At 39.7% G+C, this 60948-nt stretch overlaps 4 protein-coding genes across 4 annotated transcripts; 3 read left to right on the top strand and 1 right to left on the bottom strand.

The window, feature by feature from the left end:
- Positions 1-1884: 1884 nt before the first annotated feature.
- On the bottom strand, positions 1885-2639 carry VCX (variable charge X-linked). Its single transcript, XM_056493317.1, has 2 exons — positions 2531-2639; positions 1885-2402 (listed from the first exon to the last, which is right to left on the bottom strand). The coding sequence occupies exons 1-2, from the start codon at positions 2637-2639 to the stop codon at positions 1885-1887; spliced, it is 627 nt and encodes a 208-aa protein (XP_056349292.1).
- On the top strand, positions 2351-29980 carry SNX6 (sorting nexin 6). The gene is made up of 14 exons (XM_056492275.1): positions 2351-2643; positions 2795-2842; positions 8302-8406; positions 10144-10254; positions 11809-11930; positions 13892-14015; positions 15282-15377; positions 16258-16363; positions 18716-18791; positions 19736-19775; positions 20870-20956; positions 21831-21990; positions 23022-23107; positions 29090-29980. The coding sequence occupies exons 1-14, from the start codon at positions 2638-2640 to the stop codon at positions 29141-29143; spliced, it is 1221 nt and encodes a 406-aa protein (XP_056348250.1). The 5' UTR covers positions 2351-2637; the 3' UTR covers positions 29144-29980.
- Positions 29981-31045: 1065 nt separating this feature from the next.
- EAPP (E2F associated phosphoprotein) lies at positions 31046-35434 on the top strand. Its single transcript, XM_056492276.1, has 6 exons — positions 31046-31211; positions 31677-31858; positions 32517-32615; positions 32932-33055; positions 33891-34010; positions 34809-35434. Exons 1-6 carry the CDS (start codon positions 31138-31140, stop codon positions 35077-35079), a joined length of 870 nt encoding a protein of 289 aa, XP_056348251.1. The 5' UTR covers positions 31046-31137; the 3' UTR covers positions 35080-35434.
- Positions 35435-40168: 4734 nt separating this feature from the next.
- On the top strand, positions 40169-45464 carry SPTSSA (serine palmitoyltransferase small subunit A). The gene is made up of 2 exons (XM_056492131.1): positions 40169-40393; positions 43197-45464. Exons 1-2 carry the CDS (start codon positions 40291-40293, stop codon positions 43298-43300), a joined length of 207 nt encoding a protein of 68 aa, XP_056348106.1. The 5' UTR covers positions 40169-40290; the 3' UTR covers positions 43301-45464.
- The last annotated feature ends 15484 nt before the right edge of the window (positions 45465-60948 follow it).

The raw sequence follows: 60948 nt of genomic DNA, 5'->3' as shown, positions 1-60948 counted from the left end.
GACAGGCTGACAGGAGTAAGAGCCTGCTTGAAGAGCAGAGTTGGTGTAGACAGCCAGGTGTGTGGAGGAGGGTAGGAATTCAGTCATAACAAAGGACTGTCAGATTGTCTCAGTTGCAACTTGTAACTTCATTCTTCCTGCATTCTATTTAGTTCATTGACTTATTATTGTTATGTAGACACAGAAAAGAGTGTGCAAACAGCCAAGATGGAAACTCTTTAGGTAGGGTGAGCTCAGCTGTCACAGGAAACTGCTCCTGGAGCTGCAGAGCAGGTTTGTTAAATCGAGTCTTGCCAGAAGAGCAGTGAGAAGAGGCAATGCCCTTCTCCCACCTCCTAGCCAGGGTGTCCCCGTGGCATCTATGATCTCTCTGCTGCTGAAGCACGAACAGCAGGCAGCATGCATTGCTCTGCCAGTGGGGAGAAAAGTAGGGCAAGATATGGACCTGGGATAAGCTGATCAGAGCAGGATGAAAGATTAATACTTTTGGTATCAACTTTTAATGCCATAGCACTGCGGTTGTTTTGGAATACCATAGAATCACAGAATCATGGAATGGGCTGGGTTGGAAGGGACCCTAGAGATCACCTAGTTTGAATGCCTCTGTTGTAGACAGGGATACTTTTCTCTAGACCTGGTCCCTTATGAGCCTTTGTGCCATCCAAAATATGACCAGACTTCTCCCAGAGCCACAGTGGGAAGCTATATAACCTTATTTTTTTGTAGATGCAACTACAAAAGAGATGAGATGTAAAGATGGTCATCCTGCTAGATTCGTACTAGTCAGATGATCTACTTAGCTCTACCCTGTAAGAAAAAATCTTGTCATTATTCCTTGTGAAGCACTTCCTCAACTTTTGACCTGGATTCTTTGGTTCTTATAAAATGCATCAGCAGTAAATAATAAATATTAAAAAAGCAATATCCATCTGTCTCCAAATTTATTTTTTTCCATAAAAATGGATGTTTGCTGAGTAGAATGGTATATGATACTGAACCCAGATCCTGCATAGAACAGGATACTAATGCAGGTGAACCCTCAGAAATCAGTTTCCTGTGTGACTTTACCCCTTCAGAATGACTAAGTTGGTGTTTAATCAGAGACCACATACTCTCTGTACTTCATAAAATATTTTTATTTTTCTTGATCTCAGTAGTAAGTCAGTATCTTGGATGATATTGCACGTCTCTATCAAGACAGAAAAAAAAAAACTTAAAAATTGTTTACAGCTTTTAAAATTACTTACAAAATACATACTTAAATACCTTTCTCCATACCAAGAACAATTTTCAAGAAACTATTTCCTTTTCTGAGTCCTAAAGCACCCTTCTAAGCAGTGCAGAGTTCAGAAAGATTATCTTATCTTGAGGCTATGTGAACACCATTTCTCAAGGGCTCATTTCCACCTAAACACACTGTGCTGCTGTGGCAAGCGGTAGTCCTGTCCCATTAGTGCTTGTAACTAACTATGGAGCTGGCTAGGGAGCCAGCGAGGATGGAAACTATGGATTTGTTGCAGTTTTGATTTGCAGGTGGGCTGGCTGCCTCCTCTGTGTGCGGGCAGGAGCATTCACAGGAGCACTGATGTCCTCAGCCGCCCGCATCCTTCGGCAACACCGAGATCGGAGCATGCTGAACATGGATCCCCACCCTGAGGCTGATTCTCGGCTGTTCTCTGATTCACACAAAAATGCAGTCTCAGGCATAGACTCCCTCCACGCTTACATCCGCGTTAGTGTGCGGATGCTGACCTTTTCCACTGCATCAGACAGACAGGCACCAAAGGCTCCACTTCTTAGTGTGAAAGAGGCAGTTGTCGATCATAAATCAGCAACTGCCCAAAAATCAAAGCCGTATTATAAGCCTATTAATTTCTCGCGCTGTCATTGCACAGTTTCACGCCCAGGCTTGTACGAGGGTGCGAAGGCCACCTCCCGCACGGAGGAGCGCGGGGGCCCTGGCCTGCGGCCGGAGCTGCGGAGCTGGGCGCTGAGGGGCTCGGAGCGGCGGAGCTCGGAGCTGCGGGGCTGGGCGCTGAGGGGCTCGGAGCGGCGGAGCTCGGAGCTGCGGAGCTGGGCGCTGAGGGGCTCGGAGCGGCGGAGCTCGGAGCTGCGGGGCTGGGCGCTGAGGGGCTCGGAGCGGCGGAGCTCGGAGCTGCGGAGCTGGGCGCTGAGGGGCTCGGAGCGGCGGGGCTGGGCGCTGAGGGGCTCGGAGCGGCGGGGCTCCGAGCAGCAGGGCTGGGCTGGGCTGGGCGCTGCCCGCAGCTCCGGAGCCCTAGCGCGCTGCTCCCGCCGCGTTCCGCCGAACAAAGCCGCTCCCAGCACCCGGGGCACGCCCAGCGCCCTCACCGCCCGCTTCCCGGTACGCGCCAGCGTTAGCAGCGCACGGGAGCGCCGCGCGGCTGCGACACAAGCAACCGCCGCCCTGCCTGGGCCCAGCCCCGCTCCGCGCTCCCCGCCCTCGCCCGCAGCCGCCGCCGAAGCGCCGCCCGGTGCCCTCCCCTCGTTGCCCGTCCCCTCCCGTCCCTGCCTCCCCTCAGCGCCGCTCCCTCGCGAGAGGCGCCGCTCGCCGCCCCGCCCCGCGCCGCAGCCCCGCCCGGCCGCGGCTCCGGCGGGCGCAGAGCGCCGCGAGCAGCCATGATGGTGGGTCCGGGGCGGCCGCGGAGCCGGGCCGGGGCGGGGCGGGGCGGCCGGGCACTCGCTAACCTGTGCGCTTTGTCTCCCCTCACCCTCCCTGCCGCCGGCCGCGCCCCTCCGCGCCCCCGGCCCGCGCCGCCGCCTCGCCCCCAAGCAGGAAGGCTCGGACGACGGCCCAGATTTCCTCTCGGAGGAGGACCGAGGTGTAAGTGCCGCGGGGAGGCGTCGGGACCCCGGCGTCTGGGGCTGGGCGTGGGGGAAACGGGGTCGGGCCCTCTCAGCGGGCCTCCGGGCGCTGCTGGCCCGAGCCCGCCGTGTGGGTGTTGGAGGGAGGCGGGATGCTGGGCGGCGAGCGTCCAGGCTGTCTGTCTGTCCGTCCGTCCGTCCGCCCGCCGAGATCTGCTCCTGGCACAGCCTGCCGCTGATATCGGCCTCTGTGTGCGTGTGCTGCTCGTTGTTGTGTCACCCAAGTTTTGGAAGGACAGTTCTTTGATGTTGGCACAGCTCGGAGATGGATGTTCTCGCTGCGGCCCCCTCCCGCTGCCCACGCCCGGCTGAGCAGCCCCGGGCAGCGCCAGCTTCCCTCGCCAGCCGCGATCCTGGACCTGCCTGATGCACTCCTGCCCTCCCTTCTCCCTTCAGGCCCAGGGGGCTCTCCCATTGATAACAATGGGACATTTACATTGCAGACACATGCTGCATAATGAACTCTTTATTCAAAAGAAGTTCTCTGTTGTTGGGACAGGATGCCACAGTTGCGTTTCTTACTGAGAAAACCTTCTCTGCCTTCCCCTTTCTGGCATTAGTTTCTCTTCTGACTGCTGTATCTATCTTTCTTTAACTTGCCTGCCTCACTTAAGCAGCAGATCAGCTAACCTAGTGTAGTTTAGTCGGACTGATAACCCGTGTCACTTAGTATCTTGAGAAAGACCAACTATGAGCAAGGTGGGAAAGCAGCTTCAGGGTCGCTTAGGTTCCCTTGGCTGTTGCTGGTTATTAAAGTGACTGTATTCAGTATATTACTAAAAATACAAAAATCTGAGAAGCATTGTGTTGGTATAATGTTTTATCATGCACACCATAGTCAGATGTTAAATTCAGTACATTTTATGTTCCAGCTGATGGCCAGAAATTTAAAAAAGCATTCTAATATTGTATCAGGCCAGTTCTGGCCATGTAAAGCTTTTGTCTTTATGTATACAGCTACTTGACTAAGAATATCGGATAAAAGAGAGAGGAGGTTGTCATCGTTGTCCTTTTTGTGTCTTCAGAGCAAGGACTGAAGAGTCCTTTGGTTTAATTAACTGTGGATTTATTTTTTACATGGGTATTTTACATAGGTTGTCCCTGGTACTTAGGAAGTGCCTTTATCTGAAGGTGCAGGTAGAACATAGCACTGTGGATCTGACCTCCTGTGAAACTTGTTTGTTTGGCTGGTTATATTAGTTTTCCCTCTAAGGCTACAGGTCGTTCAGAGTTCACAAGGTAACTTGAAAACCTTAAGAAATCTCTTAGCAGTATTGTTTGTATGTTTGTGCTGTTGTACAACTTAAAATCTTAGTTGGCCAAATGCAGGTTTTCTTTTTTTTCTCTCCCGCATCTTCATCCAGTACTGAGGAATTAAACTACAACAGTGGCCTTCTCATATCCCTAAGTTTTTTAGGGTTTCTTATTTTCAATCACTGATCGCTGTGGGGATTTAATTTTTTCTCTTCTGTGTAAATGCCTGGGGTTAAAACACAGGTTGTTATCTGCTTGATTTTGTTGGTGATACAGGAAATTAATCAAAAGCAATATGGCAATCTGTTCATGAATGAATTTGCTGTGATTTAATCTTCAAAACTGTAATAATTTTTTTCCTAAGTAGAAGTAGTAAACATCTTTTCATAAAGGGATTCCCTAGTTCTGATTTGTTGCCTTTCTCTGCAATTAAATAACGAGTAGGTCAAGCCTTTATTTGGAAGCATGGATGACAACTTCTGGTTGGAGTAATTGAGCTTTTAGTTTTGAAAATCAGTAATCTTACTTCTGTTGAATTCAGATATTGCTGTGACAAGTGTACTTCTAATGCTGCAGGAACATGTTTACTGACTGCAGTTGTGTTAACTTTAACCTTGGGGTGATGGGATGAAAGAGAGCTGGAATTTATGCTGATGCTACACAGAAGAGTAATTCTCAAACAATGGTGTTACACCATATGGAGCCTTTTCTGGAGAACTGTAAAACAGAGCACTGAGAATCATCTTTGAGGAAGTAGCAGTGGGTGGTCTGTAGAAGGAACTTATTATAAATGGTCTGCATAAAATGAACTTGTGGGAATTGCTTTTTTGAATTTCACTTAGGAAATAGGATAGGATTGAGTTTGCTAGGTGCAGTGGGATTTTGGTGCTCGTTCTAACATACACAGTATGTGCTTTGAAAAGTGGTGGGATATTGCTCCATTAGTACTGCCTTGTGTGTTTTGTATCTGTATGATCTTCAGCTGACTCGGCTAACACTCATTCAGTGGAAATGAGCTATCCTTTAGAGCAGGTCTGCTGGAAACTTAATGCTGTGAAAACACTTGGAAAGCTTTTGTTGTAAAGGTATTCTTTGTCCCCTTGCTCTGTGTATTTATTTATCTGCCTGTAAAGAACCAGCTGAAGAAAGGGTCCTTTTACTCTAACATTTTTGAATGAGCTTAGAGCAGGGAAGTTACTGTTAGTGGATGACATTACCTAGGAATGTAACACTTGGTTGTTTCCCTTGTCTGTACCAGATTCCTTCCATTATCATTTGAAGTATAATTGATCCTTAAGCAAGAGCTTAGATGTAAATCCTCTGCTTGCATTGTGTTCTCCTTTAGTACTGTAACATCACTTGGCCTGGGTTTTGGCTTCTGGTGTTTTCTAGACCCTTTGAATAGAACAAGGAATCTCTTTAGCATAGGAACCTGTGAAGTAATTGAGTCAGGTTTTGTTTTGCAAGTTGTTCAGCATGGATATAGATTACATATGTAAGCATACAATTATTATGTGATGTTGTCTGTATTAGACTTGGGCAGGGGTCAAGATAAAAAGGGACTATTCTATTTTTTCTACATTTTAAGGTACTTTCATTTCAGTTTTCATCTGTATCAGACTTCTTTTATTTTTTCGTCTTCTACTTCCTTTGTGACTGGAAAACCATCCCTTGGTAGCAATTTTATTTTGGAAGTAGTGATGCAGAGTTTGTTTAGGTTTGTGGTGTGATGATGTTGTTCGTGAATTCAGTTTCCAGTAATGCAATGTGAATCGTTGTGTCACATGAATACATTTAAAGTCCTTCAACTTTCTGATTGTCTTTGACACCTTTCATAAATGCTTCATTACCATTGCAGATGAAAAGATTCCCTGTTGGCAGTCAGACTACACGGCATAATTTAACATATGATTAAACTCTTCAAAACCGTTACAAATGTAACTCAGTATAAATCAAACAAATAGTCCTTTACAGTTGTATGTCATGGGTGAAGTTGTCATATTTAGTTCTTAATTTTCTCAGCACAGATAGGACTTTTGTATCTGAAGTTCTGAATAGTCCATGTGATCAGACTGCACTGCACTGGATATGCTCTAATGACAAACTTGATTAGCTGTTACACCAAATCCTAGAATTTTGTATAGTGCCACTTTGAAAAAAAAACAAAAAAGAGGTGCAAAAGTATTTTAGTAGAAACATTTGTGACCTGTGAAAGACTACAAAAATACCATTTAGATAATCCAGATTATTTGCTGAGATTACTCAGTCTGTTAATGTGTTCTAGGGGGACCGGAGAAAAGCAAACAGTACCCCAGACAGTGTAACCACAAAAACCTTTTTACACGCTGAAAAATGTGGTGTCATGACATAAGGGAGACATTGGTATGTCATTATATTTTTCTTTCCTAAATTAGATGGTGAACACATTGGAAGCTCAGTAGGAGCTAGGAGATTCTGCCTCTGAGAAGTGATCTTCAAGGAACCATTGCATGATAATATGCCTTTTTGTGAGGCAGTGACCCTCTAAACCTTGAGAGAACAAAACAAAAGGCAATGCCTGAATCACGTCTGTGAATATGTTACTGTGCAGTCATTTTAATGATTTCCAACTTCACTGTAAGGAAAAGCTATTACTCCTTGTGTAAGAGCTATTGAACAGTTGCATTTTGCTAGCCTTAGCAGAATATGCTAGACTGCATGATTCTGGTTTGCTTTAATATGCTAATTCTAAGATCCATGAGTCTAGTTGCTGCTACATAGGCAAGTGTTGTCTGTGCATCAAGGTTAACAGCAAGGCTGTTAAGAGTGGGATCTGACCACTGTGTTTTAAGATATAGGTAAGTTATGGAAAATGAGATGTGGCAGTTGATGCTTCTTTCCTGGAGCTTTTCCAGTACCACACAGCATTACCTTCAAGATCTGCTCATGTGTAAGCTCTGTACTATGTGTATTGAATACTTAAAGCAGTTTTGTACTTAAGTATTGACTTAATTATGCAATCCTGAAAAAAAAAATCATGGAGAGAAAGTCCAAATCTCTTTATGGTGAAGTATTTTTTATATGGTAGAATGGGATATTTGTAGAAAAAATGCAGCATCAGAGAAAACACCCTGTCTCAGTAAAAAGTATGCCTTGTGAGCATGATTTTGAAATATTTTGTGATTGGAAAAGATTTCAGGGTTAGCATTAGTGTTTGTAAAAACATTCCAGATGTCTCTTGGTCATGATGATGAAATTGTCATGGGACAAATTCCTCTAGAACAACAAGGGTGCAAGGGTGAGGGGACTTGAATTTCCAGTTGGGCTCTAGATGAGGTTGCACCAAGTACTGATGCCTTTGGTCCAGTTACTGCCAATATTGTGGTGCTCAGATAATATTTCAGTTTTGCTATATTTGATCATTGTCTTTTTTTTTTTTTTTTTTTTTTTTTTTTTCCCAGTTTGACTGGAATTATTTTGTGAAAGAGTTCAGGTTTCGTATCTTGTAGGAAAAAATATGTGTATTCCTTGCACTTTTGCCATTTTTCATGTTCATTTAGAAGACATCAAAGTCTTGGGTTTGTGTTTTTGCTTTGCGGTTTTTCAGAAAAATACTTCCAAGAAGACAGCTCTGTGAAGTTCAGGATATTCTTTTTAAGCTTTTTCATTGTATGATGAGGTATATTGAACAGAAGAATAGAGTAAGACAGTGTGAGTAAATCAAGTCTATAACTGCTCTTGCTTCTCTGAAATATTTAACTGCTTTTCTCCATAAAAATACCTTTCTAACTGTTAATATCTTTATAATTACAAGTGTATTTACTTAGGGAAGCTTGTCAGTTAAGAGGAATGGGGACAATAAAGAGAAAAACCTACCAAACTTCTTGGTATCTGTAAATGTACTTTGTCTTGAGCATCTCAATTACTAGCAAGTTAACAATCTACAGAAATGAAAATAGTGCACTAACAAGGAGTACTGTAAAGGAGATTATTGTTTGTATGGTCGTTCGTAAGGAGTACTACTGGAATTTCATTTTTTGCTCTAAATAGTCTTTTAATGTTGGGAGGTTTTGTGATCTGTCTTCAGCATTGCAGGATCAGGGTTCATTTCAAAGGAAGAATAATGGAAATACAGTTTACCCTTTTTTTTTAAATTTTAAGCTAAATATATTTTTTTTTCTTTAGCTTAGAGCAATAAATGTAGATCTCCAGACTGATGCTGCTCTGCAAGTGGATATCTCAGATGCACTCAGTGAGAGGGATAAAGTGAAATTCACAGTTCATACAAAGGTAAAAACCTGAACACAAAAAGAACACAATAGTTCTTAATTATGTACAAAAGAGAGTTTGCTTAAACTTTGTTGAAACAAAGTGTAACACAATCCAGAGGAAATGTGAAAGTAGAACTATCCCATGTTTATGAGACTGCATAGCTGCAGTGCATAAGTAAAAGATGACTAAGTGTTAAAACACTGTTTAGAAGAAAGTTATGTTCATTTTTTTTTGTATTGATGTGTTGTCATGCCATTCCTATGCCTATTAATTAGCCCATTTGCAGGTAGAATCTGTAATATACCTGAATATATTTCAGTATAATTTTTAAAATTCGATTCGATCTTACTATAGTTTCAGATTCTAAAAGCATATTTTGTAATTGTATTACATTCAGGGATCATTTTTAATTACTGTTGTTTATGGCTTTTTTTTTAGATTTGAGTGTTTATTGACTGCAGAGAGACAGAATAATTGAAGTTGAATATAATATGTGGGCATCATTAATCCTATATCCTCCCTCACTCTACCATTAAATTGGACTGCACAGGAGCACATTGCTCAGGATTTGTCCATTTGTGTTTTGATTGCAGAATCATAGAATCACTTAAGTTGGAAAAGACCTCTAAGATTGAGTCCAACCATTAATCCAGCACTGCTGAGTCTGCTGTTAAACCATGCCCCTAAGTGCCACATCTACATGTGTTTTAAATACCTTCAGGGATGGTTGCTCAACCGTTTCCCTGGGCAGCCCCTTCTAAAACTTGGCCATATTTTTGGTGAAGAAATCTTTTTAATATCCAATTGAAACCTCTCCTGATGCAACTTGAGGCCATTTCCTCTTGTCTTGTCACGTGTTACTTGAGAGATGAGACCAACCCCATGTGGCTATGGTCTCATATCAGATACTTGTGAGAGTGATAAGGTCAACCCCTGATTTTTCTCCAGACTGAACACCTCCAGCTCCCTCAGCCACTCCTCATCAGATTTGTGCTCCAGAGCCATCACCAGCACTGTTGCCCTTCTCTGGACACACTCCAGCACCTCAGTGTCTTTCCTGTCCTGAGGGGCCCAGAACTGGACACAGGACTTGAGGTGTGGCTTCCAGTGTCCAGTGCAGAGGGACAGTCACTGCCTTGGTCCTGCTGGCCGCGTTATTTCTGATACAAGTCAGGATGCCATTGGCCTTCTTGGCCACCTGGGCACACATGGTGGATCATTTCCAGCCACTGTTTACCAGATTCTTTTCCACTGGGCAGCTTTCTAGCTGCTCTGCCCCCAGCCTGTAGCACTGCCTGGGGTTGTGACCCAAGTGCAGACCCAGCTCCTCACCTTGTTGAACCTCCTACAATTGCCTTAGCCCATGGATCCAGCTGATCCAGATCCCTCTGCAGATCCTTCCTGCCCTCTAGCAGATCAGCATCTCCACCCAGCTTGGTGTTACCTACAAACTGACTAAGAGGCACTTGGCCCCCTCATCCAGATCATGGATAGAGATACTAATCAGAGCTCAAGAATTAAATTGTCTATGATAGCAGACACTCTACAACCTCTTATGGCAACCCATGTCAATTGGTTGCTACACTAATTGAGATGAGGATAATGACTGTGGTATGAATATTTGGGGACATTTTTGTTGTTCCCTCAAGGTTTTTTCTTATATAGTAATGAAAAAACCTTGTGGTCTTTTGTTGAGATTTTCTTCCTCCCTACTACCTTCCCCCCCAATAATTCTACCTCCTTTTACCCTTTTAGAGTTCCTTACCAAATTTCAAACAAAACGAATTTTCTGTTGTCCGGCAACATGAAGAGTTTATTTGGCTTCATGATTCTTTTGTTGAGAATGAGGACTATGCTGGCTATATTGTAAGTACTGGTATTCTTTTGGTTTTATGTGCCATTTTCTGTGGGCTGGATCAAAATGAACTGAGACTGCTTTTAAATGCAGTGGAAACAGCAGGTGTTCATTCCTTATAAAATCAGATCAACTTCTCTAATACTTAATTTTTTGCAATTAGACAAAATTAGTGATTGAAGAAAGCTTGGAAGAAAGCTACCAGTAGCTGTCATACTTTCTTGCCCTTTACTCCTAAGAAATGAGTATTTTAATTTGTCTCCCAACTGTATTTTTATGCCACTGTGTTGAAAGTGTGGGAGCAAGTTGAGCTGTATAACTTGGTGGTATTGTTTTTGCAAGCTAATGTTTAACTTAGTTACAAGTTTCATGTTGCCTTTGTTTTAGCTGGAATGGCTGAGTGAAGCAGTTGGACTTTTTGGGTTCTCATTATAAAGATCAGAATCATTTTTCCATAAATAAGAGGAAGGAAAAAACAATTTAAATACTATGTAGAACTACAGGGAACCTCAATATATAGTAACTTACAGTTTGAAGTTAATTTCAGGCCTTCCAGGAACAGAGATCTCAAAACAGGCACTGTATAGTACTCATATTAAAAATAGTGCTGCTTTTCATACATTAATTGCAAATAGGAATATTTGTCATCTTGATATGAAAGTTAGGTATTTGTTTTTTGTTTGGGGGGGTGTTTGCTGGTTCAGAGGGTAAGCAGATATTTCTCATTGATTAGTGGGTACATTATAATGAGTATAATCTGTGATGGTCACACCATTCTTGAGCTAGTCTTTTCGTAGTCAGAAAAGCTATTTGACGTGACTAGACCTTCAGTGTGGTAATAACTAGTTTCACATGATTGACTGTCAATATACTGGATTTTTCTTTTTTTTATAATGTGTTAATGTAATGGGCCATATCAATAAACTAAAATTTAAACATAGTTAGTTCTGTGTTCCTTTCCTGGCACCAGTTCAGGTTTAGTTTGATTCTGGTGTTTTCTCTTTCAGTTAATATACTGTATTATAAAATTAACATAGAGCCTTGTTGATAGGGAGCTTTGTTATTTCAACACATATGTCTTCAATGTCAGCAGTGCTGCATGGAAGAGCTAGTGCCTGCAAACAATAGGGAATGGTTTTCTTGGTTTCAAGTTTTGGGGAGTTAGAAATGGATGGTGTGAAATCAATTGTGGAATTCTTTCTTTTTTCTTTAAATGAGAAATAATCCTTACCAAATAAGCTAAACCAAAACTAATTAAAAAATAATTATTTCAAGTTTTAAGTCATTGTCATGGGAAGTGAAGTATTATTTGGTTTCTGTTGTAATTAAGCTGAAGCCATTAGTTAATACTTTAGTAATCTTCAAGGACACTTGACTGAAATTGGTATAGTAATGCAGCACGTATAACTCATGAATGAGAGACTTTATCCAGAAATGTTGTAATGAATGATGAAAGAGAGAAACATGTATTAAAAAGCTGCAGGCAGTCTACAGTTCCTGTACTGTGAATGGGCGTTGTTTTACTGAGAAAATGAGAACTTAAAAAAAATTGGATTCAATTCCAGATTCCACCAGCACCACCCAGGCCTGACTTTGATGCCTCCAGGGAGAAACTGCAGAAACTTGGAGAAGGGGAAGGATCAATGACTAAAGAAGAATTCACCAAGATGAAACAAGAACTGGAAGCGTATGTAGATTTGATTACAACTTTATTAATTTATTTATTTTCCAAAACTTTTAATGCTGTTTGCTGTCCCGTGTTTCTGATTTCACTGTAATGGTTCCCTGTGAAACACAGACTTGAGAATCCAGTTGCTATATAACCAAGGTTAATCACTGTGATCATGATCAGTGCCATTAGGAAACTTGTAGAAATAATTTCGTGGAAGATCTTGTGAAACAGGAAATAAATCAGCTTGCTCTTGAGCATTCTTTTAGAAGAAAGAAAGTATCCTATTTTTCACAGAATATCTGCAAAGGGAGGAGATAACCTCCATCTTTTTTAGTTCTGGTGTTCCACATTTTATAAGTATAAATAGACTTTAAGGTTATACACGCAGTGGCTGGGAGTAGGGAGTTGTGCATGTGGTTGGTACTGTAAACATAGATGCCAACCTTCTGTTCCCCAAGAAGTACAAAGATTACTAGAAAATTCCTTTTTTGACACTCTTTCTTTTTTTTTAAATTTTGCACAAGGAGAATATACTTCCTGAAAATACTATTTTCCCTTACTACGAATTTAGTTTATGTTGAAACAACTGCTCTGAAGCTTCTTGTTCCATATTGAGTTTACACAGTGAAGTTTCTCCTTGCTTCGTCCATTTTCTTTATCATGCACTCACTTCTTTGATCTTTTTCCTGTCATTGGTTTCAGTTTTCAAGTGTATATTTACGCTGCTTCTAGACTGCTTCTATCAAGAGCTCTGAATTGGCAAGAAAAGTACATAGAACTCTTAGAACTGCGGCTTTCTCTCCGAACTTCAGCTGCTGTGAGCAAATGTCTTAAAAAGCTCTGTATTAGTGATATGTACCACATAATTTATAGCAGAGTAGATATACACTTCATATGCAGAAAACTGGAAATTAGCAGAACACTATAGATTTTAAAGAATCTGGTTTTCCAGCGGCCCTGATCATGATTCTCTTGTGGTCTGGTTAGGGGTTGGATAACACAGAAAACTTTGGGTTTCTTCTACTGCCACCTCCATCCTCTGCATCCTCCTTTTTTGTCTTCACTGAATGACTACTACTCTCACTGAGATCAAACAGCTCCCAACACTGGCCCTGCTGGTTTGCTGGTATGTAAATCTTAACCTCCTTGCACACAGTGGAAGGAAAAGCATTGATTATAATTTCACGTTTGACCTCAGAATGGGAAAAAGAGCCCTTTCCTCATTTTTAGATGAATTGCACCTTACTCATTGAATTTGCAAAGTACAATGAATTCTAGCAAACTTGTATTGATAAGAGTGCCTTCCTCTTAATTAAATTGCAAGTAATTGCTTTGAAGTTGAGTTGGTTGAACTGGACAGCTATGTGATTGTTATGGTTAAATGTGGTATTTTGTTGTACCTACCAACTGCAGCTCTTCATTTCACTTTTAGAACCACTATGAAGCAAGACATCAATGTAAACTTTGGCTCAAAAAGGCTAGGTGCTTTAACATGAAATAAAAAGCTGTCTAAGCAGCTAACAAAACTACATGAACATATAAATAAGTAAGGAGGGTGCAAATGGGAAAGGGGATGGAGATGGGGAGGAAGGAATTTGCACATCAATACACAGTGCCAAGGGTCTATAGTCTGTACCTCAGTTTCTTGATTTTTGGGGTGCTGGGGAAAGGACAATGAAATGAGGTTACACTTTCAGCAAACCAGTGTCTGTTAGCTAACCATAAAAATTAGTGTGTATTTGTTGACTCTTCATTAAAGGTCTCTCTGTAATGTGTTTGGGCTTCAAATTTCTCCCTAGTATTAACATTGCATTATTTATTTATGTCTGTATCAAACATTGGAGTGATAAACTCCATTATATCAGCTTGTAATTTTATACCCTTACTGAGGATCTCTTAAAGATGCTCACTAGGTTTATCTCAAACTTAATTTCTTCATATGAAATTCTTATGTCTGTCTTATTTCTTGTTTTTAGTGAGTATTTGGCAATATTCAAGAAGACAGTTGCAATGCATGAAGTATTTTTGTGTCGTGTGGCAGCACATCCTATTTTGAGAAAGGACTTAAACTTCCATGTATTCTTGGAATATAATCAGGATGTGAGTATTGAAAACAGAATTGCTAGAGATAGAAATCAAGATGTACTTTTATGGTAGGAGGAAAATTGATTAAGAGGGAATTACCTCCTGGAGCATATTACCTCAATTCCTTCATGCCAGACATATTTGTATTGTAAAAGTTAGAAATTCATTTAATCTGTGGGAATTAATTTTCTGCTACCTAGGGAGCCAAAGGCACTATGTTCTCTAACCTCAGCATCAAAAATATTACTGGAAATCCAGTGTATTTTGGATTAAAAAGACAAGCTTTTGGTGGTGATTTCACTTGACAGTATAGTTTTCTACTCTTTGAATTTTTTTTTCTCTTTTTTTATTTTTTTTCTTTTTCCTGTGGGGAAGAATGATGCAACGAAATGGAAAACTAATTTTTAGGATTTGGAACTGTGGTATAAATTCTGTTGCTAACAAAACTAGAGAGAACTTCTGATGAAATGTTCTGATATGTAAAACCTTTTTGTTAATGATAGTGAAAATATGGTTAATTTTTTTCTGAGTATTGGACTAGTATGGTATCCACATGTAACATACTGAGTTGAGATAATGGAGAGTACTTTTGGATTCATAACTCTTTGGTGTTGGAGACAATGGTTGTTCCTATTCTGCTGACAGTTTCAGTTACTTTTTAAAATTTCAGGAATGAACATTGAGTGGAAGAAATTATTACAAAGACTGGCTCAACTGCATATATACTTAATTCAAAATATGTTGCAGAGGTTCCTCTGTTGCTTGATTAAGAAATGCCTGCAGGTTCAGGCACTCAGTTTACCTAAACTGACTGAAGTTAGATGGACAGGAAGAGTGTGAGGAGGCTTAAACCAGCATTATCCTCTGAAACTCAAAGATCTACCATTCACTGGTGAAACATGGTTTCATTAACTCAACTATTGTGACATTAACTCAGCTATGCTGTGCATGGTAAATACTGTGTTATTGATAACTGAAATGTACACTCTGTGCATTTGGTACTATCTGCAGGTGCTAGAATGTTGCTGTTTTTGTTTTTTTTTTTTTTTCTTTTCCCTAGAATGGTATTTTAGGTGATAAACAATCTCGTAAATGAGATTGTTGAATCATTCTGGATGCAAAGTGCCCTGTCCCCATTAGTGCAGAGTATAAGAATAAACACAGAACAGGAAAACTGTTTTAGTTGTGGCAACTAGGGGTATGTAGTTCTATTAAATTTTTTGTAAAGCTTGTATTGACTTCAGAAAATGAATTAACTTGATAAATTAATTTGTTTTTCAGTTGAGTGTTCGTGGCAAAAATAAGAAAGAGAAACTTGAAGACTTCTTCAAAAATATGGTTAAATCAGCAGATGGTGTCATTGTTTCAGGAGTAAAGGTGATTACTGCTTGACATAGCCAGATTTTTTATGTGATTTTTCCCAGCAGATGTAAGAATATAACTGAGGAAAAAAAAAAAGTAATGAAAATTCAATTTAATTTTTACTTTTCTGAAAGCTGCAAGATCACTTTTACAGCAAGCAGAAATTCTGCAGAGGATGATTTTTCTAGTGGTAACCTTCCATTTGGTAGCAATTTTTACCAAAGTTTTTAGGTTTAAAGTCTTGGTTTTTTGAAACTGCTGGAAAGTGGGTATAACCATGGATTAATTATGACTTGGAGAAAAAATATAAAGGCCAAATAACTTCCAGTTCCATAAGAACATTGTTCAAAGCCTATGTTGTAGGCTATTCTATGGTGTTGAGCATCTGTGTTATTTTAGAGGGTTTTAAAAAATAAATATAAACCAATAATCTCAAATTATAATCAAACAATATTAACATTTACCTGTGTTCACCACATGGAAAAAAGTCTGTCATTAAGATCAGTGTTCTGAACTAGGAGTTCAAATCATTTTGTCTGAGACCACAGCCTCTATGCTACTGGGTGACTTTCATCCCTTCTCCCCTTTTTCTAGGTAGATTGCAAGTATTTTATTTTTCTGTCAATCTTGGTGACCCTTTGCTGTTCCTTCATGTTTAGTTATATAGATCTTTATGGTGCTTGTTGCAAATTCTTAATTCTTACTAAATTCTTAATAAAACTTAAGATCATTATATAAATGGAGAAGAAATCAGTTCATATAAATGATGTTTTAGACAATAAAAACAGATGCATTTCTTGTCACAGCAGCAGTGAAATGTGCAAATTTACTCTGCAATTGTTCTGTAGAGAGTGGGTGAAATACTGTTTTTTTTAATTGTTCCCTTTTTTTGTAGGATGTGGATGACTTCTTTGAACATGAGAGAACATTCCTTGTGGAATATCACAACCGAGTCAAAGATGCTTCTGCCAAATCTGATAAAATGACAAGATCACATAAAAGTGAGTTTTTGTTCCAGAAAATAGTACTGGTTAAAGTGTACAGAAGTTATTAGTGAAAAGAAGTAATTTTTAGTTTTCTTTTTGAAATTTCTCCAAGTGTGGCCTTCAGAGTCTAAAGAAGTTTAATCTGACTTTCTAAGTTTGTGCTTTGCTGCAGTAAACTAGATGGAGTGAGAGCAGCCTGGTGCAACACTGAGGATATGTTGATTCTTCATGCTTTCTGCTTGAATAGAAGTGCACTTCAAGTATTAAAATTTTTTTGAAGTCTTAGTCATTCAGATGTAGAGGTGGATAATATGGCAGTACACGTGATTTTACTTCAAGTGCAAGTTGTTGGTTGGATGTGGTTGATTCCACTGACTGCAATCTCTTGGCAAATCTTGCTAAAAAAGTTACCTTTGCTTGTAGCAAACTCCTGTTTGGGCCATTAGTTCTAGAATAGATTTCCATTTTTCAGCCATTTAGAGTGGAACTGGAATGTGAACATTCAGTAGCCTGGTTTGCAGGACCCCTTTTCTTACTGAGACAAGATTTACAACTTGCCTGTTGATATGTCTTTGTAAGCTGAGTGCTAGCTAATGTGATTTCTGAAAGCTCTAGATGGTCTTCTGAAGTGCAGTTCATTTATTTGAAAAAACTGAAACGTCTTTGGGTTAGGACTTTTGTGTTTGATTCAGGATTACTGTGTTTTGAGAAGCTCAGAGGAAATTGACCTGTGTTGCCCCTGATTTTTAAGTTTTTCTACCTAGATAAATCAAAATTGATCTTCCAGATTCTGTCTACTTCTTTGAAGTTTGGGTCTGATTTACAAATACTGTCTTTGCCATCTACAGTAATATAGTTCATACAGAACCAGGTCACAAACCTTTTAAGCTCTAAAATGGATATTGGATGAGATGTTAAACCAAGAATTTTCTGGGTTCTTCAGATGCTTCTCTTGCTGTTGTATGAACACTGAGTCTTTTGTAGTTTTATGTATCTATGTTAGGAGATAGAAAAGCAGTTACAGCTTAATGAGCTAAGGGGCCCTGTGTCTGCATTCAGTTCCCACCTGAAGTGGTTTCTGGTGGTGTTGGTTGCTTTCTTAAAATGAGAACTGAACTTCATTCATGGTAATGAAGTCCTAAGATTTATTTACAGAGTGAGAAAGGCTTTTATATTGGTCGTGGAACCAGGAAAATCTTTTGAAATGAGCTTGTAGACGATCTGATGGAAAGGGATTGATCAGACTCAGTGACAAAGCTTCATTGGTTTCCAGGCTCAAATCACATACAATGTTTATTGACAACCTCTGCCAAACTGTGAACTGGGACAAATGGCACCTTTTCAAATTCTGGCTAGAGGAGTAGAGCAGTGACCTGGGAAACCTGTTTTGGAAATGGGCAATCTGTAGTTTATGGATAACATGATCAACAGAGAGCTGCAGGGCTTTCCAGTAGAAAATTCACTTTGATGCTGAAGTGGGAGGAATAGAAGGGAGATTAATTGCTTCCTAATACCATTCCTCACTTTAACCAACAGCATTGATGACATATGGAGTAATGAATTACATGGAAGTTGACCCACTCAATCTGTTAAGATTGTGTTATTAAAAAGAAGTTCTGCTTAAAGGTATATAAACTTCAGAAATAACAAACAAATGTATTTTCCTGTTCTTTGCTTGGATCTGTTAGTTTTCATCATCCATTGAGTTAATGCTTAAAGATTTTTGAAAAAGCTCTGTGTGCAAGGATGTATTTTTTATGTTGATTATATAGCCATACCTCACTAGTCAAATTATGCAGCCTTCTTACAAATATTGCTTCTAATTTTATTGTTTAAAGTGGTTTAACACTAATGCTACTGTAACCAGTGACTACTTGTTGAAGACGTAAGAGTTTCCTAAAAATGGAGATGTACTAGAAAATGTGTTGTGTATATAGTGCTGTATTTTTAGTAGTTTGGGGTTTATAGTCAATTAACTGCTTTCAAGCAGAGACTTTTTCTTACTGTTAAACTCTGATTTTATTTTTTCCAAATAGTTTTAAAATTTAAATTCAGATTTCAACCATTAAGTTTGTACATCTTCCACCACAATAAAACGTAAAAAAATTGCACAATAAATTCAGCTAGCAGGTTCTAATTGCATCAAATACTCCTAGGTAAATGGCAGACTGCTCAATTTGGTGAAAGCACTGTTTTCATTGTGTGAAGTTATCCTTTTTATTAAGTGATGTGATCGCAATTTTATTTCTACTTTTGTGTTAAAGCATGTCCTTTTAGAAAAATACCTATTTTTGAAGAAAGGAATTACAAAATTTTCAGAAAGAAGAGGAATGAGGTATTAAAACAAGTACTTGTTTGTTTTTCTAGATGTGGCTGATGACTATAATAGAATTGGTTCTTCATTATATGCGTTAGGAACGCAGGACTCCACAGATATCTGCAAGTAAGACACTGTTTATAACCTGTGGGGTGATTTTCTTTGTAGCAGTCTTAATGGTGACCTGCTGAGATTGGTAGCTCAGAAAAAAAAAAAAAGCAGAATTTCTTACACCTGTATCACATTAAGACATTTTCTTTTCTAATATTTAATTTCTTTAGCAGGCTGCATTTAACACTTTCGTTTTAATAGTCAGCTGTAAAAAAATACTAATTTCTACAGTTTGTAGAAAATTGCACAGTTGAGATGGAAAAGTCCTTGTCAAATAAGGAAAAAAACCCACAGTTCTTTCACCATTTAAAAAAAAGTTACAAATCACTGAATTGCAGTGATAATACTTCCAAATGTGATGATAACTTACATACCAGATGCTTTGATGACAGTATTGATACTTGTTGTAGTCTGTTAGAGTGTGTCAGAAATCACATCTGTCTTCTGTCAAAATAGTATAATTTGACTGTAAGACTGTAAGTCTGCTGTAAGACTGAACCCTTGTATGATCTCCTGGAGATGTTGCCACACTGTTGCTCAGCACCCCTGAATTCCAAGTAGGACATATGTTGTGTTTACTGTGTGAAGAAAAGTGCATTCAAATTTGTGTAGAGGACACTTGATAATTGTGTAAGACCATTGACCAGAGTGCTGGTGTTTGGGGTTTAATTCACAGAAAAATCCTTGAGATAAAGATAAAGAATCCTGGAGGAGCTGAGCAATTATTCTTTACTTTAAAATAACCATCTGTTATGCTTTGTTTGTCCTTTGCCTTTCTTATATTGCACAGTTCCCACACATTTGAAGTTTGAACCTAGTGTGTTCTCTGAGTTTTGTGAATTATTATTGTAAGCAATGCCTTTGCAGTCTATTGCCAGACACAGACTATAGTGTGAGTTCTAGAAAGCAATTAGTTTGTTCAAAACAATATTGTAATGTGAGCTGTTTCCTTTGCACAGGTTTTTTCTGAAGGTGTCAGAGTTATTTGACAAAACAAGGGTATGTACTATGAAACAGAGATTATGTGTCAACAAGGCATTAATGTGTGGATTGATGGGTCCTTCTAGATGGAGTGTTTAAGCAATGTGTAGTATGGAATGAGAAAGCATAAGATTTCAGTCATGTGTTTTGTAAAATGAACCTTAGGACTCTTCAGTTGACTAAACATTTCTAGGCAGTCTGTTGTAATATCCTTGTAAAGCTGCTGTTCCTCTAAAATGCATAAACACCTTCCACATGGAAGGAATCACAGAACTTTTTATGGATAAAAGAAATAAAGAAATTGAATCCTTAAAAAAAAAAATAAATAAGTGGTCATGCTGCTTTGTTTCTGGAGCCAGCCAAGATCTGTTTCTGCAATTACTTGACTCAAAAGTAATGTTGCTTATGCTTGTAATCAGTTTTTCAAATATCTTCTCTTTTGCCTTACTTGCTTGTTTAGGTAGAGAGAAGATGAGTGCTATGTAGGAAAACTTCCAGCTGAAAAATGTATGCATTTCCTAATCTGACAATTGTATCTGCATAAACACATACTTCAAAGAAAATTAACAGAATTACTTGCTTTGACTCAAAATGTTGCATTTCAGAAATTATTTTTTTAAATTAGAGTTTAAAAAATGCACTTGCAGACGTTATTTCTAATCTGTTTCTAATGCAAGCAAATTAGTTTATTGGTTTTTAGTTACACAATTAGTCTGCAAAGGTGCCTTAAAATTTGTTTTCCTTTGATTTCAACAATATAAAACTGTGCAACTCTTAATATAAGTTTGTTTATCTAATTTTTTTTCTAGCATACAATAAATATAATTGCTATTGGGAAAAAAAAGCAGTTTTTAATATATTACTGCTCTCAGAGTAGCTTATTCCTTATATTTTAATACAAAATCATGATACTGCTTCTCACTCTGTGTCTTTAAGTATCCTGTCATTAATGCCCGATCTTAGTTTTTGAAAAAGACCATCTGTTGTGTACTGTGTATTTTACATTGAATTTGTATCATACAAATGAATACCCAAAGTCTGGATGTTTTTAAGTTGATCCTTTTGCTTACTGTTTTTTTGTTTCATGATGTTGTTTTGTTTTGTTTTTCCAGAAAATAGAGGCTCGGGTATCTGCTGATGAAGATCTTAAACTTTCTGATCTTCTGAAATATTACCTTAGGGAATCTCAAGCTGCTAAGGTGAATTTATGGATTTTTTGTTCAGTGTTGTTTTTTAACATAAAAAAAAAAAAAAAAAAAAAAGAGAAAGTGATACGGGATCATCAACAATATAGATAGATTAAAATGCTGCCACCTCTAGCCTGCAATTTTTGCCTTAGCTGTAAAACCTATCTCTGTTGGGTATAAGGAGTAGCAAAGCAGTTGCTGATGTGGGAACTGGGTGAGCCACTTAAGGCCAAATCATGCAGTAATGAGAAACCGTGGAAGGGCTGTGTCTTTGCATTGTGTTTGTGCTTGTAATTGCAAGCAATTCTGCTTTTCTAAAAATATTAACATATTTTCCATATAATCTACTAGTGCTGATACAAAAACACATGGGCTAAATTTGATATTTTGTGCTTACAGAAAATTTCATTCTTACTGTTGGTTGATATGACATGATTAAATAACATCACAGAATGAGCAAGCATTTGACAGAAAATGTCTGTAGTTAGAAGATCACAAACTGTTGCACAAAAAATGTTACTACTGTTTCTTGGACTCTGTGTGTATTTCAAATACATAATCTAAATGTTGTTTGTTTCTAATCTAAGAAGCTGTGAAATTTCCCATGGTTTGCCTTCTCTGGCTTTTTGGAGTTTGATCTAAGCCATCTGTTACCAGCCTCTGTCAGACCAGACGGAGACCAAACACTGTTATGTTGTGGATCTGATCTAGTATGGACATTCCTGTGACTTACAGGATGAAGTAAAGTGAATGCAAATAATCTAGCAAGAACTGAAATACAAAAAGAAAGACTAAAATTAATCTGATTTTTTAATTTACTTGGAATACAATAAAATTCTTGGGTAGAGTCTTATAAACTCCATACAACCTTTGTTTTTTTTAATAGGATCTCCTGTATAGAAGATCTAGGTCACTAGTGGATTATGAAAATGCTAATAAGGCATTGGATAAAGCAAGAGCAAAAAATAAAGATGTGCTGCAAGCTGAAACTACTCAGCAAATATGCTGTCAGAAATTTGAGAAAATTTCTGAATCAGCAAAACAAGGTATTTGGGTGGTCTTTGATCATATGTTACTTCTTGAAAATTAACATTTTTTTAGTATGTTATTAATGAGAATTAATGTAATTAATGAGAATATATTTTTGTACTGTTTCCTAAGCAGGAATATTATTTATTTATTTATTTATTTATTTATTTATTTATTTATTTATTCTCATAGCTCTGATAGGTAGAGAAAAGTCCAGGTGCAAATTACTTGTTAAGCTTTTTTTTTCACATACATAAGCTAGGATACAAAATGATAACTGCTAGCAGTAATAGCAAACAAATATTTTTAGTTTTGTTAAAAATCTCCTTTTGGTTTTATGCTTTCTTCTGTGAAGGCACCAGTCTGTCAAATGATACTGCATTGGAGAAAGGCGAAATAATGAAATGAGATTTCATAGAATTACAGAGTTAATAGAGAAAAGGAACCTTATTTATGTGTTACTTTTCTTCTGGAAACTTACTGTCTTTTTTAGGTTAATACTTCAGTGAGTTAGTAGGTATCTGACTCATCGTTTGTGGCAGATCTGTTCAAGGTTTAAACACCATGCCCTCCTGTTTTTATCATTGAAGAGTTGTTTGAGCCTTTAAATCTGGTTAATGATTCCTATAAATGAGACAGTGGAGAATGAGTGATCCTTTTAGCCACAAAGGTATATGCAGAAGGCATACTGTTGTTCATCCTAGTTTTAGCTTAGTATATTCCCTGAAGACTTTCAAGTATCAGCCTTGAAAGAACAGTGCGGATTGAATAAGAGAAATAAATGTTAAAAGCATCTACTTGGCAGTCTTTTTTCAGAAGAGCTTTGTGTCCACAAAAGGTTACCTAGAGGTGAGGAACTGTAGTGATGGTTTGCTTTCTTCCAACTGAGTCGTGGTATTTTTGAGTCCAGACTGTGCTGAGATTAAATGTGAGGTTTTTCTTTTTTCCTTCTCTCACCCTTTACTTCTTCCATCCTGAAGGAATGTCTGTTAACAGCTGAGGTCACTAGCAGGGATATTGTTAATGAGTCCATTTTTATTTTCTGTAGAACTGATAGACTTTAAGACAAGAAGAGTTGCAGCATTCAGAAAAAATCTGGTGGAGCTAGCAGAACTGGAATTAAAGCATGCTAAGGTAACTGTGATCCTTTTTGGCCTATATTTCCAGTGATTTTGAGAATTATATGCTTGATGAACCAAAATGGCTACAGCTGTATGATACACACTTCACATTCAGGAAGGTGAATTTTAAGTTAAGCATTGTCCAGAAAGATGAACTTTCTTTATTAACAGAGAAAATGAAGTATAGGTGAAGTGTCTCTGAGAGATTGGTATGCTTGAGGTGCCTTTGGAAAACTCATATCCTGGAAGACAATTTTGCCTTCAGTTTTATGTTCATTTGGCCGTTTAATATTTACAGTTGCAGATTGGAAAACTTACCCATTTTTAAAACTTCATCTCACCATTTCACTATGAGGTAGGAAGCAGTTTCTCCTGTTAGCCAGATTTTGGGACTTGATGTATAGGGTATTAAATATGAGGTCACACTGGCCTGTCTGGTATGATGAGTATGCTTTTTGAACCTTTTTGCCTTTAAACTCTAAACCATTAACAAAAGAGGCATGTTGCAGAGAGCCTTTTCAGGAAAATAATTTTTTGTGGGAAAAGAACTTTAAGAGGCCTGTATTGTCCTTAAATTTCATAATGTATTTGATTTCATGGATGACTACAACAGTCTCTTATTTGAACAGTCATATCTGGAGGCAGCTTTTAAAAATCAGTTCTTCAGCATTTCTCTTCAAATCTGAAGCCGTGTTGGTTAGGAAGCTGTGAATTAATTCAGAATATATCTGTTGAAACTACTTGTTAAGATGTGTATTGCTGCTTTACACTCTTTTCAGTAGTGTTGATGGCATCATTCTTCATTCTGCTAAACCCATTGCTTGTAAAACCAATACACTGTAAAAAGGGTTGTTTGGGGGACTTTTTTAAAGAGATCTTTGTAGGTATACATTCAGCTTAATGAGATATGTATTGCTGGTAAAGCAATCAGTGATGTGTGGAACACGACTCCTTTTTGAGATGAACAGTACTTAGTTTAAATAGTCTGGTCTTGCAACAGTTTTTATTGATTTACCATATTGTGCTTTAGTAATGTTTCTGTCCTGCTTCAATCATTGGGTCCTCATCATCTCTTGCAACTGACTCTTGCTGAAGTCTCCACATGCCTTGAAGTGGAATGCTTAGACAATGTCTCTGTCTTCTAAAGTATCCTTAAAGAATCACTTCTTTTAAGTATGCAAGTCACAATGTTAGAGTAATATTCTCTTGAATTTTGACAGCTATTAGCTGCAGAATGCAGGGGGAAGATGCTTAATTTCTATGACTTTCAACTTGATTTGTGCTTCCTGTGTCCTCAGTATACCTGGAAGTACTTGAAGATTTTTATCTTTAGTTTGTTGCTATAGCTTCTGTTTAACATGCATTTCTTTGAATAGTCTGTCTGTGACTTACCTTGCCTTTCTAGGTTAGTTCTATAAAAGGAAGAAAGAAGATATTAAAAGACTTGTTTCTTGGGGGTTTTTTTATGTAATATTGTGCCTGATGTGGGAAGAGCAATGTTAGAGGAATATGACTGAAATGCAAATCATGAACAATGCTCCCATTTCAAGGACTAGGTAGCCCTGTTTTTGCCTGGGATAAGCTGGGCTGTTTCTAGACATCTAATTCCTCTTGAAGTACAGCCAGAAGAGGACCAGTAGAAGCATAAAAGAAAGTGATGTTTTTTAGGTAGACAGTCAATTAAGTTAGATTAAAAGCCCCCTGCTTCTAGCTTCTTGGCACTTTGCCTGATGCTGGCAGTCCCTGTCTCTGTGCTTTTGCACTCACTGAAGGCAGGCATGTGAAGTTTTAGTAGCAGCAAAATGGCAATAGCTTGGTCAATCCCCTGTGGAGAACAGCACTGACAAACTTTGCAACATGACCTGTTACCCAAGTCTAAGTGTTTGCTTCCACCAAAAATGCTAAGCAGGGAAGAGGTTTGGGAACAATGGATGCCTACTGCCGCAGCTTTTTTGCTAGAAATATTCTATTATGGGTTTTCTTTTTCAGTAGTGAATGCCTCCAGACTAGATGCCATGCAGATGCATCTGTTTCTGAATCAGTCTAGCCATGTGTCTTCTGGACTTGGAGCTGCCTGGCACAAAAAACATGGAGGTGAAATACGATGTAGCAGTGGATGCTGAACTCACCTGAGAGGCTCTTTTGGAGGAATTCAGACACAATGAAGGCTGCTGCTTGACTCATTTTAGAGTTACTTGCTCTGTGTGGAAAGAAAAGCACAAACCCCAAAGTACAGAGGTTGTTGCACTGAAGAAGTCAGAGTGACCAAAAAATTGAGAGAAGGTTCTGAGGCACAGCTTGCATTTTGTGAGCTATACCTGCCTGTAGCTCTAAAAGACCTGAGGGCCATAGGGAAATAAACTCTGTAAATCTTGGACACTGTATATACAAATTCTAAGTAAATCCTCTCTGCCCAGTTATATTCATACTACTTCCATATAACATACTTCTTGAAAGTATTCTTAATATCCTCTTACCCTTTTGAATTGCAACTCAAGACTTTTGAAAAAGCTAAAAATCAGACTTTGGGTTGAGTTTGCTTTAAGTTGATGAAAGGGCAGACTGCTGCCAGGAAGGATGATGATGCATGAGTCTTCCTTTCCCTTATGCTGGCACAATTATGTGTGCAGCTGCATAGTAAGAAGGCGCTGGAAGTTGCTCTGGGTTTTCCTAAGCTTTACTTCGTCTTGTTTTCACAAAATGCCTTGTATCAAAACACACGGTTTTGGCTGGGAGGGTCTGGCAATAAAAGAGAGCTGCCTCCTTAGCAGCTAGTACCCTAGATTTATTTAGAATAGTTGCCAAACTGAAGCTTTAGATTATCATTGGTCAGTGACCTACTCTAAACATATTGATGTTTCTTTTTGTGTGGCCATTCTGGCTGATTATCCCCCTAGGTAGTGCTTAGCTTCTGTCTTGCTAGCTCTGTGTTTCTTCATGATTTAACACAGCTGTAGCTAATGTAAGATCTGAGTTAGTGTTTGGCCATTTTGGTGCAAAAGCTGCATTTGGTGTACTGTTCAGTATTTTAAGTGGTTGGATTTGGAGGTATTTCTGTGTTGGACTTCACATTCAGGAAGGGAGGTTTGACAGCTGGTGAAACTGCTAAGGTTATAATCATATACTTAGAGCATTCACAGCCTTGGCTGTACATTTAGAGTCTTTTGACATGTGAATTGTAACTAAGACAGCCATTCCTTCACTTAAATAAATAGAAACATATATTTTCCACAAATATTGATACATATACTCTTGCCTCTCTGGTTTTTTTGGAAAAAGACTTTCTTGTGTTACTAGCAACAGATGTCTGTTTGGAACTGACAAGAAGAAGGAAGTAAGCAAAATGCAGTGCTAAGGGATTTGCTGAAATGTTTTGTCAGTAATTCTTTCTTTCCTGAAAAGGATGTTTCTGTCGCTGTGGTTCTGCCAGTAATTTTAATATCTACAGCTTAGGAGTGTGAGCTGGCAAGAAACACTTTTCTGAATCTGAATGTTTTCTCAGGCTGTTCTGATATAAGTCAAGTATGTCAGATACTGCAGCCACAAGGAGTAATGGCTCACAGCTTCTATTGTCCTTGATTTATTACAATTTAAATAAGGTGGTTCTTGTGAATTTATGTGCCTATTTGGAAAATTTTAGTAGACTGGCTGGCTTAGTCTGGAAATGACTGAGGTGTAAAGGATGTTGTGACGGTTTAACCTCAGCTGGCAACTAAAACTCAGAAAAGTGAGAAAACTCGTGGATTGAGTAAAAAGACAGTTTAACAGGGAAAGCAAAAGCTGTGCACACAAGCAAAGCTAAACAAGGACTCTATTCAGACTCTGTTCAGCCATCTCCAGGAGAGCAGGACCCCATCATGTGTGACAGTGACTTGAGAAGACAACAGTCTGAATGCCCCCCTCTTCTTTCTTATTTCACCCACCTTATATCCTGAGCATGATGTCATATGGTCTGGAATATGCCTTTGGTGTCTTGAGGTGAGCTGCCCTAGCTGTGTCCCCCTCCCAACTCCCATGCATCCCCAGCTACTTTACCAGCGTGCCAGTACAAGAAGTAGAAAAGGCAGAGTGAGAGCTCTTCAATAATGAGTGAGAGCTTTTCAATAATGATGGCATCCCTTGTTATTAGCACCATTTTCAGCACAAATCCAAAACACATCCCCATATTAGCCACTGAGAAGAAAATTAACTATACCCTAGCGAAAACCAGCTCAGATGTCTTGGTAACTTTTTTTTTTTTTTTTTTTTTTTTGTTTAAAGAGTGCTACATGATAGTTTGTAAATTACAAATATACTTCATGCTTCTTTAGTAAGATGGCCAAAAGATTGTCACATTTTAGTTATAGGTAATGTGCAGCTCATAAGTGTATTTCAGATTGAATTCCAATTGAAGACTGAAGACTTCAGACTGAAGTATTCCTTTCAATTCTTTAGGTCATTACAGTCAAAAATCAGCTTTTCAGTTACAGAGACTTTAAATTTATGAATCCTGTACACCACAAAGATGGGCCACCAAGTCCCTATGCATATTGCTTGTGTAGAACTTGTTCATGTCACTGAATTACAAGCCTTCTAAAAAGTAGCTTGTGACTGTCCTCTGCCAGTATAGGCAACAAGAGACAAAAAAGCTGTTGAAGCTGTATCTGAAATTGCTGCCTTCTGGATAAGACTGAGCAGGATTTAGTAGGCATAACTGGGAATCTGCTTTCAAGCCTTTAAATCAGTTAATTGCTTAATCTGGATTATAAGAACCTGAAGAGGGCATAGAATTATGCTTGACCTTTTGGGGCTGAGAGATGAACGTTGTACTTCTCTATCACAAGTCACTTGGAGTGCTTTTAACTGAAAAAGTAATTATAAATTCTTAAGGACTTCCTTGGACTGTTTATGAAAGGGATGCAAATCACAGATATTTACATGTTTTTGTGTGTCTGAAGTTTTCTTTATTTGTTTATTTTTTGATCCAAAAATTTTTTTTGGAAGTCAGCAGTTTCTTCCATGTTCATAACTGGGCATTCAGACTGCATTGTTCCTGCATTTTATCTGAACTTGATAAGAATTACACTTAACACTGTCAACAGCCCAATATTTTTTTCTTACATAAAGATTTCAGATTTGGAAACAAATGTAGTACAGATATTTAATGGTGAGTAACTAGTAGTTTAAAGTGATGTAAGCATAAATGAATGCACATATGAATACTGGGTTGTTTTGCTGGGGTTTTTTTCCTGCAAAGTAAATTCTGGCTTGTCAATCACATTTGCTTAATTCACAAGGGTATCAGTTCTCTAAATTAATTCAGATACCTGAAAATCAGTTTGTATATTTTTATGGAAGAGCCAGAATGCTGTAAGTAAGATGAAAAACTGTGTTTGGAAAGAAGGCCAGAGCTTGGCTTAGAGTTAAGATGAGTTAATGTTCTGATAATCACTTCTGTAGCTCCAGCTGTAATGGATAAACTCAATTTGATGGCTAAATCACCTGGCTAAGCATGTAAATCAGTCTGCTGTCTTCTACCAAGGACTCCTCCTTGAACAAAGCTGTCAGGTATAAACAAGGAGATCCCAAGTGTATGATTTTTTTAATATTTGTTGATGAATACTGTATTCAGTGTAACACATGAATATTTGCACTTTGGGAATCTCATTCTAGAGACAGCAGTGGTCCTGCTATATAAAATATTTTAAACTTTGCAACTGTGAATTTAATTGCTGAGAGAGTGCTCTGCAACGAATAGTTTCTGTAGCCAGACCAGACCTCTAGGAAGGTATTAAGTGCTTGTTTTGGAATGTTAAATTGGCTCTGTTTATTTCCATGACACTATATTCCTACATTCAAAAAAACTTTGAATACAAAAGTTACACATATTTTTCTGTAAGTTTTAAAACCTGTCTATTCTTCTTTAATGGTGTCATTGCTATTTAAAAAATACTGTTCTGTCACAAGCTTAAAAGAAAGAAGACAAATGTGGTGATATTTTTCTTTATTTTTACAGGGTAACTTACAGCTTCTGCAGAGCTGCCTGGCAGTGTTAAATGGTGACACATAAGCTACGTTCCGTCCTCCCACTAACAAGGGCTGCCCTCCTCTGGATTTTGTTTTCATGACTTTAAATAGGCATTTACAGTTCCCTGGAGAAAACATCTGACAAAGTGCACATAAACAAGCTTCTTCTTTCAAAAGAATTAAACACCTGAAAGTAGCTCCAGACTATATGAACAGCATACTTGTTACACATACCTATTCATGTTTATTTAATCATTATATGCTTTCATTGTTCAGAAACCAAATGCTCGGGTTTTGTGAAAATAGCCAATATAATAATGTTCATGTTATGAATACTATGATACGGCTTCAATCTTATTTACCTTTGTAAGTAATTTCTGAAGATCACCATTTGAAGCACATTGTTCAAATGGCCTAAATATTACCATTAGATATTTGAATATTGTTACTATAATGGCATTGTATACACTTAGTTTTTTTTCCATGTACTTATATCAAAAAACTTATCTTTTTTTCAATTGTGAACATTTCTTAGAAATTTTTGAGAACTTTGTGTAACCTTTATAACTATGATTTAAAAAGAAAAGCAGATGCATTAGTATGTTTGCCTTAACTTGTAGACTAATCCAATTATTGTAAAATAAACCATGAAATCAGTGATTTTTCTAAAATTATGCAGACACTGTATCATCTATAAGCTTAGTATTTTCTAGTAAATTAGATTAATTTGTTTTTTTCTCTATTCATCGTGTAAAAACCATTGACTAAGTATTGGATTGGTCTGACACTACTCGCCCAGTACTTTTTCACTTGCATTCTCAGGTTTTATCTGTTTGTCTGTGACTTTCCTATCCAGTGTACTTAAATTGTTTTGAGCTTGGTGGCTGACTCTGCAATTTCTTTGGCAGAAATAGGTTTGAGAGAACTTCCTGGGTTTCTTCAGAGAAAGGGGAAATAAAGTAGCAGAAAGGAGTTCAGAAGGTGCATAAAATATTAGTGAAAAGTAATACTGCCCCACCGTGATACAGATAAAATGTTTTGCTTCAGGAAAAAAGTGAAGGTACCCCTATAAAGGAATGTGTGAAAAAAATCTCATTCTGCTAACTGGAAATAAGACTTAGAGCCATGAATCCAGTATTGTTAGTTGTATTGATTGGTCTCCCTTCCTTGAACTATGACCCTTTTCCAAGAGGTGCTGCTATGTTGTGTAATTCCACGATGTCATGAAATTAGGCTTTACTTGATGAACTGCTCTTTACAGTGGGATTGCTGCTTTGTAAGCAATATATGCTGTTAGTAGGCCTTCAGTGGAGAAGTTTGGGTGAATGGTATGGTTGGAAATGCAGATCAGTGTAAGTCAGTGTCTGTGTGATTACAGATGCCCTGTACTGCCGCACAGAGGCGTGTGGTTTGTTTTTCTCAGATAGGCTGAATTGCACAGTGTACTATACTTACCCTACTGCCTTGCACATCAGAACATTGCAAAGGCAGAGAAGTTTGCATTGTGCTTTGATTCATGTACCCATCACCTCAGGCTTCGATGACCAGTGTCCAGTGGGTTTTGGCAATTTACCTAGTACAGAGAGTATTCCCAGCAATGCCTACTGCACTAATACTGTGCTGTTCATCTTCTAGATATAACAGGTATAATTCCTAAGGAACTCATCTATAAATAGACTACAAGGGACAACGATGACAATGTATATATCGATAACAATATTGTAAATATTTTAAGTAGGACGTGGGAACAGTTTTTAGATTAGTCCTCGCTGTTGAGTGTTACTAGCTCATTAAATTTTTTCCAAGCCTCTTGGTATTGGTTGTGTCTCTTAAAGCTCCAACTCTGGCTCGGTAACTCTGGAAAAAAAGTGCTTAAAACGTGACCCGAGAAGGAGAAAATGTAAAGGCCGCGTCGGCCCGGGAGGCGGCGGGGCGCCTTTCCCCGGCGGGGCGGGGCGGGGCTCGGCCGCCGGAAGCCGCCGGGCGCCCGGAAGGGGCGGGGCCGGGCCTGGCGGCGGCAGCGGCAGCGGTGCCGCCATGAGCTGCCTGCGGGAGGAGGACGATCCCTACGTGGTGGAGGAGCCCAGCGACGAGGAGCGAGCGCTCAGCAGGTGCCTGGAGCTGCCGGCCGGGGGTGGGCTCGGGCCGGCGGCGGGCCCCGGGCCGCGCCTGGCGTGTGCTGGCCCTCGGCGGTGCCGAGCCCTGAGCGCCGGTGCTCTCGCACGGCGCTGGCTGTCGACCCCGGGCTGCCCGCGGAGTGCAGGAGCATCGGCCTCACATTAGCCGCGTATGAAACCGGCGTGTTAGTAATTCTCCATTGATACAGCTCCCTGCGCGGAGCGAGAGCTGCATTGTGGCAGGCCGCACGCAGTCGGCTGAGGCTCCTTTGCCTTCAAACGAGAGTTTTAATACCCCTGAGCTAATAAAGTGTTCTAATGTGTACAATTGTCCTATGTTTATCGGAGTAATTGCTTTCCAGTGCGCCCACACAATTCAGACGTTCGTTCTCCAAATGACTATGTGCACGTTTTAGCCTGTTTATAATAATTAAGTGTGTGCCACTTAAATGTTTGTAGCTCAGAGGATGAGGTGGATGTGCTCCTACACGGCACTCCTGACCAGAAGCGGAAGCTGATTCGGGAGTGCCTGACTGGTGAGAGCGAGTCTTCCAGTGATGATGAGTTCCAAAAGGAGATGGAAGCAGAACTGAACACCACCATGAAGACTATGGAAGGCACATGGAAATCACCCGAAATGGGTAAACCACGCTTAACATCTGCTTGCATATGAAATCATGATGTATGTGTTAGTGGCCAAATCATCTTTAGGTTTTGGTTGCATAGTTAAGAATATTTAGCAATATTTACATCACCACATCCATACAGCACAGAATAGGAATTTTGGTGCAGAGTGGCTGTGACTGCTTGGCAGTTCATCAAGATGTTTTTTGAACTTCTATGGCCCTGAAATTTTGGGTGACTTATTTTAGTGAGTTTTGTTGTAATCAAAGTTTGTGAAACAGTGTGCCACACCTGTATTTTTTTCACATGACTAAAGATGTCTCTGGGGCAGAGACAGGCATGTTTGATGTGATGACCTCTGTGTCTAAAGGGAGTGTTGAGAGAAACTTTCCTTCAAATGGTATCTGAGGTTCATCTTCAAGGGAGAAGGGAGCAGCTCTGCTCTGAGAATGCCTGTAAATGAAGTAACACAAGTGATGTGCATGATAAGAGTGTGGGAATAAACTGGGAGAGCTGTTACTTAACACACCCAGGTAGAATAGAACACTTTGGACAGAGTAACTTGAAAGTAAAAGTTTGTTTTGGGCTATATATTTTTTGTTTGATTGTTTGTTTGTTCTGGGCTATATACACTTTTTAGTGACGTATTCTTACCACTTCTAATTTCACCTATAGGTACTTCCTCAAGTACTGGACTGACTGGATCTGCCAGCACTTCAAAATACTATGATGACATTTACTTTGATTCTGATTCAGAGGATGAAGATAAAATAGGTAAATGACAAAGGCAAGAGAAGGGCATCTTTATAGTACCACTCACTGTCTCAGATCCTGTAAAATCCTCTTGGGGGGCGTCAAGAGGCTGTTTTTGAAGGTAGCATTTTTGAGTATCATCTCAGTATAGTTCCTGCAATTTTATGATCTATCCCAATGCAATACATTGGGGTCATACACTTGGAAGAGAGATGGGCCAGGCATTTTAAGTTTCAGTTTAGATTTATAGCAAGGATGGAAAATGAAAATTGGAAATTGTATATTTTGCTAATTTGTGTCTGATGGATGTAACACATTCTTGCACGAATTTTTCCAGATACACAGGATGTCCGGAAAAGCAGAAAACATCAGCAACGTCGGATTCTCTCCAATGATGAGCTCCTGTATGACCCAGAAGAAGACAATAGGGACCAAGAGTGGGTAGACTCACAGAGGAGAGGGTAAGCAACCATAAATACTTGAACTGTAAGATGCTTAACATCGACTGAAAATTTTAAATGACAATGGTAAATGTAGAGAAAAAGCCAGTGCTGTGAAATCCATGTAGTGAAACTGTTTTTTTTGTATATAGACTTAAAGCATAAGAAACCTACAAGCCTGTAAAATATTCTAGGTATATGTAATGGAAATTGAGTCTTCAAAGCTACACAAAACTTTAATGTTTTTAAAATCAAGATTTCCAAATTCTCTGAGCCAGTTTCGTCTGTAGGTCTCATCTAAACAACTATGCTGTGAATTAAAATGTTGCAAGATTATTTGATTGCTGATTAATATTTGTTCCTGATAAATACTGTACTTCTGGTTTTGGAAAACTTTGAATTTAGCAAGCCAAAAAAATGTTCAGAGAAAACAGGAACAATACAAAGCTACTTTAATGAGAGGTTTTTGAAGGTTGAAGTAGAAAAATGGTTGTTGCAGCAGAAGTAAAATTTTCCACTTAAATCTGTTGAACAAGATAATGAATGTTGCCTGCAGAGATTGCACTTGAGATACCTGTTTTGTCAGAGGAGAGGGTTATTAGGCACAAATTCTCATGCTAGATGTATTTGTCTCACCAAATGAAAATACTCCTTAAGTCTAAAGATACTGGTATGTGTTTTCCCCTCACCTTCTCATTTATGTTCTTTGAGTTAATGAAAAAGGTGTCCAGAAGGAGCCAAGTATTAACTGGTGTATTTTAATGCAAAGAAAGGTTTGACATTGAATTGATATGACCAACAGCAAGGGCATGTAATTAACTTTTTGTCTGCTTCCTCCCCTCTCTCGAATTGGTAGGTACCGTAACCAGAGAAGAGCGCCACAGCAGCGGCAGGGAAAACCTGCACCTGTTCCAAATAGTGATGCTGTCCTGAACTGCCCTGCTTGCATGACTACATTGTGCCTGGACTGCCAGAGGTAACAACAGTGAACAAAAAGGGGTCTTTCTTATTTTGGTCAGTAGTATTGTCAGTATATTCAGTTTAATCTATGGATTTTTATCAACTCTGTCTTGCAAGGAGGTCCTAATAAGAGAAGGCAGGTAGATGTTAGTCAGATTTAGGGTTAGGTCCTGGTTTGTAAGAATGATGATTAGTTTAACCTGCAGTGTGGAGATGTGGAAGAATAGGGTAAAATATTAGCATAGTGGAGAAGGTAAATTAAAAAAAAAAAAAAACATCTTGGAGACTCAATAGGCATTTCAGGCAGATTGATGATTTTAGAGATACCCATCTATATATTTTTTAATTTGATCTTTAGAGGCATACAACTATTTCAGGTTATTTTTTGTCTAAAAAACGCCTTGTTAAAGGAGGATTAAGCAAAATAAAGATAGTGTATTCTTACTTGGTTTGAGTCTTAGCAGTTACAGTTTTGGGTGTAGTTATATTTAAAAGTGCCAGGAAGGTATTCAGGTGAGAATCCACAATGTGTTTTCCTGCTCTTCAGTATCTGACTGTATTGCAGGCCTAGGTAGTGCTGCTAACCCATGCTAAGGAAATGAAAATGCCTCTTAAAAACAACAGATGGCTGCAATTCTGTGTTTTTATTATTTTTGTAGCTGTGACTTCTGTTTATAAAATTCCTATTTATTTGGCTTTCAGCCCTGTGGCTTGTTAACTTCCTATCTTTAATCCCACTTTCAGTGATGGTAACAGATTTCTTGGAAGCAGTTGTATGAATAGTATGACTTGCATTTTCTCCCATTCTCTACAGACATGAATCTTACAAGACACAGTACAGAGCAATGTTTGTGATGAACTGCGCTGTTAACAAAGAGGAAATACTGAAATACAGAAAGAAGGTAAAGAGAAGAGGTAAGAAAATGAAGCACAGCAAAGAAATTGGCTCTGTACAGTCAAATCAAGAAGAAGAAGAAGAAGAAATATATCATCCAGTATTATGTACTGAATGCTCAACTGAAGTAGCAGTAATGGATAAAGATGAAGTTTTTCACTTCTTCAATGTTCTGGCCAGCCATTCCTAATGTGCAAATGCAGAGGGAAAAAATCCTGTGCTATTTTTAAGAGCATGGGAAGTGTTACAAATGCAGGCACACTCTGCGTTTTTAAAATGTGGTCTTAGAAATGTACATTTTCATCTGAGAACTTTATAATGGTTGGACTTTTTGCAAAGTTTATAAAAGACATACAGTTAACTGCATTTATATGAGAGCAATATTCTTTCCCACCATCAGGCGGTTGTATTATTGGGGGTTGAATATTTTGTAAATACCATGTAAGATCTGTATATTATGATCATTCCCTGTATATATACTGTTCATTCATTATCTCAGTGTGTATTAGAACAGCTTCTTGGAATAAATACTTCATAGTAACTGATTTTCCATAGCTGCACTGGTTATATTTATAGCAAGGGATGAACAACATTCAGTAGGAATGTTTGATGCCATTAGGCTGTTGTTCTTGGTAGATTTGCACACGTGGTCTGTGTTGGGGTTTTACCCCAGCTGGCAACTAGGTCACACAACTTCTTGCCCACTCCCCCCATCCCCTCCCCCAGTGGGGAGGAAAATTTGCAAACCCATGGCAAGAAGAGCCCACACTAGAGCAGGTGTTCTGATAGAACTTGTGACCCCATGGCAGACCTGTGTTGGAGCAGGCTGTGCCTGAAGGACTGCATGCTGAAAAAATGACCCACATAAAAACAGTTTGGGAAGAACTGCTGCCTGTGGGATGGACTCATGATAGAGAAGTTAGTGGAGTACTGTCTGTTGTGGGAGGTACCCCACACTGGAGGAGGGGAAGGACTTCTGGAGCAGTGTCAGGAACAGTGAGTTATGAACTGATCATAACCCCCATTCCCTGTCTCCCTGCACTTCTGGTGGGGGAGGAAGAAGAGCCCAAGAAGGAGGGAGAGTTAGAGGAAAGTGGTTTTAAGATTTATTGTACTTCTCATTATCCTGATTTTGTTAGTAATAAATTCAGTTAATATCCCCAAGTTCAGTGTATTTTGCCCATGATGGTATTCAGTGAGTGAGCTCTCCCAATACTTGTGGACCTTCTTCTGTGTTTCCCAGCCATTTGCAGAGGGGAGTGATAGAGCAGCTTTGGTGCGAGCCTGGTGTCCAGCCAGGGTCAACCCACCACAAGAACACAACTGCTCACCACCTGCTTGTCCTTGAACAGCGATCATCTGCCTTCTGGAAACTCCCCCAGTTTATATACTGGGCATGATATTCTAGGATATGGAATATCCCTTTGGCCAATTTTGGTCACTTGTCCTGGGCATGCTCTCTGAGTTTTTTGTGGAGCTCCTCACTGGCAGAGCATGAGACACTGAAAAGTCCTTGACTTATCCTAAGTACCACTTAGTGTTTTGTCAGTGAGTAGGGTCAGAGACAGAGACAGACACCAACTTAAGGAACAGTGTCATTTACTCTAATGCAAAACTGCAAAGAATCACAAAAGGATAGACTATACAATGCACATAATCCTTAGCAAAGAATTACAGGATAAGGTAAGCAATGCACTTAATTGCTACTATGAAAGAATGCCTATAGTGATTAAGAAAGATACATCACTAGTTACCCTAATACTTGACCATCATCCAAGTCCTCAAAGCATCACCTGAGGGGGAAGCTGTCACAGCAAAGGACTGGAGAACCATGCCCAGCAACGGTGCCCACCTTGCAGGCCACGAGGCTCCCCTGACTTTCCTGTGACAGTAGCCTAGATTTTATACTGTTAAACAAACAAGCTGACAGAATTTCTACTTTCATTCTATTGGCTTTTCCCTAAAGCCTCACCAGGGAGCAGGAGGAACCAAGGGAGTTGTCTTTGATCCTTTACGCCCCAAATAAGGCCTTACCGGTTTCTAGATATGGAAAGGTAAATACGTGTTTTGCCAATAAATGAATACATATAACAATAATTTATTAATGAGTGAATATATATATAATATTTTGTTGGAATGTTCAACTAGAGGTTAACTTTGGCTCAGGGCCTTTGTTCAGACCTCAGTCAGGGCCTGTTTTTTGGGCCTTAGTACTTAGCAACAATCAAAACATCAGGGTGTTTGTGAGAATATTATTCTCAGACTAAGTCCAAGCTACTGACAAGAATATGAACTCTGTCCCAGCCAAAACCAGGACACTCTGATAAAGAAGAAATTGTCATGATATTTGGATTTTTGGTTCAATAAGATCCAAAAAAAGGAAACTTCTTTATACAGAGTGGAAGATGAGCTTATATTGATTTTGGAGGCATGGACTGTTCTGCCACTGATCATCCAAATCAACTGCCTAGTAATGCCTAGAATACAGCTAAATGTTGTACATATTAATATGTATATGAAAAAAATACCAGACTTCATTGTCCTTTTTCCTTATGATGATACATTTTAGGAAGAAATTTATAGTTAGATCTATTACCATAGAACCAGTTTATATCTTTTTCTGTTTCTTTAATACATTTACAGCTTTATGGAAGCACAAAGAGCTTCTGCTACTTGGTATTTATATCTATGAAGCCAAGGTATTGTTAATTCTGGATCCTTCCCTGTCTTCATTCAGATACCTGCCCAAGAGGCAAACTCTTGCTTTTTATTTATAATTAACATCTCTTATAACCTGATATTTTTTAACTGTACCTCGAACAAGGGTCTGTCTAGAAAAGAAGTTATATTTATGTATTTTTCTTGTAATAGTACTAGGAATAACTAGTTATATGTGCTTTAAGCAAGTGTCATAAATATTTGAACTTAGGAGGTAGAGACTTGAATAACATCTTTTGTGTCTTAGATTATAATAAAATCTTGTAACTCTTTGGTTACCCTTTGTAGTCCTTGGTGCGGTATTTTACTGATCTACACATGCTCATTCTGTGCTGTTACATGAGATTAGGAAGAAATAAACATGCTGGTTCTTCTGTCAGGATTACATAAGAAAAGCACTGAATTACTATTTTCAAATCAGCAGAAAACCTCTGTTTGATAAAGTAAAGCTGTTGATGCAGTTGGTATGATGTGCCTTCCTCTGCATATGCAACCAAAGAACAAAATGGAGTTCTGCTGGTTCTGAGGCTTGGGGTATGAGTAAGACAAGATTTCAATCTCATCTTTGTTACCTGCATTCAGACTCATTAGTGTAGTATCTAACCTGCAGTATCAGAAGTGGGATAAATTTTTACTGTGTGCCATGAGCCAAGAAGTGTAACACAGGAAATTCTGGATGTATGAAGAGCTGTTTCTTGGTAGCAGTGTGGAGGAACAGATGTAATAGGGAATATGTTCTGTGCTCTAGAACATGCTGGCCTTGATTTACCTCTCTTCACATTCCAGATGAAACACAAAGGCTCTCTGTAGTGTCAGGTTAAGGATGTTTGCATTGACCTGCTGGAAACATGAGCACATGAGAATGTAGTTCAAGGGCTCAAATGTTGATGCAGGTGGTATCAGTAAAAATAATTGCGTGATGACAGTCCCTAAGCAGGGGTAGAATGGAGCTGCTAAAGGAGGGGAAACTATACAGAGCAATAATGTCCATTTCTATAAGGGGCTAACTAGCAAAAAAATCTCATGAGTATGCACCATACCAAAAAAGAGTAAGGGACCACCTACCTGGTTAGTTAGGGCAGATGTAGGAGATTTTGAAGCTGGCATGCCTCTAGGCATTACCTTTCCTCTCAGGTCCTTTCTTGCTGCTGCATTTTGCTTGCCTTAACACTTGAATTGCAGTGTCTTGTTAGGAATCAGGAGCAGAGAAGACTGGACCCATTTGCTCCATGTTGATACTGTTCTTGCAGCTTTGAATGGGAGTAATGCTTCAGTTGTGCTGAATACCCCACTTGCCCTTGAACTTTGGATGTTTATACAGAAAGGCACCTTTCATGATTACCACTGTTTACTTAAGCAGCAACACCAACACAGGACTCCTCCAGCAGCAACTGCAACAAGCAACAGCAGACTTGGATAGTGGCAACAGCTCCCATAGGCAGTTCATTTCTCCTTCAGTTCAAATAATTTTGTATAGATAAGGTGTGTCTAAATGTCTTCAGGGTGAATCAAATTCCATTTCAAACTCTTGCCATAGAAAATAGTACAGTCTTAAGTTTTCTTTGCCAGCTGCTTTTCTTTTTCAGTGTTATTTCCTGGTCCTGTAGTTGTATTTTGCAGCTGTATAAGTAACTCAAATGTGCATTCTCCTGTGGTTGTATTTCCTTATTTTTCATTGTAAAAATAGCACAAGTGGAGGTAGTGGTGGGCTGGCTACAAGGACAGAATCACATTGCTCAGTGACGTAACTGCAAATTGATTTACTAAGCAGACTAAGTATAGTGGGTCAATTCCAGTTTCTAACCTATGTTGTGCACACTTGGAATATGTGGTCTGGGCTACTGGCCTGGACCCAGTGCCTGGAAGTTGCAACACACGCTCTCCTTGTTTATAAGGTGCCTGATGATTGTGTACATCCCCGTCCAGCGGGCTTTCAACATGTGCCTTCCACAGTGCCAGCATAAACTGCCAAGGGCCTCCTGATCACACAGTCCCACAGCAGTCTCTGGGAACTTGCCTTGGGCCAAACGGCACTCAGGGCAGGGGTATCGACACCCTCTGGTTTCTGGCTCCAGTGCCTTAGAACAGTCACAGCTAGGAACAGCAGCGTTAGGAACAGTCACAGTAAACAGCTGATTCATCACCTCTTTGTTTTCCCTATCCATATGGATTAACCTCGGCAGAGCTGGCCTATTTTAAGGTCGCATTTATCTCAGCCACGTTTTTGGGTGGGCTTTACCCTCCGACAACTGAACGAAGCTGAAAACTCGTGCAGATAATTTTTGACATTTTTAACGGGGCCCTTAGGCCCTGCCAAGCACAGGCTTTGGCTCTACCGTGATTCCCAGAATGTTAATTCAGATTAGACAGGTTGATAGGAAGTAGGTTGCAGCAGCATCTCTCGGTGTGACTCGGGCCGGGAGGTTACCAGGTTCAGGGTCAGACACATAATTTAACCATTCCGGGCCGGATGTCGGCGTTCAGCGGGCAGGGCCGGGAAGCGGTGTGTGTCCCGGCCGTGCCCCGCCGCTCCCCCCGCCCGGGAGCGCCCCGAGCCGGCCCCGCAGGCCCGGTGCCTCCTTGCCGCTGCCCGGGGCGGGGCCGGGGAGGGCGGGCCCGCCGCACCGCCCCCGTCTCCGCTCGGCCTGGGCCCGGCGCGGGGCCGCTGGCGGCGGGGAGCGCCATGGCGCTGGGCTCGGCGTGGAAGCAGATGTCGTGGCTGTACTACCAGTACCTGCTGGTCACCGCGCTCTACATGCTGGAGCCCTGGGAGCGCACCGTATTCAGTATCCTTCTGCGGGCCGGGCCGGCGGGGCGGGGTGGGGTGTGTGTGTGTGCGTGTGTGTGTGTGTGTGTGTGTGTGTGGGGCCGGGCTGCCCCCCGCCCTGCCGCGCTGTGCCCGGCGGCGGCTCCGCGGCTGCCCCGAGCCCGCCGGGCGGGTGCGGCGGCTCCGCCGGCCCTGCGCCGCGCTCGGGCAGCGCCCGGGCCGTGCTCGTGCTGAGGGCGCTGCCGCCGGCGGGGCTCGCTGGGGTGGAGGAGAGCGGGGCCGGCAGCGGAGCGGGGCCGGGAGCGGAGCGGGGCCGGGCCGGGCCGGGGCAGCCGGCCTGAGGCGCCGAGCGCGGCCGGAGGAGCGGCGGCCGGAGGAGCGGCAGTCTCCGCTTGGCACCGAGGCTTGACCCCTCCTTGCTGGCGGGGACTCAGCTCCTCACCCTTCCAAACTAACATCCTGCCCGGGCTGGGAATAATCCTCACTCTGCTGTTTGGCGTCTGGCAGCCCAGTCCGTTTCTCTTCTGGCATAAGTTTGTATCTTTGGACTTATGGTAGTTCTGTCTTTTGGACTAAAATCCCGAGCTTTCTGTTAAGGATAAGTGTCTTAAATTTTTTTTTTTTTTGGTTTTTTTTTTTTTTTTTTTTTTTTTTGGTATTTTTCCCTTAAGGAAAGTAAATGTGCACGCTGCAAAACCTTGGTAGCCTAGGCTTTCATGCTGCTTTGTCACATGGCTTTTATTACATGGGTATTTAACCCTCGAGCTGGTAAGTTTGCTTGGCTGTTTTAGAGTGGAAGAACTTGATAGATGCTCATGTAAAGACATCTCTATAAAATCTGTTTATAGGTCTGCTTCTTTATCCGGCCCTTTGATACAGGCAGTGCATTTTCTTAAGTATTGCTGTGGCATGACAGATACTTTTCTCTGAAGTGTGACTGTTTTGATCCTGACTTAAAATGATGTCTCAATACGAGTGATCCTGAGCCATATCCGGTTAATGCTGAGAGGCAGAGAAATTAATTAAAACATTAACATAGAGAAGGGTATGAGCAGTAGCAAGAAGCTACTTTTACTGAGATTCTGCTCCGTTTTGTAAAGAAACTCACATTTGTTATGTAAAGTGGTTGCCCAAGTTACAACGGTGTGATCAGTCTTCTTTTTTTCCTCGTGTCAAGTCAGTAGAAATGGAGATTGCTGGAAAAGAGAAGTAGTAAGTTTTTATAGACTTACTGTGCACAGTTGTTCAGGTAGGGGTTCTTATGTCGTATTCCTTGTTAATATACCTTCTTCCTTTTATGCCATGCCTGTATCACTGAGGAGACCTAATTTTTGTTTTCTCTGCATTTATATTAGTCATGAGTACTTTTTTTCTTTTTACCTTGTGCAAAGTATTTAAGTAAGTGAGAGCGTGTGCACATTTACTTTCATAAAATGCTCGTATAGTAATTACCACATAGTGTACAAATGTAAAGAGAGTCACAAGCATCACTTCTGATCTCAGATGAGCAAAAATGTTTTTTGTGCTCAAACTGGATGCTTTGGCTGTAGGAGGGTCATGTCTGGCAGGTGCTGTATGGATGCAGTGCGGGCGCAGTGGCCTTGGGAACTAATGGTGTGTGGCTGTGCTCCAGTATCAAGTGAGCACTGATACGGAAACGTGGATTTATGAGTTGACCTTCATTTTAGTATCTCTTACAGTATAATCCTCTGGGACTATAAATACACCAAGGAGCTCTAACAGGCACACCTCATACCTGTGCTGTGCCCTGGGCGAGTCGGTCGTGGAGCGCTTGTTCTGCCTGTGCTGCGGAGACGTGATTTCAGGAAAGCGCAGAGCACGCACAGCTGCTCTGGTTTCACCTGTGGAAACTGAGTACTGCTGCCTGGCCTTATCATGCTTGTTAATCTCCAGTGTGTTTTATAGTGTTTCCAGCTAAGTTTACTGAATCCCCGCAGGTAGTTGGATGAAATCGACAGCTTTTTATTCACTTTATGTAGTTTTGAATTTCTGAAACCTTAAGCTTTCTGAAACCACAATCTTTTAGTAATCTGATTCCAGAATTCGTTTAGATAAAGCTTCTAAAGTCAAGCTAGAGCTTGACAAAAGTTCAACTGTACATGTACTTTATGAGCTATTGTCTCAGTTCTCTATGTTTTACAAAAGTTCCCAGTTAGAAGTTCAGCTAATAAAGTGGTCATCTACAGATTTTTTAGCTGATAGCTTCATGTGAAGTTTATTTTTCAGTGTAATCTCCTATAGTAAAGTACTAATGAGTGTTTATTTAAGTACACACCTTGACTCGAAGCTATGCTGATGCTCTGAGGCTTTATGAGTGAAGTAGTTAGGAAACTCCTAATGCTGTCTGCTTAAAAAGGAGGTCATCCACAAATAAGAATGGTGTTATTCAGTAAAGCTGCTCATATTATTGTAGTTTTGTTTTGTTTTGGATTATTTCTTTTTGGCTGAATGGGGCTGACTTCTCCAAGACTTGCTCAACATCTGAGAAGATGGATGTGAAAATGTGTGTTTTCTCAGTGCCCATTTTCTGTTCTCCATCACACTTCCCATGCTCTGGCCTGACAAGGCAGTGGATAACTTGCAAGGCATCCTTTGCACTTCAGCTGATTGTTCTACTGGCATTCTGGTTTTCAGTGTTCAGTAGGTTCTTCTTTGGCTTATAATTGCTGAACACAGTTGATTGTGTCTGTATCAGAAACATAATGTTATACAATAGTAACCACTAAAGTTTTAATGCTATAGCTTGTGATGTCTTGTGCGGTTTCTATTTCAAATGCTTTTTTCCTTAACTGTTAATTCAGATTCCATGCTAGTTTCCATTGTTGGAATGGCACTGTACACAGGTTATGTGTTCATGCCTGAGCACATCATGGCAATATTGCACTACTTTGAAATTGTGCAGTGATGAAGAACGTATTTTCAAGATGTAACTGGGCTTTGAAATCTGGTCTACAAAGAAGAATGAACCCCTTAGTTTTACTAAGATTTCTGCTGATGTTCGAAAGACACAATTATGACTCTGAAGACTAGGAATTGAGATATGTAGAGCAGGGACGTGAGATGTCCCCTATGTTATGTTCATTCCCTTTAATTTTACAAGATATGCCCTTGTATAGTAGTTTTGTCTACTTTAACATTGTGATTGTACTTTGATATCAGTATTTTCTTAACTTTGTGACAGTTTCAATATTGCACTGTGAAAGCTTTTCTTAATCGTAATTTTGAGTAAATCTTAATTGCCTTCTATTTTTAATCAGAAAGTCATCTTATTAAATGGGGCTTAAAGCTTTTGCTATTGTATGGTATGTATTTGCCTGGATATTTCTATTAATGCATTTTGTAAGAAAATACATCTAGATTCATATTAGAAACATGGATATATCCGTCTAATGCTATTTACAAAAGTTAGTTTGTATGACTGAACTCAGGTGTACTGTTTGCTGTCCAAACTTTGTTCAACGGTATATTTGTGCATATCACCTAAATTTGGAATTAGCAATTACTTCAAGATTCTTTACCTGTTGGAGGAGGGAGGGGGAGATGAGGCATTGAAGCAGAGTGAAGACTGCGTTTGTTACATTTGAAGTAGTGCTGATGTTCTGGGCTCTGTCTGGATGGGGAGGGGTGGAATGGACTTTTCTCTACTGGCATTGGCCCACATACAGCTTTGGGATAGCACTTTAAATCAGCCCTGTTTTTCTAGCTTCCACTTCACTTTTACAGGATGCTTTATTATGTTCCAATGGCTATGGTTTCTGCTGATTTTCACTCAACAGTATCTATATCTAGGTTTTCAAGGGGTTTTCTATTGCTGCTAGTGTTCCAAACCTGTTTTCGCTACAAACGACCAAAACATAGGGATTTCAAGGGACTTGAGTTACAACTACAGCAATAAGTAGCTGAATACTTGGCTGAAGTCCTGTCTTTTTTTTAATAGGGATTTTTTTCAGTTTTGTATTCTGAAATGTAAGATGGTGACAACTTTCCTAAGTGGACAATTTTTTTTGTTGTTGTTTAAAAAATAAAAGTTAAAAAAGCAGAGCTTTGATGCAAAACCTTCTTGGAGAAGTTAATGTGTTTCTGAGTGCTCCTTGCTTTTCTCAGAACTTTCCAAAAGTGATACTTGACCAAAGAACTGTGATTTTAATGGCCCAGTAGTAATCGGTACTGTTCCGTCTTTTATGCAATGTCTGTTGACATCAAAAATTGTAGATATGCAGTATCTATAGAGGTACTGTCTTTCAGATTTATTTCATTTTCTCAGTCATGTAGTCCTGAGAAGAGAGTGGTTTTCCATGTATTTAAAACCTTCGTATGTATTTGATTAAAAACCCTGTTGTTGATTTGGGAACTAAAAACAGTGAGCGTTAAACTTCTTAGATGAACCTGAGCTTTACTGAAGTTGGTTGGAGTCTCCCTCTAATTCAGTGCTTTCCCTTCTTAATAACTGGCCAACAAAACATGGGTAGGTTTCTGGGATTGTGTTTTTTTTTTTTTTTTTTTTTTTTGTGGTGTTTTATGTGGTTTTATTTAAATGTATCCAGAGGTGTATGTGAGTATTTTAAGTGTATACATGGAGATAATGATAAGTTGACATACTCTTTTTGAAGTAACATAGCACAAATCCAGTCTCTCTGTGGGTTAAATTGTTACTTGATTGTGATGTTTCTTTGCAAACTACTACCATGTTTCATAACCTCTTTTTCAGCGGTTGATGTGTTATTTGTATGAGGGTGAGAAAATCCTTTCTGTGTGGTGGCATTAGGAATGTTAAGCATGATTTTTAATTGTGAAATGTTTTATAAAAGACCTTTGATATACTGACTTTTATTAGCTGTCTGCTTTTCGTTGAGAGAAAGAAAAGAGTAACCAATTTCCAATTATTTATGTTGTGTTGGCTTGATTGATACCATAGTTGAATTCAATTTGCTAATTTGAGTACAGTATTTTTCAGTATTACTTTTAGTATAAATCAAGAATCTATTAGTCTTGGATAGTTCTTTTTAGATTCTGAATATTTTGTTAAAGATGGAGTAATTTCATTAATAAAATATGATATGTTTATTGAAGTTTCAGTTTCTAGAAGAAAGTTTTTGCAGTGTGTCCTTTTGTTTAGGTTGAGCTAATGAAGAGATGGTTCCAGTGCTGATAATTACAAAGCAGAGCTTTCTTTTCTAAAGTAGGAATATTGGTAGGGATTTAATTAATCATTACATTTGAATAATAAACAAATGAATCAGAAGGCTACCAAGTTGTTTTCCCACTGCAGTCTGTCTTATTGTTGTATCAGTTGGGGGATTATATCCTTTAGGATAGAACCATAAACTTTTCTGTGCAAGTTGGAGGTCAAAGGCAGTTCAAATATAATTTGGAGGCAGCTGGCTTTTGTTCAAACATGTTGATAACAATTGAGGCATTAGTAATTTGGATAAAATTGGAAAAAATTGTGAGAAATGAGAAAAAAAATTACCTGAGAGAGCTGCAAGTGGCTGTATGTTAATATTTTAATAGTAGTAGCTCTTGGGGTTTAGATTGTATCATTAGAAATAAGCATTTAAAAATGCATTAGGTGTGTCATGTAGCAGAACTGATAATTCCAGTTCGTGAGGCAGGCAGACAGCCGGGGCGACTTGCTGTACTGGAGGCCCTGGGGCTCCCAGAGCCAGCTCTGCAGAGCTGCCTCCAGGGCTGGGTACTGCAGAATTATTTATTAAAAACCTTTGCAGAAGCAGCTGTCTAACCAAAGCAGGCATTGTATTGCAGGACGTCAGGCTGGAGCCAGAAACAGATCCAGGACCTGTGTAGTATATGTATGGCTTAAATCAGTGATATCTTTTTATGTATGTGTATATGCACACACTCTTTTATTGAGGTATGTATAGATATACAGAAATACTGTTCTATTTCTTGTCAAAAGGTATTACATAGCAATTAATTTGGAGACAGAGGCTGTCGGGTTTTCTTTTCTGGTTTATTTTCTGTGAAGGAAAACACTAGAGAATCCTAAAGTGAGACTTTCTTTATGAAATTTTGCAAGAAATATATTTATATATCCATCAATATGAAATAGGTATGAAAGGAGCATAGCACTGTAAAGGGGAATCTTGGGTGATAGATGGGCATTGTGCTGCTGCAGACTGGTGCAACTGGTGTGATGTGAAGCATTGCCTGGTTCCATTCAGGTGAAGAAATGAAGTGTGCATTATAAGTGCTGAAGAAGGGGTACTTGCTGTTGACTAACAACAAATAAAGATTATATTGAGGTGAAGAGACACAACTTGAAGAGATGGGCTGTGCACAAAGGTGTAGACAGAGCAGCCATCCTGTAAAGCACCAGGGCTGTGAACTCTGGAATTGGCACCCCAGTAAAGGTTTTCAGTGCCAGAAGTTCCTTGCACCTGCTTATTTGCTCATGTTTTCTACAACTGCTATTATAGGAAGACAGTTCTTCCTCACTTGCTGACATTTAATCCTGATACCAGTGTGGTGCTTTTGTCCTTTTTTTTTTTTTCTCAGACAAAAGGAAACCAAAACCTTAATGCATTGTTTCTCTGATCTGCTAGGTCAGCTTTAAACAGTAGTCATCACTGAACACAATAGCTGCTGTCTTTTCTGCCTTTTGTTCATGTAGTGATGATTTATGAAGAGAATCTGGCATCATAGTCTAGAGCTGGATCAGCCCTGTCCTTGTGTTGGGCAGAGATGAATATCTAGGTCTGATCTAGACTCAGTGTAGGTAAGAGTTGAACAGGCCTTGATGTAAACCTTAGTCAAACAGTGATCCTATTTCTAAAGTAAAAAACTTACCACATTGTTGGAACTAACAGGTGATCAACGCTTTGCTAATCCTGTCTGATGTATCTGTTTTTAATTTATTTTATTTTCTTTAGCCCGTATCTGCAGGTGGAATTGTCTCAGCATGTCTTGCATTTTGTGTTCTCTGCAGTTTGAGATGGATAGCATATCCCAGGCCCAGATTTTACAATGACAAGAAGATGCACTATATAACCGTCAAATGAGCTGCTTTGGGAAAAAAATCATCATGGCATATTTGCCTTTTCTGTGAAATTTGTGTCTACTGAGGCAGAAAAGTCAAGTATGATCACATTGGAATTTAAACCAGAAATCTTCTGACCAAGGTTTATGTCCCTTTCTTACCTCTGTAAGGATTGCCTGTTCTCTCTTCCTTCTGTTCTTGCTCCACATACTTCAAAAGGGAAGAAATGAATGCCTCTGAACACATTGTTCTGTGTTGCTATTTAATACACACTGGTAAGGTTACAAAATTCTGGAAGATATCTTTGAATAATATTATTGTCAGAATAATAGAATTATCCTATTAGCTCATTTGAGGAGTGATCCAGAGGCATTCATGCACTCTGAAGTTGAATATCTAGTTACTATATCTAGGCGCTAGACTACTGACAACTTATTGTGCTCATGTTATGTTACCAGCTCAGAGTCAGCATTTCTGAGAGAAAGCCTCCTGTGCCACATCCCAGGATCTGAAAAGTTTATATACTTAAGTAATATTTCCTGAATTTTAATCAGAATTAGCCGATAGTTCCCAAACTCAGGATAGAATTAGTGGGTGATTATATGAAGTGAGGTATGTTTTGTTGTTAGACTTGTTTTAAAAAGAATCTTCAAAATCCTTTCTGTGTTGTAGAGTATATCAGTAGGTTGAACAAAAAGTAGTGCTCAGCTCAGTGTGAGTGAGAATAAAATGTGCAGTCTGTTTGTCTTAGACCACAAAGAGGGACTGTTGAACTCTTGGTTTTCTAATCAAATGGGAAGGTGGACTTTGCTGGAAAGGGATCAAGGAGCTATCTGTACCCAGAGAATAAGTGACAACTTCTGTGTATGTGAGGCTTTCTGGGTCAGGACACAGCTGCAGGGTCTGCCTGCACAGCGTGATGGTGCCGAGTGCTGAGATCAGAAGTACCCTGCAGAAGGACTTGGGCCACTTCTTTGCATTTCCTTGAAAAGAGAGTTATATTAAGCTATGCTCACATTGAAAAAATGTCAAGTGTTTGTGAGGAATCATGAAGTTGAAGTAAAGCATGCCAGCTCTGGTCTCTGCTTTGTGGTTGAGGCAGACGTTTTGTAGGTATCTGTGTGACACCTTGGGTTTCCATACTGCCTCTGCTCAATGTCATGCATGTGAGCACAAATTTTCTCTCTTGTGCCTTTTGAAAAATGTTAAGACTTGTTCAGAAGAGTGACAAGTGTAGTTCAAGTCTTTTGTTCCTCCTTTGCCTGGTGACTGCAATCGGTGGAGCAGGTGCAATTACACTGATTGGTAATCTCTAAGTTGATAGATGATAACTCATTCCTTTTGAAGCCAATGTATATACATCCCGTGATACACCAATGATATGGATATCTCTACTTTCTGCAAGAAGCAGTCTTGCTGGAAAATCTGCTTGTCTGACATTTCAACAACATTGGAACTCTCCATAAAACTGCTGATAAACCCTTCACATTGTGCATTACTTTCAAGCCTAGACAGTTGATAGGCTGAAACAGGGATAAGAGAAACAGAAATCCAGAAATCCAGAAATCCATCCATGTCCATTTCATTTCACCTGCTGAGTTACCAGGTGTGTTTTGACAGCTGGAGACTGGAGTTACCAAGGGTGAATTACATTAACGAAGGAAAACAAGACCTGGAAGGTATCAGTTGTGATACTGTGGTGAGGGTCTGTTCAGACATCTGGCCTGTGAGGGTGAATTTTTATTTTTTTTTTTAAGGCTTACTTATATAAGCAAGGTGCTTGTTAATGAACTAAAAGACAAAAAAAAAAAAAAAAAAAAAAAAAAAAAAGTAGAAATAAGTAGGGACAGGCTTTAAGGAGATGTGTAAAAGCATTGCTTATACAACTAGATGGCCTTTTAAGATTAAATGACTTGTTATGTCAGCAAGGGCAGTGCTTGACAAGTGCTCATATCTTGACTTTAGAATGGCTTCTGACACACTCTTCCCACAGTGTTTGCATGTGGACCAGAGGAACTATGAATAACATGAATGGACTCTGGTGGTTTAAAGTGGATGGGACACTGTACTCAGATGAGTTACTCAATGTTAATTTGTAAAGTGGCTGAAAGTGGAGTAGCCTGTAAGATGATATTGGGGCTGATGTTCATTATCTTCATAGCTGACCTTAATTATTAGTCAAATGTTGCTCTATGGGGAAAATAATTAATATGCTGCAATATAGAACCTGGGTTCAGAATTCGGCTGACAGAAACCTCAAACTGTTTGACAAGAAGTGCAGAATTCTCAGCTTTGCTGAGAGAGATCCTTGGAATCAGTGGTGTGTGCTCAACATGAGCCAGCAGTGAATTCACAGCAGAGTGATGGCAGCCTGCATGCCAGCCTATGGTAGGAGAATGTTGCTACCAAATTGATGAAAATTTTTGTCCTCATCATGCTGCTGAAGCAGCTGCTCCAAGACTGTGTTTGATTTCATGCTCTTTGATTCCAGAAGGATGGTAAGAAACTATCCAGAAGAGACTATAAAGATAGTTAGGAGTTAGGAACAGGTTTCCTAGAGCAGTTGTGAAACCTTTCTCCTTGAAGGTTTTCAAGACTTCGCTGGACAAAGCCATGACTAACCTGATTAGAACTAGTGTTGGCATTAGTCTTGCTTTCAGTGGGAGGCTGGACGAGGTGATCTCAGGAAGCACAGCTTTTCTATTGTTCTTTGAAGAACAAGGAAGAAGTCAGGTGAAGGAGTGTGAGAAAACTATTTAAAGGGTCATAATAGCAACTGAAGCAGTAGGCATTAGGAGAATGATACAGAATCCAGTGTTAAAAACTCATAGGATGACAGAGTGAAAGTACAGGGAAGGTGCTGAGATGACAGTGGTGGCATGATTCCAGTATGATCTTTACAGCAACACTGCATTTCCCTCAATGCTATTTTTAGTCAATTAAACATGATAAGTCTGAAACCAACAGAACAAGCCCCACTATTTTCTGAGCTTGCAATGAGAAAAAAAAAAATCATGAGAGGCATCTGCTGCAATATTTTGCAAGTATGTTTCCTATAAAACTGAACAGCTTGCAAGCTGAGCAGTTATTTACCTTCTCATGAGCTGTTTTCAGAACAGGTGTCTCATGGACTTGCTCTGTACTTTGTTGCTATTTTTGCCTTGGAATGTGTGTCCTAAGATGTCTTCTGGGCTTAAGCATTGATCCATTCTTACATTTGAGGACTTTTATATTTGAGACTTAACATGTCATAGTCTTGAATGACTCTGCTGTTATGAAATCAAAATATTTCCTCTTATTTTCTGTAAAGTACTGTTTCTGGAAGAGAACTAAAAGAAGAATCTAATTCCTACTCATTCTGTTTGAAACTGTTCTGTGTGGAACTTGAAAATAGCTTATTTTTGGGAGCTTGTTCTCCTCATAAAAGGCCTGAAACTGTAAACCAGGGAAAACAAGCTTGTTTTTACAATAAGTTCTTTCCTTTTGGTTATTACAGAATTGCTATCAATGTTCTTTTGTGAATTCCCAAATGATATGTGGTTAAGAATTATTAAAAAGGAATGCTCTGTTATCTCCTAGCCCCGGATCTTCCTTAGCAAGAAAAAAGTACCTTGTAAAAAACTTCTTTATTGTAGGTGACAGAACACTTTAAAAATGGCACCTGGATGCTTTCTGTCAGAAAGTAGCTCTTTATTTCTTGGCCTTTTGCATGAGCTGAAAAGAGAGAGAGCTTTTCTTCTTGATAGAGTCAATTTTGAGCTTCTTTGGACTATAAGGTCTCGGAGATTTTGGTAAACATGAGGGTCCCTGTAACTTGAATTCCTCTTGTCTCTATGTCTATTCTAGTGGATATTCTAGGGATGTGGTTATCCCTTCTGGCTGAAGTTTTTGTCAGCTTTAACTTAGGTGGCTAAAATGCAGTATGTATGGTCACTCACCTGGGGGAAACCCAGCTTCCAGTCATTGCTTTCACATCCAAATAAATTTAGGAGAGTATCAGGAAGAGTGTAGCATCCTTCTTAGCATGTGTCCAGGCTAGGTATCCCTTGACCACACTGTGTGTTTGGCCTCAAATACATTAGTTTCCAGTTTCTCTTTACACCTTGATTGAAAATTTTACTCAGGGAATGAGAGATTTTCTACTGACAACTCAATTGATATACTTCAGGGCACCTTCACCTGATCACTGCAATTCTCCTGGCAACAACTCTAAATTCAGTGACTTGTTTGGAATGACAGTGCTCAAGGAATTAGAACTCACCTCTACAGTGTGGGGTGAAGCTTGTGAAAATAGTCCCTGCTCTCCATTTAATTAACCTGTTTGTCATACCATCTTGATGTACTGGTATAACAAGCCAGGATGTCAAGTGGATTAAAAACATCAAACAACTGCTATGCTTCTAAATGAGCTCTAAGTCGAAGGTTTCTAGTCAAAACAACCTTCTCCCAAGGCCATCAGCAAATGACAACCCTGCAGGAATTACACTGTAACAAGGATGCTGTCAAGTGAGCCATGGAGTTTACACTAGTGAAAAGGAAACGGCACCTGTCTCTCTGCAAGTGGCTGATTCCCCAGCTGCTCCCAGCTGTGTGCTTTTGCAGAGCTCTGTTCCAATTAGAGATTCATTTTGGGGACTGCTAGCACAGCAACATGCAGTGCATGGTTTTGAAGAGAAGGGAGTCTGTTTTCATGATCAGCGGGATCTTCTGTAGTTTTGGAAGCTGAAAACTGGTCTGTTTGTTCTTGTCCCTATGTGTCTTTTCAGGATGCTTTTTGTATGTGTCATGTGCTTGTACAAATAAAGAAATAAACCAGGTAATCTCTACTGGGGTGGGGCTATTACCCTTCCAGTTATAACGATTTTCCTTATTTCTAACCATAATCCTGCTTTTCTTTAAGCCTGTCCTGTCTGCCATGTGCAAAGATGTGCAATTATTCTTTTGCAACAGGTTTTTATATACTTCAAGGCAGAAGAGACAAGGCAGGGAATTCATAACCTTCCATAAATTAAATTGCCTCAAGTATTTTCTGAAACTGGATGTTACCTCATCCGAGGTGTTATCAGTGCTAAAAAGTGAAAGTCTATTCTCAAACAGACAAATTGTATCCTGAAACCCACATGAAATAATCCTGTTCATACATCCCTGAGCAGTGTTTCTCTTTTCATTATGGCATTATATTGACTCGCCTTTTGGTTGGTATCTGTTGCCTTCCCCTTCCCAAGAGCTGTTACCTTGCTATTTCCTGTCCCAAAGTCATTAAATTGAGAGTTATTATGAGAATACAGTGCTTGACATAATTTCCTGCATGGCTTGTATCCTTTTTCCTTGTCCCAACCACTTTCCAGTTTATGTTGAATTCTGTTTGCCATCCAGTATACTTGCAGTTCTTCCTACTTTCTCATGTGAAGACTTAATAAGAGTGTTTACTCCATTGTCCAAATTATTAGTGAAAGCTCTGAATGAAGGGGTGCACTTACCATGAAATATCCACCTCAATGCATTTCCTTTTTTTGAAAGGGAACCACAGGTAATTGGTTCTTAGAAATAATGTCTGATGACTTTTGCAGGCATCCTATGACGGTTTGTTCTAATCTTTGCTTCTGCAGCTTGCTTACTTACTTACAGTAAGTTTGTCATACTGGGTAGTGTCAAAGGTCTTTACTGAAATTGACCTTTGACACTGATTTCTTCTTTCCTGTCCACAAGGTCTGTTGGTCTCTTGTGGAAGGAAATTATGTTGGTTTAGTATGAATTGTTCCCTACCATTCATCTGCTTTAGTACTTGTGGTGGGTTTACAGATGGTATGATTTATTCTAGTAGTTTTCTGATAACATGACAGGTTTTTAATTTCCAGCTCCCCTTTTTTTTCTCCTCCTGTTAGAGACGTGCTGTAGATCTTCTGCCTTCTAGAAACTACCTATGGGTTCTTCAGGGTGACTACCAACTTCCTCTGGGGTTTTTTTGGTGTTTGCTTTTCTGGTGTGTGGTATTTTTGTTTGTCTGTGTTTGGTTTTCTGTTCTTTTTTTTTCATTATTATCCTACAACAGAGGACATCATGCTTTACCAATATGAAACAGGATGGCTGAGTTATCATAACCTATTGTTTTTACTGGGGATTTTGGGTTAAAATTTCAAGCAATCTTTTTGAAATCTTCTGTAATTTTATGACTTTATTTTAAAATATTTTTCTTGGAAATACTTAAGCAACAGTGCCATATGTAATATTTTACTATTTTTGGTTTTGATATGAATTCTATTCACCATCTGCATACTGCTGATATTAAGTGTTGTGGACTTGTGCCATTTTTTAATACTTTTCTTTTTTGAATCCCTAAGTTCAATTTCCTATTCTTCTAGCTGCCAAAGTGTATATGTTAATATTCCTTCTTAGTTGTATCCCACTTTATCTTACCATTCCTGATTTTGTCTCTAGGCTGTCCTATTATTCTTTTACATTCATCTTTATTGGTAAGACCTAGATTGTTTTCCATATACTTCCTGTTTTTGTCTGAGGTGAATAAAGAGCTTTTATGTAATTTCTTTGAGGAACTGGCACCCTGATTTTTCTGTTTTTTTTTTTTTTATTTCCTAAGTATAGAATGAGTGTGTAACAGGCATCTTTCTTTAAATTTGCCTTGTATTGAGGGCAATTTTCTTAATCTCTTTTACCCAGCCATCCAAAGGATCAGTCAGTCTATCATTCCTTTATTGCTGTCACCTTTGGTTTCCCAGGTGATCCCTCCTTACATGTTAGCACCAATCTAGCAAGACTTCCTCATGTTCCTGTGCCTTCTGTGTCAGAAAGGATTTTTATTATCAGCATCCACAGGGCTATGCCCTGCTGTGCTCTCCTCCCATGGTGATATGGCTGGTTCTCCATTCTCTGAAATGGAGAGCAGAGCTTTATGTACTGATGTGGGAAAACCATCAGATTGTCATCAAAACTTGGAAAGCCAACAAATTCCAGAGAACTCTGGGTGGTTTTCTGATGCTCACTGCTGGAAGTCCCCCTTTTTGGTGACTTAAAGGAAACTGAGTAGAGACAGAGAAAATGGTACTGTAGGATATACAGATGAGAGCAGCAGATAAAAATACAGTGACTCTTTCTTCAGGTTTTATTTCTGTTCTGTCTGGGTAAAAACACGTTGTGGCTTGTTTTGAAACCCTGCTGAAGCCGGTAGGGGTGCAGCCTGTCCCTTGGGGTGTTTCCAGAGGAGGGTGGAGGCGGTGCCGCCCTGCGCTGCCGTGCGCTCTCAGTGTGGGGAGCTTGGCCGTGGGTTGTGTGTGCTCTGCACCTCTGCCAGCCCGTCCCTTCATGGGCATGGCACAGCAACAGGCTGTGCCAGTGCAGGATGGGGCTTCTTGAGCCAGTGTTTATTTCTCTTTTTCTGCCCAATTTCCTGTGTCTTCAGGTAGAGCAGGGCTTAGGTAACCCTGCTGCTAGAGGTGCAGGCAGATTGGCTGAAATGCTGAGGAATCCCAGCCCTGGTCAAGTCAGTGGGATTGGTGTTGCTGATGTGCCAAGGGCCAGGATTTAACGTCAGTGAGTCTGGACTGACTGAAGGGTCTATGGAGAAAGGCCGAAAAGAACGAGTGCAGGAACGAGAGAACGAGAAAGGACAAAAAGAACGAGTGCAGGAATGATAGAACGAGAAAGGACAAAAAGAACGAGTGCGGGAACGATAGAAGGAGAAAGGAAAAAAGAACGAGTGCGGGAACAATAGAACGAGAAAGGCCGAAAAGAACAACTGCAGGAACGATAGAACGAGAAAGGCCGAAAAGAAAGAATGGAAGGAAGAATGTGTGAAAGGAAGAGAGAGAGAAAAAGAAAGGAAGAGAGAGAGAGAAAGAAAGGAAGAAAGAGAGAAAGAAAGGAAGGAAGTTATAAACACTCTGTGTTTTCTTCCATGTGAAGCACAGGGACCAGGACAGTCATGATCAGTTTGGGTTTAACGTGTGGGTTTAACGAGAGCTTTGGCAAACCTGGTGTTTTCATCCGCGCGTAAAGCTGACCTTCAGTCATTGTTTGTTTGAAAAGCAGCCCTGCAGTAAAAACCTGTTACAGGGAATGGCCCTGTACTTTAGGTGGTCAGATCTGGACATGGCTGCAGTGCTCAAGGGCTGGGTCTGAAGCTAAACATGGTGTTCTTTCACTTCTTTCTCCTTTTCTGCAGTAAAAGGGAGACACAAGAATGACTCTGTGTAGGCACAGCAGAGAAGAAAATACTCTGATCTCATCACCATCTCCGTTTTGCAAATATATCCAGAGCACAGTACTGACAAACTCCTATTTATCTGGTTCCTAATTCCCCTTTGAAATGTGTTACATGCCAAAGTTTATCTGGAGTCTCCAGTGCCTCATTTTAGGTCCAAACAGACATTAATTAGAGACATTATGCTCTCTGCTGCTCCTAAGCTTTTCAGGCATCACAGCTGGAGTTTGTTTGTATTGCAAATCAGTGCCAAACAAGGCACACCCAAGTGCAGGCTCTGCAGAGTCAAAATCTGTAATAAACAAAGTGAGGTTAAGCCTATTCTTTATTTAAAAAAAAAAAAAAAAAAAAAGGAAGAAAAAGGAGGAAGGGGGTAGTCTTTTCAGTCTTGAAATCCTGCAGGTTTGTTTGTTTGAATTTTGTTGTTATTTTAAATTTAGTATTGTTTTGGAGACAGAATTCCTATTTTTATGAAGACAAAAGTTGACAAGACTGTTCTTTTCTGTTGTATGCTTTTTTTCTGCTGCTGGCCTTCTTTCCCTTCTTTTCTCACTGTTTTCACTTTCAGTTTCCATGTTATTTTATCTGATTGTACTGAAAGTCTGTTTCCTAAGTTATCCCATTTTCTAAGTCTTTGATTGGTTATACTTTTCCTTGTTTTAAGGCTATTGAGGCAAGGATAGTAATAATTACCTTATGGATATCCTCTCCATATTTATTACTCTGCTGTTCTGCTTTTATTTGGTCTGATTTTTAGCATACCCTGTAACAAATAAAACCCAGGACTTTTAGCTTTATCAACATTTTAATTTACACTTGTGTTTTGTGTTTGTTTGCTGAAGGAGTTTTCATACAGTAGCTGTAGATATTTTGGTTAGGAAACAACTGTGAAATGCTAGTTACAGATTATTTCAGAGCTCCCCTGGTGAGCCAGCGTCCATATGTTGTTTTGGCTTGGTCTGCCATAAGATTACTCCTGATTATTACTTAGTGCACTCTCCCAGCCACAGCTTCTGGATATTAACAAAGGTCTAATTATTACTAATTGATATGATTAATTAGAATTAATAATTGTGAGGGGAATTTGAGATAATAATTGGGAATTTTCAGGGAAGGCTTGTGCAACTAAGTTGCTGGCTAATTTTATCAGAAGTGTTTGGTGGGAAGGACCAAATACCTGCATTTTTAGTTTTCAAAAGTCCATATAAATCTTGCCTCCATGGTGAAATGTGGCAGAAGTAGGTGGTTTTACTGTGTCAGATGTGTTTGGTCTGGCCTGGGTATGCCCCAGATCACACCTCTAATTACAGTGTGGTTTTATGTCTAATCTGGAAGGTATTTTACCTGACTGCTTGATCTGAAGTGTTTCAGCTACTCTTGGGCAATATTCCCACATTATTTATTGCAGATGGGACCAGTGTGAGATGCTGTTCCAGCCATGCTTTTGGTGCTCAGGTGACCTTGAGCAGACTGGAGGTGCAGTCCCTTTAATTACCTTTCTTCAGACAGTGTAATGATCAGCTTGCTAAGGGTCAAAGTTAATCTGATGTAAGAAGGAGGCAGCTCTCACTTCTCTACACATCCGTGGGTTTTTAATTCAATAAGTGGTTTGTTTTGATGAATGGACAAAATAAAAAGACCAAGGCAATGTTAGGATAGCAAAATCTGAGTTCCACAGAAAAAATTACACTGGACATGGCTTTGTTCATGTCCCATCCAAATACACCCATCCAGTTGTGCAAATCAGCAGCATCTCCTTTGTTAAACTAGACTGATGCCTGTCTAACCTGAGACACTACCAGTGCTGGTGATTTCATAACATCCCTGCTCCATCTAGTCTCCTGCATAGGGGAATGTGCAATTATTAAATTAATGAGTGGTTATTGATTAGTAACATTAGTGAGTGCACTGTAACCTCCTCTTGGGTTTTGTGATGACATGGAGAAGGTAAGCAGATGTGGGTGGTGCCATGCCTGGGCAGTGCTTATCTCTTGTAGGTGCACCCTGCATCCCCAGGGATGGGTGCTGATGCTGCATGCAGGTGGCCTGACTGAGGTGCTCACAGCAGTCAGCGCTGAAATGAGGAGGTTGAATCTGCACTGGCCCATGATTTCTGAATGTAATATTGAGGGACAGACAGCTCAGTAATGATTAACCTTGCAGCCTGTCATGGAGCTTAGTTCTGGAGGCAGATAGACAACATGTGCAAACACTTGTTTCTTGTCAGCATAATAGCAATAATGAGATTACAATGTCAGCAATGCTAATTGAAGTTAAAACAAAGCCAGGTGTACAAAATACAATACAATAATCTAGAGCCAATTAAGCTTCATTGTAAACTGTCAATGAATTTAGCTGCAAATTATTTAAAACCTCAGTTTATGTGACAGTGGCATTAGTTTTTTTGCATTAGTATATCACTGTGTGTATCAGGCTGGTATGAATAGACTAGACTAGTTTTTTTCTGAAAAAACAAGCAGCATTGTCTTCGGTTGTTGATTTGTACCTCTTGAATGAGACCCACCATTTTTTCAAGATGGTTGAAAAATATGTATCACCTCCTTGTCAATTTCTCACACTGTCTAAATTTTGCTTTGATTAGAGTGTTTATATTCAGACCAATCCCCATTCTTAGGTTGTACTGGATGTACAGGAAAATAAAAAGGGAGACAGTAATCCACAATCTCTAAATGAGATTTATCTCATATAAAACATGAGATGTGAAATATACCAGTACTGTGGGATACTGAATTTCTGACACTTCTTGCTCTTTCCTCTTTATATAAATTGTCACCTTTCTGGTCCAGGTGCTAACTCAGTCACCTGAAATAGTGCTACAGGACAGACCCATCTAAATGATGGTGGAAATGCTTCATTCCAGTGTTTCAAGTTTAGTAGCATCATGCTAGTCTCAGTCTCACTGACAGTTCATAAGGATTCACACCTTTCAACACGGAGGGAGGATGACAGCTGTGACTCATGGCCGGTGTATCTTGACATTTACCCTTGTGAGGAGATTTTTGTGACTCATTTGAGAACAGCCTGAGTTGCTTGATGTGCAATCACTCTACCTCTGAGAGAGAACCTCATCCTTCTCAAAATAGGTTTCTATACAAATTGTTCCTGTGAGAAATGCCTCAGTGCTTGGGTGACTCAACAATGAAAATAGCAGTGGGGTACAGAGCCCGCTCAACAGTAAGTGCCATAAAGACTGAGAGTCTCTCTGCTGATGTTCTTCCTCATGTTATTGCCAGGAAAGAGCTCCCTTGATAAAACTCCAGGAGACACCAGAACTATTACTTCTCAAAAATACATGAGAGGCAGCTGCTTACCAATAGATTTATCTAGACCACAATACTTGTCATTACTTCAGAGTATCAATATGTCACAGTGAGTAAAAGAAGAACAACACATCTTTCCAAAGATATGCCAGGAACAGAAGAGCTTGCCCTTAAATGAGCACCTCTTACACAGAAGGTCAGCCTGATGTGCACAAATCATGCAAGAGGTGAAACAAAGCTCTTCCTCATGTTGACACGGGATGCTTTTTTGTCATTACAGCAAAATAAACCCTGTTTCTGCCTTGGTCAAATCCTGCAGTTCTATTTCCCCCTCCTCTCCTAAATGTATTTGATCTGACCTCAGGCTCATTACAGATTTCTAGGCTTCTGTCTCTTTGCTTATGAATCAAGCTCCATCACAAATATCTGCAGTTTTAATGCTGTGATGGTAGCACTCCTGACATGTTGTTATAGCAACAGTGCATGCTGTATATCTCAGAATATCCCACCTTATATCAGTGAAATGAAATATTTCATGCTCTATCAGGTACACGAAATCTGTGGTTTAAAGGATATGTTGTAGCACCTATCTCCTTTCTAAGATAACAGCTCCATTTCCTTGCACTTGCTCTACACTTCCTGTGTTCCTAATCATCCATAACATTTGTCCCAGAAACACTGTCAGTGCTGATGTATCCCTTTTGCAGTGGAGCGAGCAGAAATGCGTGTGCCTATGGCAGAGAGGGCAGCAAAGGAGCCACTCTCTCCTGGAACAAATGTGTGCAACAAAATAAGTGAATGTTTGGAACTGAAATTGGGTGGGACCCCAGGAAAAGTAAGCTTATTAAAGGGGAGGATGGGTTACATGGCCCAGAGTTGACAATGTACTGTGAATTACTGGGATGAAGCAGAAGTGATGGCAGGACCTCCAGTGCTCTGAAGGGGGGTGATGAGAGGAGGTCATACTGGTCCTTCCTGATTCTTCCCTGTCCCAGCGTGAGTGACTTGAGGATTTTTCTCTGCTTAAAACCTCTTTTTTACCCCTGCAGCTGCCTGAGTCTCCTGGCTGTCAGTCCCTGCTCTGCTCAGCCCAACACAGCCCTCTGCTGTGAGCTAGTGGGAAGTCTCACAGCCTGGCTTCAGCTCATCTGCATGAGCCTGATTTTCAGACACAGTTTTTAAGGATTTTGCCCACGTACTTTTTTTACTGCAGGCTGGTGTATTGTGTTTGCATTTGTTCAATGCTACAAATGTTCCTCTTAGTTTGAAAATAAAAAAAATCCATTGATTCTCTCAAAAATTTCACAGATAAATGTTGTCGCTGCTTCACCCCACCAAGAACCTCCACAAGGAGACCATCAGCCCATGCATGTGTGAGCACATGTAAAGGACAGCTCTTATGTGGGGTTGTTTTAACAGGTTCTATCAAAGTATTGTCAGGGAAAGGAGCTGGAGCTGAAAATGGTGTATTTCCATTTGTGGATAGAGTGACTTGAATTGCTGCAGTTTCTGGCAGATGATACCAGTGACCTCAATAGTTTTACCATTGTCAACAGACAGTGCTATTAAGTGCATGAATTTCCAAAGCCTTCATTTGTGTCTGCCTCTGCATGTTCACTGTTGAGGGGTGATCCCCACTGTGTGTTTTTGGGAATTTGCTGTAGCCTGTTTCTTATGGTGCCATACGAAGACACCTTTTCTTCTCTCTGTTGGAAAAATATAAAAGTATGATGTCTGGATAAGTTAATAGGCTAGAAGGCTTTTGAGTCCTTTGAAAAGTTCATGGACGAATACTTCCTGCATATGTTCTGCTTTTGCATGTTTGTAATACAGAGATTAGAAATGTGTAGCAAAGCAGGGTATGGACTAAATGACCCAGAAAGGGTCCCAATCAACCTCAGCAGCTCTTTGTGTAAGAGGCATATTGCTAAAGTCAACATAAAGTGATTGGGGTGGGGGGGAAGGGGAATCTCATATACACACAGGGGAGGAGGGCAAAATCAAAAAGGAGTGAAAAGTCCCTTTTTTGTGTGTGCTGCTTACATTGATGTTATTAA

Source organism: Oenanthe melanoleuca, chromosome 5, assembly GCF_029582105.1.
Source record: "Oenanthe melanoleuca isolate GR-GAL-2019-014 chromosome 5, OMel1.0, whole genome shotgun sequence".
Taxonomy (NCBI): domain Eukaryota; kingdom Metazoa; phylum Chordata; class Aves; order Passeriformes; family Muscicapidae; genus Oenanthe; species Oenanthe melanoleuca.
The sequence above is the reverse complement of the archived record's forward strand: the minus strand, read 5'-3'. Positions and strand labels throughout refer to the sequence as shown.

Excerpts from the sequence above, each read along its gene's own strand:
- VCX (XM_056493317.1), bottom strand. The coding sequence starts at position 2,639 with ATGGCTGCTCGCGGCGCTCTGCGCCCGCCGGAGCCGCGGCCGGGCGGG. Across the intron at positions 2,403-2,530 it reads GGGAGCGGCGCTGAGGGGAG|CCGCGCGGCGCTCCCGTGCG; the intron begins GCAGGGACGGGA and ends CTTGTGTCGCAG.
- SNX6 (XM_056492275.1), top strand. Across the intron at positions 16,364-18,715 it reads AATGACAAGATCACATAAAA|ATGTGGCTGATGACTATAAT; the intron begins GTGAGTTTTTGT and ends TTGTTTTTCTAG. Across the intron at positions 21,991-23,021 it reads TTCTGAATCAGCAAAACAAG|AACTGATAGACTTTAAGACA; the intron begins GTATTTGGGTGG and ends TATTTTCTGTAG.
- EAPP (XM_056492276.1), top strand. The coding sequence starts at position 31,138 with ATGAGCTGCCTGCGGGAGGAGGACGATCCCTACGTGGTGGAGGAGCCC. Across the intron at positions 33,056-33,890 it reads GTAGACTCACAGAGGAGAGG|GTACCGTAACCAGAGAAGAG; the intron begins GTAAGCAACCAT and ends TCGAATTGGTAG. Across the intron at positions 34,011-34,808 it reads TTGTGCCTGGACTGCCAGAG|ACATGAATCTTACAAGACAC; the intron begins GTAACAACAGTG and ends CATTCTCTACAG.
- SPTSSA (XM_056492131.1), top strand. The coding sequence starts at position 40,291 with ATGGCGCTGGGCTCGGCGTGGAAGCAGATGTCGTGGCTGTACTACCAG. Across the intron at positions 40,394-43,196 it reads CTGGGAGCGCACCGTATTCA|ATTCCATGCTAGTTTCCATT; the intron begins GTATCCTTCTGC and ends CTGTTAATTCAG.